The sequence below is a fragment of the Mytilus trossulus genome, chromosome 4 (assembly GCF_036588685.1).
Source record: "Mytilus trossulus isolate FHL-02 chromosome 4, PNRI_Mtr1.1.1.hap1, whole genome shotgun sequence".
Lineage (NCBI taxonomy): Eukaryota > Metazoa > Mollusca > Bivalvia > Mytilida > Mytilidae > Mytilus > Mytilus trossulus.
In genome coordinates this window covers 17,643,296-17,709,447 of record NC_086376.1, presented here as the reverse complement: position 1 = coordinate 17,709,447, position 66,152 = coordinate 17,643,296, and the positions used below count along the sequence as shown (strand labels likewise).

General features: G+C 31.7%; 3 protein-coding genes across 4 annotated transcripts in view; 1 reads left to right on the top strand and 2 right to left on the bottom strand.

Annotated features, from left to right (window-relative positions):
• LOC134714797 (uncharacterized) overlaps window positions 1-2,516 on the top strand; it is a 3,802-nt gene extending 1,286 nt beyond the window's left edge. Inside the window, exons 3-5 of the mRNA XM_063576361.1 lie at window positions 786-882; window positions 1,228-1,412; window positions 1,983-2,516. Of these exons, the coding sequence (XP_063432431.1) occupies window positions 786-882; window positions 1,228-1,412; window positions 1,983-2,132 (432 nt within the window). The 3' untranslated portion in view covers window positions 2,133-2,516. The remainder of the gene's footprint in view (window positions 1-785; window positions 883-1,227; window positions 1,413-1,982) is intronic.
• Window positions 2,517-5,920: 3,404 nt separating this feature from the next.
• On the bottom strand, window positions 5,921-40,197 carry LOC134714795 (uncharacterized). Of its 2 annotated transcripts, none has more exons than XM_063576357.1 (10): window positions 40,066-40,197; window positions 35,574-35,791; window positions 34,644-34,853; window positions 33,933-34,202; window positions 33,051-33,179; window positions 32,645-32,740; window positions 30,904-31,170; window positions 11,676-11,861; window positions 10,904-11,215; window positions 5,921-10,281 (listed from the first exon to the last, which is right to left on the bottom strand). In XM_063576357.1, exons 2-10 carry the CDS (start codon window positions 35,784-35,786, stop codon window positions 8,143-8,145), a joined length of 3,822 nt encoding a protein of 1,273 aa, XP_063432427.1. In that variant the 5' UTR covers window positions 35,787-35,791; window positions 40,066-40,197; the 3' UTR covers window positions 5,921-8,142. The 2 variants fall into 2 exon arrangements, with proteins under 2 accessions (XP_063432427.1, XP_063432428.1); XM_063576358.1 differs by lacking the exon at window positions 40,066-40,197 and adding an exon at window positions 39,921-39,941.
• Window positions 12,346-17,137, bottom strand: LOC134714796 (uncharacterized). The gene is made up of 3 exons (XM_063576359.1): window positions 16,554-17,137; window positions 13,228-13,659; window positions 12,346-12,888 (listed from the first exon to the last, which is right to left on the bottom strand). The coding sequence occupies exons 1-3, from the start codon at window positions 17,082-17,084 to the stop codon at window positions 12,442-12,444; spliced, it is 1,410 nt and encodes a 469-aa protein (XP_063432429.1). The 5' UTR covers window positions 17,085-17,137; the 3' UTR covers window positions 12,346-12,441.
• Window positions 40,198-66,152: the final 25,955 nt, after the last annotated feature.

Here is a 66,152-nt window from a genome sequence, read left to right as displayed (position 1 = left end):
CAATGTTGATGCATTTTTTTATACCTTTTTTAATATCACGTTAGTAGTTACAGCTAAAACTATAATTTAATGTTTACTGAAAGTAGAATATTGCAAGTAAAAAAAGCGCTAATAACCATTCCAAATTTAAAAAAAAACACCACCAAACGTCATCTTGTATAGATTGAAAAAAATATGTCTTGATTAAAATTCCAATACAATCGTTTTGCCCGATAACAGTCAATTAATCATGTTTAAATCTACAAAAAGCGTTGATATATTGGAAAAAAAATCAGATCTTTTCTCCAATAAAACAACATGTTGCGCATAGATCATATCTTGATAGACCAAATAATAAACATATTATTAATCAATGGGTTTATAGAATTTATAGACTTGGGCTTCAATCCTTTGTTGTTAAGGCGTAGCAGATGTGTCAGTCATTGTTATTTGCACAGCCACGTAGCCAAACTGAAATGAATTCTTTCAGTTGATGAAAAAGACATAAAAAATAAACTTAAGAAAATAAAGCATTAAGTGTCTGCTATTTTTAGATGAAATCAGAATAGTTTTTTGAAGATGTTTTCATTTTAGGCTACTTTTAGGAAGATAAAAATATATGAATATTCTAACACCATACTTACAAAAATAAAGTTTATTTAGATACAGTTTAAGAGTTGTATCTTGGCCAATATTTGCTTACCTCCATTTCATTTCAACACTGGTGGCTGTTTGTCTCATTGGCAATCAATCATACCACATCTCATTATTTTCATATTTATTTGCATTTATTTTTCTTTTTACAGAAGAAACAATTGAGTTACAAAAGATCACCAATTCACAGAATTGTTCCCGACTTTATCATTCAAATGGGTGACATTACTATTGGAGATGGAACCGGAGGTTAGTGTTTTCATTCTCCTGACAAATATATTGCATTTTGACTTCCTTCAAGGACTCTGGCAAGCAATACACAACGCATTACGTTGATAAAACGTTGCTATCAAATGTCATATGAGCGTTACAGTAAATAATATAACGTAAAAAAAGACCAAATTGAAATATATAAAACTTGGTCTATTTCTTGAAAAAATAATTTTGTGTCGACAGTTAACATTCCTTATTTATACAGATCATTAACTTTTTAAAAATTTGCTGCATTTCACTTTTGTTTGAAGGGCGATTGATAATCTTGGAAGTATTATATAAAACGAAACACGTCTTGATATCTTCTGTATTTTTTTTCAGGTGAAAGTATCTATGGACCAACATTTGTTGATGAAAACTTCGATATCAGCCACAAAGCCGCCGGATACGTATCCATGGCTAACCACGGAACAGACACAAACGGCTCACAGTTCTTTATCCTCCTCAACAAAGCAAGATGGTTGGACGGAAAACATGTTGTATTCGGAAAAGTTATCAAAGGAATGGTAAGTCTGCATTTGTCTCAAGGATTTAGATATATGTGCATTGTTAGCCCTTTTCAACAAATACTGCGACAGCTTTAACTGCAAGCACACTCAGATCTGTACTTCGTGTCTTTTTATGTTGTGAGAAATATATAAATATGTACGCTCGCATATAATTGCTAACATTCACTTCATTGCAATTTGGTTGATAGTTGTCTCATCGGCAATCATGTCACATCTCCTTTATATTATAAGTGTTCTGGCATACTAAAAAGCTTCCCGTTATTGATTACATGGCGATCTAGTCATATTTCAACATTAAATTTACAAAAGAAACTTCTATATCATTTGGTCGCTGATACAGAGTTGTTTCAGCATTGGCAATTACATCACTCCATGTTCGTTTTTCACAAGTCAGTGAATTCACTTGCCCACCAAAATACCACGATTGTCATATGACATTAACGATTACAATTTTTCGGTTGCGACATCCGCGTTAGCTTCTTCTCTACATAACAATAACTATACATAAGCATTGCTCAAGGCTGCTTATATAAATAAAGTATTAATATATGTTCGTTTGATTTGTAGGATGTAATCAGAACCATTGGTGAAGTACCAGCCGATTCAAGAACAGCAGTTCCAAAGAAAAGCGTTAAAATCATTGACTGTGGAATCGTAGGAATTGAAAAGAAATATGAATTAACAGAAGCTCAAGCTGCAAGTGATGAAGATTTATAAACATTTCCCACTTTAGGAATCGTTAATAAATTAAATCATTCGCATGACTCAATTCCACATGATCATCAAAATGTTTTACAAGAATGTTTTCCATACGCGTGCTTGTGTCTATTCTTATTTTTGTAGAATTGTAAACAAATATATGTTGTGATATCTATCTTTTTCTTCTTCTATCAAACTTCTTTACTTTATAGCATAGATAGCCACTTTATATAGCCAAATAGCAGCCTGCGGCTGTGTACTTAAACCTGTAAATGAATAATAATATTAAGAAGAACCGATAGAAACTGACTTCGATCTAGAACTGTCAAGTCTAGCTGTGCAGTGATAATCAAGGCCGGATGTGCAATAAAAGCAATCGAAATAAAATTGAATATTTATAAATCTGTCTTTTGTCCTTTGCTTTATGGAATACGAAAGGTGTCCCTCGTTTTAACCATACACAAAACTGGTTTCAGTGATATATAGAACAACAACCTTGCTATTTGGTTTGAAAAAAAAGTAAAATCACAAAAATACTGAACGACGAGGAAAATTCAAAAAAGGATAACACCTAATTAAATGGCAAAATCAAAAGCTCAAACACATTAAACAATGGATAACAACTGATATATTCCTGACTTGGTACAGGTATTTTATTGTGTAGTAAATGGTAAATTGAACCTGGTTTTATAGCTAGCTAAACCTCTCAATTGTATGACCGTCGCACCAAATTCCATTATTAATATTGACAAAGCACACACATCTACCTCATTGTTCAATTGAACACTTGTCAGTAAAAGGTTATCGTTCAAATTCACTATTGTCAGTTGGCTGGGCCACCGATAGAAATGTATGGTAGATAATTAGTCGATGACATAGGAAAGTATAACCTCAACATTTTGTTAATTTACTAGCCTTCCTAGTTAAAACTGCTGGTCATTCTAGTAATTTACAAGTAAAGTTTAGGACCGTCCATGTGTATGGCAATGAATGACGTAAAGTAATTTCGTATGAGAATGCATACAAATTATACTCTCGGGTCCCTTTTTCATAGGCGTTCAATGTCTTGCATACATTTAACTTAATATGGTTCTCCGTGTTGAAGGCCGAACTTTGACCTATAATGGTTTTCTTTTACAAATTGTGAGTTGGATGGACATTTGTCTCATTGGCACTGATACCACATATTCTTATATCTAATTATTCATTTAGGAAAAAATAAATACTAACAATAGGAGGGTCAACATAGCATAAATAAGTAGTTCAAAATCTTTGAATACGTTTGACACCAATGTTCAGTTTGTCTTGAATTTGATTACACTGCCAGAAAGGCTTGGCAGAGATTCGTTAAATATTGTTTGTTTACTTTTTTACAAGTAAAAACTACCAGATCAACTGATTTAGATATAATATATATAGGAAGATGCGGTATGAGTGCCAATAAGACAACTCTCCATCCAAATAACAAATTGTAAAAGTAAACCATTATAGGTTAATGTACGGCCTTCAAAACAATAAGTTTGTTTATGTCTGATCAATAACCATGACAAATATTCATGGGTGTCGCAGCACCCTGTGTTTTATTTGAGACTGCTGCGCTCAGTGTTACATGTCAGAGAGAAGAGTTATATTGACAACTAAAACTGAGTACATTCAACAATAAAATACGGATAAAGGGACCTATCTCTATCTCACAAAGAATACTCTGCCATTTTGTTCAACTCCATGACTATTTGATTGATTTGCCGATTGCTGTTTGCTTTACGTCCAGTCGCAAATATTTCACGTGCATTTGTAAAACGATCACTTGGTAGTCTTGGCTGCAATCGTTTGCACCTGTCATAATTCTGATGTTAAGAAGATGTCGTTTGTTGATTTGTTCATAAGTACTTCTCGTTTCTCGTTATATATAATATAAACATTTATAAATTATACCGTTGGGTTTCCATTAGTATTGTGTTCGGGCCCTTTATAGATTGTTGTTCTGTGTGAGCCAAGGCTCCGTGTTGAAGACCGTACTTTGACCTATAAAGGTTGTCATGTTATACCACATTGCATTGTCTGACTGGATATGATCTTAATAATTATCACCTCACTGCACTATTTTGTTTGAACTTTCTAAGGTAGTGGTAAACCTTGGAAGATAAAAATATCAAGTCAGTACTATTGGGTTATAATCGCATTTCACGCAATCTTTACCAACAACTTTACTAAAAACAATTGGTTGAATTTATTTGCATGAGGTGTTGGGTCCCTCATGACTGGAATACTTCAAGACATTTTGCTGTGGCTATATCTGAAGGAATTTTGTTCCAATCCTTGACAGTTTTCACTTGTATCTTCTTAATGTATTTACGAGAATGAACATAAGTCAACTATAGTTGCTTTGAAATTTTCTAATATGTCAGGATTCAAACTTTTACCAAGGTGGCTCAAGTATTTTGCTAGCCCTGCTTTGTGTTTTGGTTGCATTGATTTTCCGTTTTCCACAAGGTTTCTTCGTCAAATGTGTATACTGCTGTTTTTATAACAATTTATGTAAAAGCAACAAAGGATTCTATGCTCTAAATATGAACTGTGTTCACGTCAATGTTTCTAAGGGTTTACCCCCCCCCCCCCCCCTATAATTTAACATTTGTTCAGTCATATAATCTTTATGAAAATAACGTCTGGTAATGATTTTATAACAGAATCCAAATTAGTGGTTTCTCCTGCACCCTGTACCTTTAAACAACTAATATGATGATATTTTGAATTCTAAAGACTGTTTCAAAGGAAAGAGGACCAAATAATATCCATGAATATTACACACTGCAATCCGAAAATGGTCGACTGCCCATTTGTTTTTCCTTTTTAAACTGTCAATATCACATACTTGGACTAACTGTGAACACTGCTAGAAACAGCATACCTTAGACTGGCCTCCACAACTTTTTAGAAGCAAAACAGAAATTTGCATCAATTAGCATACTAATGCCTTGAACTAGAGGAACTTTTTAACAAATGCATGTTTGAATTAACAGCTGTTGTAAAATTTAGGGCAAATAGTTAGAAAGAAAATAGAAAATAATCAAAATGAATTTTAATCAGTTTAATGAAGCATTGAATGTTATGCAAAGAATTTCTGCAATTTGTTGAGGATAATAAGTTTTATATGGACCCATTAATTCTTTTGTCGTAAAGTAGCCAAGAATGAAGGCAATGAATGTAAACACAGATGTAAGAAGGTAAAACAAACAAAGCATAACATACACAAGTATATACGATAAAAGACGATTAAAGACAAGACGGCAACAATATTTTAACCTAAAATGTCCTGGTCACTAACTTAATATTATCTCAACTTGCATCTAGTATAGCAGATGGTGTAATAGGAAATGAGTTATTATTGCAAATTCCTTAAAAAGGAGTATTCAAGTATCTTGGAAACACTGAAACAAATGCAGTTTGAAATCACGAAAATGAGCTGTCAAATTGAAAGCAAACTCCCTTTTTTTTAAGGTGCTCTCTGACTTGTTTGACCCAACATGTTCTATGCCTATTTTCCATTCTATCAAGAATCATACTCCAAGTGGCATAATTGAAAATCATCAATGTCAAACTTCTAAATGTTCATAAGCATGGAAACAACAAGTGCCATCTTTTAATTAATCAATAATCAAAGCTACTGAACCCTAAAGTTCAAATCTTCAACATTGAACATTTTTGGAAAACATTAGATAAAATGGTTTATAAACTATGGTTCAGCCAACAATCTGCCAAACTTCTCCATTTATAATCTGGTTAACAGCAGAAAAAACAAGAAGAAATGTGTATGTAAATTTATTGCAAAAGATTTATAAAACATTGACACAACATCCTCAACATTATATAAAAGTCTGTAAATAATACTGTTTTATCAGAGGTCTAATCATATCTTACTTTTGTATTTCTACAAAGTTATTTTTAATATTTTTCAAATAAATTTCACGTGATTAAGGTCTTAAAGGAACTGAACATGTAACAAGCACAACTTTAAAACAGTTGTGTATAAAATTTAAATATTCCTTTGGTAGTGGGTAAATTTGAACATGCCTTTAACATATAAAATACTGTTCATAATAGTAGTTGAAATAAAGTTCAATTGTAAAAATTGTGACATCTACATGTTAAATTTAATTTTTATTTTGTAAATTCAGATCTTTGTCAACATAATTAATCACCATTATTCAAGATTTAGATTAAATTAAAAAAAAAATATTCAAAAGAGTTGAATATATTACTATCATGATAATGAATATGGTAAATCTTTAATTCATCTATAACAAATACAACAAATTCATAGTAAAATTCCTCAAAGTACAACATCCAAAAGAAAATTGCACTAAAAATATGTGACTACCGGTATACATGAACATTAAAATTTATTGCACAAGCCCAATTGGCTTGATATACTAAAATTTTCTTTTTTACAATAAAATGTGATCTTTCTACACATGTAAATACAATTACTATTGAGATGTAAATACAATTGCTATTGAGATGTAACCTTTTAAATGCAATATATACAGTTTAAACAAGAATTGAATTGAAAAAGGTTTTTCATAGGTTGCATTCATCGCCTGACAAATTTGCTATGGTTCCGTTTTTACTTTATGAATGGCTTCTCTGTATCATTACAGTACTTACAATAACATGTTTGCATTAACCCTTAATTGTTTTGGAGTCCCAAGTTGTGTTTTATGATATCTTTGTAGAAAAAAATAATTATGCTTCAGTAACCTCTTTAGCTTGGCTAATGGGGTTAACCTCCTAAACTTTAAGATATTTTACACAAAGAGGCTTTAAGGAGCATTATCTAACATTTTCCAAGAAAGGAGAAAATAGATAAAGAGTAAAATGTTTAAGCCATGATTGAAATCAGTGTTCTACAAATTATTACACTTCATGTACATGTTTATAGGTGAAAGTGTATTATATTAACCTACAAAAGTCTTTGGTTGTTGCCTCATGCTGATACCAATTTATGCCGATGTTTTTACTCAAATTAATATGTATGCAAAAACCTAATTTTTTTTTTACTATTAATTTGCTTCGATCTTACATTTTGTGCTACTATGTGCAGACTACATAAATATATTACTCAATTCATAAAAGTATGACGTCCTTGTAGTTTTTGATTTATATGTATACTTATCCAACATATTTATATTTTTAGCCTTCATACAAATACTATCAAAATTAACCCATTTATTCCAGATATTATCAACTAAGTTAGTGCATATAATAAATTTGATTAAGGTCAATTACAGAATTCGTTAATAAATTCAATTATACCAATTTTATGTACAAATGTAGCATTTCTCTTTAAGACCATAATGTTACATGCTACATATACTACTTAGACCTAATAAAGGTCTCAGAAACAATTTTTATCTTGAGTGCTCCCAACTAGTACATTAACATCAATTCAAAATCAAAGTTGTTCAGTACTGTCAGATTTAAATAATCTCAATTTGCCTTTCATATTTAAGAAAGATATACATTGTACATCCAAACTTTGAAAATTCTGAAGATATCAGGATCGTTCATGTTGCTAAGTAAAACATAAGAATTTTCTGTCAAAATGTCTGTCCTTTCTCTAATGAAAACACCATTTTGTTAAAGTGTCCATTATTTAAAAGATATGTGAAAAGATCTATTTTCTGACAAAAAAATCTGTACTTTTATATCAGAAGTTCATTGCTCAGGATAATTGCCAAACATGGAATCTGCCACCTAGCAAAAGAAGTTTTATAACCCCCATCAATAGATAATAAGACTGCAGTATGTAGAACCTATTAGACTGCAGTATGCAGAATCCATTTTTTGAAATGTAAAAACAAATACAATGTATTATAATCACCTGTTAATCATGCAAATGCAAATGGGATATATTTTTAACAAACAAAACATGGCACCAAAGAGATTCTCAAAAAACATCAAAGACTACACTACAATATTAAAAGGTTTTGGATTACTATTCATGATCTTATATCCATTTTATATATCATTCTCCCTTGTTCATCACTATTTGGAACTCTCCTATTTTCATTAAAGGTTCATCATGGTCCTCAACAACTTCACTTGATGCTTTTGCTTGTTCATGAAGTTTACGAACTTTTTCATCCAGTAATGATCCTAATCTACTGGCCTTTCTACATGTATCTGATTTTGATTTACTGAATATTTTGTTTGATTCTTGAGGTGGGTTTTCAGCTGTATCATCTGAAATCTGTTTATCAGTCACCTCATTTTCAGGTTCAGGTTCGTTGACAATTACTCTGTAACTTTTTCCTTTTCTTCTTGAACTTGAGGATGATTCACACTTACTTTTAGCTTGCACTACAACCTGTGAATTATTTGTTAAATCATCATTTGATGCTGGAGCTGTAATTGTATTTTGATTTTCGGCAGCCCCATTATTTGATGAGTTGCAAGATTCACCTCCATTCTGATAAAGATACATTTGAGGAACTACTTGGCAGTTTTGAGTATTTTGAGATTCATTTGAGGAGATGGAACTTTCTAATATGTATTGCTGCTGATTAAAGCTCTCCTGAATTTGTGGAGCACCAGTAACTTGTCCATAGCTAAAGTCCATCTGTGGCTCTGTTTTGATTGCAACACCATTGAGTATTTGAGGTTCTATCTGAGAACTATCTCTGACAGCTTGAACCATAAGATGGTTAATGAGACCCTGATAAGACGTATTAAATGCTGCACTATCTTGATTATATCCTGAGCTTGTTTGATTAATGTCATTACAGTTAATTGATTCTGTGGCACTATTATTGTGTTTAACATAGCGAGCATTGTTTTCTCCCCCACAATACAAGTTGTTACTTTCACTAGAATTAAATGAGGACTCTATAGCATTATTAACAGCTTGAGTACAACTGAAGTCACTCAATAACCAGAGATTAGTTTCATAGTTAGGTATTGCCTGTAGATCGTGTAGCTTCAGCTGAAATGAGGCATCCAATCTGCTCACATAATTCCTTGGGTTGAGAGGATATATTCCATAGCTTTCAAAGCAAGAGGAAATATGTGCGTAAGTAAGGGATTTCCTGTATGCTTGTCCTAATATACCACAAATATCTGGCATTGAGACAGCCATGTACCCTTTCTGTTTGACAAATTGACTTCTCCCTTCTTCAACATCATCACCATAGTTAAGAAAAATGCCATTTAGAATTTCCCTTGCTGATTCTTCTTCCTTCTTAATAGGATGAGGGAGAGGAAATAACAAGATATGCCACCGCTTGGCCCAATCTATATCAGAAACATTGAGATTCGTCCTCCGACTGTCATAGAACACAAGAACAAATCGGTTTTGAGTATTTCTTCCTGACTGAGCAAATCGCATGAAATGATTCTGAAAATAATCTCTTAATGTGCTACAGTCTTTACGAACTGTATTAGCAAACATGGCTTGTGTACCAGGAGGTGATTGAGAAATGACATCGGTTACTATTTCATCTGATTGTAAAAGATAATATGGAGGTAAAGTTGTACCCAAGGCATTAGAACAACCGACCACTGATGTTAATTTTTGTTGAGCACTTTTGTTCTGATTTGATCTACTAAATCTCTTCCGTGGAACTAATTTCAAAGGATTGTATTCCAAAGTAATATCAACTTCATCCATAACATATACAAGCTCAGGCCGTTCAAAAAACTTGTGTTTGTTGAAAATTTTATTTAATTCCATAAAATATTTTTTGATATCCTGAGGTATAGGACTTCTTCCCTCTCTGTTGACCATTCCTAATGGAGGCCATCTTTTGACAAAATCAAGATACCATGAATCACTGAGAGTGATAGAGCCTTCAATTTCTTGTGAAGCACTGGCTAATTCAGATCCAAATTCAATAATTTCTCTTGTGGTCAATATAAAACCACATTTCTCCATCGTCTTTATATATTCTATCAGTTTTCTTTCATCTCTATCATTTATTAATGAGGGTGTAGATGGCTGTGTTAAAAGTTCAGCGTCCTGAGGTAATTTATTTCGAACATGGTCCTTGAGAGTTGAGGCTGGGACTCCAAACATTCGTGCAGCCTTCATTATTGGAGTATTAAACTTCATAACATAGTGAGCAGCAGTGGTCAGGGAATCTTTGGAATATTGTCTATAGTTTGTTCGCTGAAGAAAAGAAGTAAAAGTTTTAATATTATGACCTCTACATAAAATATAATTTTTTGGCTCCAATGGCTTTATGATATGTATTTAAATTTGATGCACTTTCCCTCAACCTAAGGCTACATATTCTTTGTTTTTCAGGTTTAAGTTGCAGTTTGAACCCAAATATGAACTTCAAGAATAAATATTGGAAAAAAATGTTTTTCTTGAAGGGTGGGCTACCTTTGTGTGTCTTGGACAAGCAGTACACATGTCCAAAACTTCCAAAAATAGTACAAATCTGGGATGATATACTGTCCAAATCATTTTACTGATGGCATTTATTATTGAAACATGCTTAGGGAATGAATACTTCTGGTTGAAGGTGGAGATGAAGCCAAACATTTGGAAATCATCGGATGTTATGCAAATAGTGGTTAACAAGTGTGTACACCCTTAGTCAAGCTCTAATTAATTCCAAGTCTACAATCTAAAATACATATCCATTTGTCCATATTGTAATCTTGAAAGAAAAACCAATAAACAATCATTTTAATTTGAGGTTAATTAGCATCATTGGAATGGTGACTCATTGGTTTTTTTACCACACAAGTTTTATTCGTGTCTATCACATGATTTTACTTACATCATTAAGTTTGTCGGAATCTGACTTGTTGTCTGGTATCTCTGGAGAAAGAACCATAGTGGTGGACTCGGTGGATGTTTTTGTTTCGGTACTTTCACTTCTTGCTTTTTTACTTGGAGGTTGACCTACATCAGCATTTAGTTTCTCTACTGCATGTAGCTTGTCTCTCAGCGTTGATTGTGGGATACCAAACTTCTCCGACACTTCCCTATAGGAAGCCTTGGTTTCCATGGAGTATTTACAAGCTTCCATAAGCTGTTCCTGAGTATACTTCCTGTACTGGTCTCGACATTTGTGCTTTTTGAAAATATTCTGAAATTGATGGAAATGATCTCCCCATTAAATAATGTGAATAATTATTGCATGGATTAATTTATATGACTATTAACAGGACTTTGGGAACTCAATTTACTTAGGATAATAGGTTGCACTTTGTAAATACAGCTGTTTCTCAAACCACGCCTCTTTTTGGGAGATACATAATATTCATAGATAATTAATTCTGTTTACGCACTGGTTCCCAGATATGATCTCTATGTTTCATATCGTAGAGACATAACTTAGGAATGTTACCAGTATAAAATAAGTATATGCATTTTGATCTAATTGAAATCTATGGGAACTCTAAACTCAAGGTTTCGGGTAGTAAAATTTTTTAGTGAATTATTAAACTCTTAGAAGTTTGGGGCATATAAATGTTGCAAATATGCTGCACAGCCCTAAAGTTGTCTACTAGTGATACATTAAAAGATCCACTATTTATCCTATCTACCTGGAATTCTGGTCTTTGTTCAATGGCATCATATGCCTCTTTTGTCATCTGTGATACATCAGAAGAATCTCCTGCATCAGGAGTACCATCACATGTACCATCAGGTGTACCATCAGGTGAACCTGGCTCTTCTGATTCCTGGTCGGACTGATTCTCTGATGGATTCGAGGAATCTTGTTCAGTACTCTGTTAATATATAACATATACATATCAGTTCATGAACCTGTGTTACCTTACACCACAAACCAAATGTGTGTTTAATTTCATTTTGCATTTTACAGCAGTATCAAAGAAAGTTGTTGAATCATGGTAGCTTGTCTTAATTACAGAATGTTTTTCTAGTTTTCCAGGTGATCAAAATATCAGTGCATATATATGTAAACTCAAATGATATTTCTTCCAGGTCAAATTCTGAAATAAAAAGACAGGACTCAATAAATTTACACAACATAATTGCATTTAAATGACATTTATATTACGCTGTATGACAGTGGATCTTTTTATCAAGGGGTTATAAAAGACAGTGGGTCTGGTCAGTGTAAGCAATGTATGACCTCAGAGCCCTGAAAGACAAAATTTAAGATCTATATTTCCGTTACAAATTTTTTTTCTTTATTACTTTGAAATATGAAATTTGAAAAGGTATTTTAGTTAAAAAAAAATTGCTGGACTATATGATACAAGTTTACTTTTTCCAAAAGTAAATGGTTCTGTTGGAATATTGGTCAATTCTAATGCATCAGAAATAATTGATACATAAACATGATTAATCAGGTCTTACATCATCATTTACTGAAGAATTAAATGTTTTTAAATTTCTAGATTTGAATCTGTCAACCCAGGAATGAGAGCCTGCAAAATTTTCTATTCCTTTCTCTTTTGCAATTTCCTTTGCTTTATCCAGAAGCTGGGTGCTTTTTATTGCTGAGTTGCGTTTTTTAGTTTCTTCTACCCATTTCAGGAGGTCTTCTTCCACATTTTGGAATCTTGATCTACGGAATTTCTTGCGTCTTGGACCAAAACAATTACTATTATGTGCTTCCATTATCCTAACACGATTGACAATGATGCCACTTAAAGTACTAGGTGCTATTCCAAATTCTTCAGCAATTTGTCTTTTTGACCTTTCACCCTTTTCCACCTCTTCTAATAGCTGAACTTTCCTTTCAAGTGTTAAAGTTGTTATTTTCCTGTCCTCTTTATACCCTTTATTCTGAAAATGGAACAAGTAAACAATTAAATAGAGACAAAATTTTAATTTGATATACAATACTACAGAAATTATTAAATGCATATTTTGTCTTATTTCAAATGACTAAATCAGTTAAAATCTTTCACACAAACTAATTGAATCAATTGAAATAGACACTTAAGTGTTTAAAAAGTGTCCAAAATCTTTCATTAGATGAACCTGAAATGGACCTATTCCTTTAAACATTTGAGAATTAACCATCATTGTTACAGTTAATAAGAGAAAATTTCAGTATCCCACCTAATAATACTTTACACATTCCAGAATCATTGTCACTGTTAATACAACATTTAAACTTACCACTTCACATCCAGGTATAAATTTAATGTTATGTCTATTTTTAAATCTGTCAATCCAACCATTAGAACCAACAAAATCTGTGACCTCTAGGTCCTTAGCTATCTCCTTGGCCTTCTCCACCAACTTAGGTCCATTGAAAGGTTCATTAGCAGACTGCCACTTAAGTACACAAAGTAATAGCTCTTTTTCTATGTCTTCAAATGACGACATTCTAAACTTCTTCCTTTCTGGTCTAAATGCCTGATTGTGGAAAGCTTCCATGATTTTGATTCTATTTACCATGATACCACTCAATGTACTGGGGGCTATACCATATTCCTCCGCTAATTTACGCTTGGATCTACTGCTTTGGTCTACAGCAGCAATCAGTTCAGCCTTCCTTTCTAAAGTCAATGTGAAAACTTTTCTAATCTCTTTAAACTTGTCGTACACCTTAAATAATAATCAAAATAGATGTTAAAATAATCTTTAAAATGATACAGGTAAATATGGATAGTAATAATTAAAAGAGAGAAAACATTTCTATCATTTCTCCAATAATCATATTTAGGTAGAAGTTTTGCACATTTTAGGAAACAGAAGTAAATTGTTTATTTCTCAGTTTTGGTTGAATCAATCTAAATATACATGATATAAGCGAATGGTAAAATTATAAAAGTCACAAACAACAACTTCAGATTGGTGTATTTACAACACAACAAACAAAACATAATACGGTAATAAGAACAAAAGCAACAAAAAGGTATATGATGTACATGTACATGATGTACATGTTTATGAGTGAACAGACATGACACATTGGGCATGTTGGGTTTCATTTTCTAAAATGTTCAAAATGTAATATACATGTGCACATACATTTTTTTTGTAACAATACCTAATAATCTAGTCCAAATAAATATGACGTCTGGCAAGGCTATTTTAATTTTTTTTCTGGGACGCCTTCGAAGGAAGGCGTCCCAGAAAAAAAAAAAAAATAGCCTTGCCAGACGTCATAATTAGTCCAAATAATTATGACGTCTGGCAAGGCTATTTTAATTTTTACATATACATATTACACTGGCATCAGTTACATGTCATTGTATTACTTAAATAGTTTAAATGACATTTTATTGATATTTTATTGATATTATCAGAATTAGTTATATTAAGTTAATAGCAAATACATTTTTACGCATGTGTATTTCCATATCGTATCATTTATAAACTAACGTGAGGGTACCCAAATTGTACACAAAAATGGGGAAGGTCTATTAACAGGACAGATAAAACCAGGACAGTTATTTTCGATACGTTTTTATCTGAATATTTTGTTTTACTCAACATATTGTTTAAATTTAAATTGTATAATAAAGGACAGGGGTTTTGCTTACATTATTTGTCAAAAATATAAAAATAAATAATAAGTAAGTTAAAAAAAATCTGCCGAGACAGTTTAATTTTATGAAAAAAATGGCTGAAATTGCAGAGAAAAGTTTACTTATAATTGAAATATTTTCTACAAAACAGCTGTCTGGCAGAATATTTTTGTACGATTATAAAATGTATGTAATATTCATTCTAAAAATTTATAATTTAGTATTTTTTCATCTTTTAAAGGTAAAAAAATCTGCCAGGACAGTAGCCTTTCACGTTGGAAATTTTGTTGAAATTATTTCAAAATCAAAATACAAAGTTGAATATCTTCTTTAAAAAAAATGTCTGGTAAACAAATATTAGTTCATTGGAAAGTTTAGAATATAAGCTTTATGAAAATATAAAATTATATAAACCTTTATGACATTAACACCAAAAAAATCTGCCATGACAGTAGCTTACGCTGTTAAATTGTAAGAATAAAATGGCTGAAATTGTCGAGAAAAGTATACATATGATTGTTAGATTTTCTTCAGAACAACTGTCTGGCATTATATTTTTGTACGATTATACAGATTATGGAATAATCTTTCTAAATGTCTATGATTTAATATGTTTTGCCTCTTTTAAAGGTAAAAAAATCTGCCAGGACAGAAGCCTTTCACGTAAGAAATTTTGTTGAAATTATTTCAAAATCAAAGTATAAAGTTAAATATCTTCTTCAAAATAAATGTCTGGTAAACAAATTTTAGTTCATTAAAAAGTTTGAAATATGAGCTTTATGAAAATATAAAATAATAAAGACATTTATTTCCTTAACGCTAATAAAATATACCAGGACAGTAGCCTACTCCGTTAAATTTCTGTATAAATTGCGGAAATTAACAACGCAATTTTCAAATGTAATATTGGAATAGTTTCTTTATTGCGATTGTCTGAATTACAATTTTGATACTACAATAAAGTAAAAGCTACACCAAATCGTAAAATAAAAAAATAAAAAAAAAGTGGATACAGAAATTGCCAGGACAGTAATTTATTCGCACAAATTTGTTTCAAATCAAAAATCGAAAGTTGAATTTGTCTACCAGACATTTATTTTGAAGAACATATTGGACCTTTTACTTTGAATTTGAACTAATTTCAACAAAATTTCTAACGTAAAAGGCTACTGGCCTGGAAGATTTTTAACCTTTAAAAGATGAAGAAAATATCAAATCATAGGTTTTCAGAAAGATTATTCCATAATCTTTATAATCGTTAAAAAATATTATGCCAGACAATTGTTCTGAAGAAAATATAACAATTATATGTAAACTTTTCTCGACAATTTCAGCCATTTTTTTCTTACAATTTAACGGAATAGGCTACTGTCCTGGCAGATTTTTTTGGTATCAATGACATAAAAGTTCATATAATTTTATATTTTCATAAAGCTTATATTCAAAACTTTCCAATGAACTAAAATTTATTTACCAGACATTTATTTTGAAGAAGATTATCAGATATTTAACTTTGTATTTTGATTTTGACATAATTTCAACAAAATTTCCAACGTGAAAGGCTACTGTCCTGGCAGATTTTTTTACCTTTAAAAGATGAAAAAAATACTTAATTATAGATTTTAAGAATGAATATTACATCAACTTTATAATCGTACAAAAATATTCTGCCAGACAGCTGTTTGGTAGAAAATATTTCAATTATAAGTAAACTTTTCTCTGCAATTTCAGCCATTTTTTTCATAAAATTAAACTGTCCTCACTCCTGGCAGATTTATTTTAACTTACTTATTATTTATTTTTATATTTTTGACAAATAATGTAAGTAAATACCCTGTTCTTTATTATACAATTTAAATTTCAACAATATGTTGAGTAAAACAAAAGTTACAGATAAAAACGTATTGAAAATTACTGTCCTGGTTTTATCTGTCCTGTTAATAGACCTTCCCACAAAAATGTACTTACCACTTCTTTATTTCTTGCTTTCATCCTCTCCACCCAAGTTGTTGATCTTTTAAAGGCAGCAATACCAAGATCTTCAGCAATTTCTCTTGCTTTCTTTTGAAGAACTTTTGCATTGAACGATGTCTTTCTTTTATTGGCATTTCTGACCCAATCTAAAATTCTTTTTTCCAAAATTTTGAAGAGTGGGCTCACATTTTTGTTTACTGTTTTACTCGAACTTCCTTTCGTATCATTCCGTTTGTTTAGAATTGAATTAAGTGAACTTCTTGAAAGTTTATATTTACATAGAATGTCATTTATATTTTTGTTAGAGGCTAAGTCATCGATTAAACGATTTTTTTCGTCGAGTGTAAGTTTTGATTTGCTCGTAGAAGTCTCGCCGGTTTCTATCGTATTTAGGTCTTCTGCATATTTTGAGGAAATAATTGAATGTTCATCATCATTGTTGCAACTATCTCCGTCTAGGTCAGATGGATTTGATTCCATTTTAACCCGCAGTCTATCATTTTCTTTTCTTTTCCTTGAAAGCATTTTTAATATAATTACCGGATATCCCGAATTCGTTGTAAGCAGCGGAATCGTATCGGAACGAACTAATTCGGCATATCCGTAGATTCGATACAGATAACTTTTAAAGACGTTTTTATCAAGAGTCTCAATCCGTCGTTTCACCGTATACATATAAATTCATAATCAATATCAAATTAGGATATTTCTTAAAACTATATTGTGAAGTTTTCGTATGTCAAACTTTCATTAATCTGTAAAAAACATCAATTTTTATCTTTCAGATTTTATATAGTCTAACGTTATAATAATAAAGTGCAAATTTTGACTGCATTGTTCCTTCGACAGTTACAGTGAGCAGAGACATATATAATACAGTAAATATATGTCTCTGCATTGAGTCAATATTAGAAAGAGGTGAAATAAGTTTATAAATGAACAGGATTTTTTGGCAGCAAAATATATACGAGACAATATCTGAAAAAGTCTATTTTTTGGCAATAAGAAAAAACATTTTTTTTTTTGACCCGGTATTTTAATAGCACGAATCGAAGAACACACATTGGGGATCTAGGAACTGTTGTATGTAATTCAAACAACTGTTTAATAAGGAAACAATAGCAATTTTAAAAATGGTACCAAAAAAAATCAGTTCTTTCCTGTTACCAAAGTGAATCAATTTTAAAAAGTTTCTAATGGGAATAAGGAATAAGTTCAAGACACTATTTGTGGTTTACTAGTATATCCTGCAATTAGTTTATCATATGCCAATTATTGATTTAAGCATTTGCAATACAAAAGGTTTTAAAATATACATAAATATAGTCAGATATGTCGGTAACATGAAAGAATCTCGAGTAACAGGACAACGGTAACAGGACAGAATTGGTAACAGAAAGGATTTTTCTGCTTTATTTTTAAGTTTAAGAAAAATACATCATTTTTGATTGGTCACAATTGGAAGATAACAGCAAACAATGTCATTTATCTTTTGAAACTGTATTTGCAAGATGAAAATTTCTGCCTAGGTAATGAAAAATTTTGCCTAGGTAATGAAAAATTCTAAAATAAATTCCTTGCTGTTACTATCTACTATACTATAATTGAACAATTTTCTCTGCTGTTATCAAAGGGAAAAACCCTATTTTTCTATCCAATTTACTGTATATTATTTTGAAATTCATTTGATAAGGTGGTGATAACTTCTATTAAATGAAATGGTTGGCATATATAGTAGATTAACTTTTCGATTCTTTAGTGAAATTGTCTTGAACATCTTTCCTGTTACTGATGATGGTTATGCTGTTACTTTTTATCAGGTAACATGACAGAACGTAACAGAAAGGAATTACACGATAGTTTTTGTCCTTTTTATCACATTAAATGTAAGTGTATTTCCTGTGACATATAACTTTTAAAAAGATGATATAAAAACACACTTAATGTTGTGGTGCACACTTAGAATTATTCTCAGAAAGTGCAAGAAAAGGCTGTAACAGCTATCCTAACACCAATAAGTATTTTTTTATAATTTCATATCTTGGATGGACTTGAATTTTCAAACCTGGCCGTCTTTCCATCAATTTTTTTGTACTACTGCATTCAGGACATTTTGCTCTTCAAAATACATAATTGGAAAATAACTCTTGGTCTAGTAAATGTTTCCACAGGTATGAAAAACCTAGTGGTAACAGGAGGGAAATCACCCCTGGGGACAATTTTTTTCACTCTTAAATTTTGCAAAATTTTATTACATGCTCTTGTTATAATATAAAAGGAGGGCAAGTTTATTATATAATATATCATATATGTGAGAATCGGACGCCTGTTGAATTAATTTGGATATTATTTGAATGATTTAGTTTTAAAAAAAACACAGGGGACAACATGAATTTAGGGGGTTGAACATTTAAATTACAATATTTTATTGGAAGATATACAAGAATGAGTGTTTAATTGGCAGGGGTTGGTTCATTATATAATTTAGTTTCTCTAACTCTATGGAAATTTACCCCTTTCCGAACCCATTGTATAAAAAAATTTAATCAACGTGTGGTTGCCGGCGATCTCAGAACATCATTGGATGATATTAAGGGTCATGACCTTTTTAGCTAACTGGATGAATCAAAATATGCTATAACAGGTGTTAATGAAATTGACAACTTCGTGCAATGTGAAAGGCACTCGAAGGGGATTTTCGGTTAACAAAAAAAGAAAATGTACTTTTTAATCATTAGAGAAACAGATTCTTACATAGTTACTCGTGAATTATCGGATTTATCCAATCTCGATAGTTAAATTATAAATTTTAAAGTCCTCGCCAAGGCGGCTCGGACTTTAAAATTGATAATTTAACTATCTCGATTTGATTGGATAAATCCGATAATCCACTGGTACCAATGTAAGAATCTATATTTCTCTAATTCTACGGAAATTTATCCCTTTCCGAACCCATTGTATAAAAAAATTTAATCAACTGTGGTTGCTGGTGATCTCAAAAGATCATTGGATGATTTTTAGGGTCATGACCTTTTTAGCTAACTGGATGAATCAAAATTTTGTAACAGGTGTAAATGAAATTGACAACTTCGTGCAATGTGAAAGACACTCGAAGGGGATTTTCGGTTAACAAAACTAGAGGCTCTAAAGAGCCTGTGTCGCTCACCTTGGTCTATGTGCATATTAAACAAAGGACACAAATGGATTCATGACAAAATTGTATTTTGGTGATGGTGATGTGTTTGAAGTTCTTACTTTACTGAACGATTTTGCTTCTTACAATTATATCTATAATGAACTTTGCCCATTAGTAACAGAAGACTATATTTGGTAAAAATTTACATAAATTTACCAAATTAATGAAAATTGTTAAAAATTGACTATAAAGGGCAATAACTCCTTAAGGGGTCAATTGACCATTTAGGTCATGTTGACTTATTTGTAGATCTTACTTTGCTGAACATTATTGCTGTTTACAGTTTATCGCTATCTATAATAGTATTCAAGATAACCAAAAACGGCAAAACTTCTTTAAAAATTACCAATTGGAGGGCAGCAACCCAACAACCAGTTGTCCAATTCATCTGAAAAATTCAGGGCAGATAGATATTGACTTGATTAACAATTTAACTTCTTGTCAGATTTGCTCTAGATGCTTTGGTTTCATAGTTATAAGCCAAAAACTGCATTTTACCCCTATGTTCTATTTTTAGCCGTGGCGGCCATCTTGGTTGAATGGCCAGGTCATCGGACACATTTTTCAAACTAGATACCCCAAAGATGATTGTGGCCTAGTAGTTTCAGTGGAGATTTTGTAAAAGATTACTTAGATTTATGAAAAATGGTTAAAGATTGACTATAAAGGGCAATAACTCCTAAAGGGGTCAACTGACCATTTTGGTCATGTTGACTTATTTGTAGATCTTACTTTGCTGAACATTATTGCTGTTTACAATTTATCTCTATCTATAATAATATTCAAGATAATAACCAAAAACAGCAAAATTTCCTCAAAATTACCAATTCAGGGGCAGCAACCCAACAACCGATTGACCGATTCATCTGAAAATTTCAGGGCAGATAGATCTTGACCTGATAAACATTTTTATCCCATGTCAGATTTCCTCAAAATGCTTTGGTTTTTGAGTTATAAGCCAAAAACTGCATTTTACCCCTATGTTCTATTTTTAGCGGTGGCGGCCATCTTGGTTGGTTGACCAGGTCACGCCACACATTTTTTAAACTAGATACCCCAAAGATGATTGTGGCCAAGTTTGAATTAATTTGGCCCAGTAGTTTCAGAGGAGAAGATTTTTGTAAAAGATTACTTTAATTTACGAAAAATGGTTAAAAATTGACTATAAAGGGCAATAACTCCTAAACGGGTCAACTGACCATTTTGGTCATGTTGACTTATTTGTAGATCTTACTTTGCTGAACATTATTGCTGTTTACAGTTTATCTCTATCTATAATAATATTCAAGATAATAACCAAAAACAGCAAAATTTCCTCAAAATTACCAATTCAGGGGCAGCAACCCAACAACCGATTGACTGATTCATCTGAAAATTTCAGGGCAGATAGATCTTGACCTGATAAACATTTTTACCCATGTCAGATTTGCTCTAAATGCTTTGGTTTCTGAGTTATAAGCCAAAAACTGCATTTTACCCCTATGTTCTATTTTTAGCCGTGGCGGCCATCTTGGTTGGTTGACCGGGTCACGCCACACATTTTTTAAACTAGATACCCCAATGATGATTGTGGCCAAGTTTGGTTTGATTTGGCCCAGTAGTTTCAGAGGAGAAGATTTTTGTAAAAGTTAACGACGACGGACGACGACGGACGACGGACGACGACGACGACGACGGACGCCGGACGCAAAGTGATGGGAATAGCTCACTTGGCCCTTCGGGCCAGGTGAGCTAAAAAGGAAATGTCTTTTTAATCATTAGAGAAACAGATTCTTACATAGTTACTCGTGGATTATCGGATTTATCCAATCTAGGTAGTTAAATTCTCAATTTTAACTATCTTGATTGGATAAATCCGATAATCCACTGGTATCAATGTTAGAATCTATATTTATACTGAAACTTAAAATTTTCAAAAAAGATGGTTGAATAAAAAAATAATTGCTGGTGAAGTGCGGGACATGGAAACTATAGACTTTTTCAGATATTGTCTCATACATTTCTTCAATCAAAATTGTGTTTTCTCAAGTATGAGAGTCCATGAATGAAACACAATAGGGGGTTTATTGTAATTTTTGTTTTGCTTGTTTCCAAAAACATTAAAAAATATTATTTTTGCATCAAAATGGTTCTACAATGTGATATATTAGATTCATTTTTCCCGTTTCTTGTTTAGATATTGTTTTACTTGGGCACAAATTAATACAAATAACTCCTGATACTTTCATATAATCATTTAAAAACAAAAAAACAGTATTATTCAATTTTATATAATTTTTAAACAAAATTCTGACCACAGATTTTTGAGAAAAATTTAAATGAAATTAAATTGAAAAAAAATAGATTTCCCCCTGCTATTTACATGATTAACATATTCTCTTATTTAATAATTATTGACTTGTTTTAACAGTCTTATTGAATAAGTATTGACTTGTTTTAACAGTCTTATTTAATAATAGTTGTTGTTACTTTTGTTTATGTCACAAGTATAATGTTACTTATATGAAAAATAAAGATATTAATATAACAGTCTTATTTACAGGGCACTTGCTACTATATAAAAAATCTAAAATTTGATTTTTTTCTGTTCAATCAATAATGAAAGTGAAATAGTGAAATAACAATTCCCTTTTTGCAGCCAAAAAGGTTCAATTTTGTCAAATTACGCTAAGAAACATTGGAAAACAAGGATCTTCATGTGATCAAAATTTTTTTGAAAGATTTTGATCACATGAAGATCCTTGTGATCGAACAGGATTGAACATGGCAAAATAGGCAAAGAGAGAATCAGAAGAAGTTTTGGATAAAAACACTGGGTGTCCTCCATCCAGACGGAATCAATAGAAAGAAATAATCAAATTTACAGTCTAGTGTTTATATTATGTTATTCAGGATTTTGGATTAAAATCAATCTACCAAAACTTACCTGTAATATTACTGATCTATGTTTACACCTTATACATTATATATCAGTATTGTTAACTTTTGCACCGAAGAAGGCCATTTGTTGAGCCGAAATATTTGCAATTATTGTATAATTTATATCATCTGTTCAGTTTCCCATCTTTGAGCGATTACATTCAACCCTTTTTAGTGTTTTGTTTTCCATCTATTTATAGGTATTGGTACACAATCTTTTAGACTCATATATATATATGTTCAAATTGTGAGGAATTTTATGTTGGAGAGACAAAAAATGAACTGTGGACTAGAATGACTTTAATTTACATAGACAGCAAACCAACCATGAAGATTTAAAACTCATCAGGGCAAACGACCATTTCCATTGTTGTTCTAATGGACGATTTCAAATATTTCCATTGTATATGGTCAATCGCCAAAATGTTTTCTCCAGAGGAAGAAGGAAGAATTATTCATAAACATTCTCAACCCGGGATTAAATGATAAATGATATTCTAATTTTAACGTAACATTCTAAAGTCTTAAAATGACATTAGTAGTCTCCCTTGTAGTTGTTAACGTCAATCAATTGTTTTATTTATATGCAAGTCACATTACCTGAAGATCTGTGGAAGCAGTGAAAGTACTAGTAAAAAATGTGATGTATTGAAACCGTTATTATCTTTTAATAATTTTCTTATATATACATATATAAGAAAAAGTCAAGTAAAGTCCGTATGCTGGTAACATATAAGAAAATTATTGAAAGATAATAACAAGTCGCATTATACCTGAAGATCTGTGAAAGCAGTGAAAGTACTAGTAAAAGTGATGAATTGAAACCGTTATAATCTTTCAATAATTTTCTTATATATATGTAGAGCCCAGGTGGTCTTTCGGTCTGGCGGGACGGCTGCAGTGAAGGTGTCACGATATCACGAAAGCAAATTTACAGATCTAACATTGTTGGGTTGATGTTTAGACCAGTTGTATATATATATATATATATATGTTAAAGACGGATTCAAAAATGTCTGCAGTGAATTGGAAACAATCAAACACTCAAGTAAGTCCAATGAATCAACACCACCAATGTGGTTAGAATTAAATGAAGTTTCAATTGAAAAAGAAGCTTAAATGTGGTATTTACAAAGTTTTTTTTATACATATAAGACATATAAGTAAATTATTATTTAAATTCATCCAAAACTATCTTAATATGTTATTGTAAAAAGTTTTTATGTATCGATCAACAAATATAAAAAAGAAGATGTGGTATGATTGCCAATGAGACAACTGTCAACAAGAGACCAAAATGACACAAACATTAACTAACTATAGGTCAGCTTTTATGTCCAACAAACAAGCTTCATTATCACACTTCTCTTACAGTTACATGATAGGTGGTGATGATGTCTAACATCTGTTTAAATATCAATTTGTGAGTTTGCATAAAAATAGTATTTTTCCCCCTTTTAAGGAGGCTCTCGGGTATAAAATTTTTAGAAAAAAACTAAACATTTATTTTTCATTACAAATTTTATTAATTACCTTTAGTAGTTGTTACTTTATCATATGGTACAAAAATCATTCCAAGAAATCAATTTGTGTTGACCCCAGGTGACTTTTAAAATGTAGATATCATTGAAAAAGCTCCAAATTATCTCCCTTTGGTGCAAAAATGCCATTTTTTGGCATTAAAATTGAAATATCTTTTTTAAATCATCGGTGACCTATATTTTTTATTGTTGTTTTCGAATAAGCTGTACATAAACTAAATAATTGTAAAATTTAAGCGATTTCTGTAATTTAGTTCTTTTTTTATTTCGATATTACCGCTATTTCTCCTATTAGTTCAACAGAAAAAAAGGACATTAACAAAAATATATGCTTCTTTTGAAGGCAGATTGTTAGCGTAAATGAACGGTGACCCCATTTTTTTATTCCATTTTTCCATTAAGTATAAGGTAAAGTTCATTTATAGAAAAATATAGCGAAATCCTATATTAAATAAAAAAAATCATTTACACCCGGGAGCCCCCTTAAATTGTTTGGGTTGTCCCCCCAATAATAAAAAAACCCATGTAGGCATAAACATCACAAAGTATAGAATTGTCTCCCATCAATATATTTTTAAAGATATTTTTGATATTTCATTTCTTAAATGTTGCAACACACATCATCAGGGCTACTATTTGATTATAAGATAAGTAATGCTGCCTTAGCTTTCCTGATTATAATTTGTCTGTTTAACATTATTTATATACTTAAAATTTAAGTCTTTCTTGAGTTGTATATTTTTAGGTGTACATCAGTGGATTACTTGAATAAACATGATCTCTGTATTCCAAACAATACTATTCTTTGCTGCAATACAATATTGAAGAAACCAAAACTGCTTATTTTGAAATGATTTTATTTTACATGTACGAACAATAATCAGAACACAAGATATGAAAGTTGATACAGTCATTGTCTGGTTTAATAAGCTGTTCTTGTAATCTCTCACTTCATTGCAATGACGTTAAGTGAATAGACTAATGAGATAAAAAAGTTACATGCAGTGTCAGACTATTTTTTCTATAATAACGCTTATAGCAAACCCTATTTTTGTGAGCTTATATACAATACAATATTTGTCAATCTTATATTTTTTGTATTATATATTTTTCAAGCATTATTTAAAGATACATCTTTTTTTAGTAAATATTGTCCAATGAAATAACTGCACTCTTTTTGTATTTATACCACATATGGTATATACCTAGAGGTAAAAGGATATAAAAAAAAGGTTTACAAACAAACTCCTGACCCACTGTCATACAATAACTATAAAAGCTTATAAAGATATTACTGTAAATGCAGATTTATGCTACTTCTAGAAATTAAGATGGACAGAAAGATAAACCAGTATAACTCCATCCTCTTATAGAGTGGGAAGGGGGTATAATAAAAGTAATTCTTACCCTATTAACAAGTTTAGTTTCCAGGTGTAGATTTGGTTTAGGTAGACTTACCCTATTAACAAGTTTAGTTTCCAGGTGTAGATTTGGTTCAGGTAGACTAACCCTATTAACAAGTTTAGTTTCCAGGTGTAGATTTGGTTTTGGTAGACTTACCCTATTAATTAGTTTAGATTCCAGGTGTAAATTTGGTTTTGGTAGACTTAGCCTATTAACAAGTTTAGTTTCCAGGTGTAGATTTGGTTTAGGTAGACTTACCCTATTAACAAGTTTAGTTTCCAGGTGTAGATTTGGTTTAGGTAGACTTACCCTATTAACAAGTTTAGTTTCCAGGTGTAGATTTGGTTTTGGTAGACTTACCCTATTAGAAAGTTTAGTTTCCAGGTGTAGATTTGGTTTTGGTAGACTTACCCTATTAATTAGTTTAGTTTCCAGGTGTAGATTTGGTTTTGGTAGACTTACCCTATTAACAAGTTTAGTTTCCAGGTGGAGATTTGGTTTTGGTAGACTTACCCTATTAACAATTTTAGTTTCCAGGTGTAGATTTGGTTTAGGTAGACTCACCCTATTAACAAGTTTAGTTTCCAGGTGTAGATTTGGTTTAGGTAGACTTACCCTATTAACAAGTTTAGTTTCAAGGTGTAAATTTGGTTTAGGTAGACTTACCCTATTAATTAGTTTAGTTTCCAGGTGTAGATTTGGTTTTGGTAGACTTACCCTATTAACAAGTTTAGTTTCCAGGTGTAGATTTGGTTTAGGTAGACTTACCCTATTAACAAGTTTAGTTTCCAGGTGTAGATTTGGTTTAGGTAGACTTACCCTATTAATTAGTTTAGTTTCCAGGTGTAGATTTGGTTTAGGTAGACTTACCTATTAATTAGTTTAGTTTCCAGGTGTAGATTTGGTTTTGGTATACTTACCCTATTAACAAGTTTAGTTTCCATGTGTAGATTTGGTTTAGGTAGACTTATCATATTAATTAGTTTAGTTTCCAGTTGTAGATTTTGTTTTGGTAGACTTACCCTATTAACAAATTTAGTTTCCAGGTGTAGATTTGGTTTTGGTAGACTTACCCTATTAACAAGTTTAGTTTCCAGGTGTAGATTTGGTTTTGGTAGACTTACCCTATTAACAAGTTTAGTTTCCAGGTGTAGATTTGGTTTAGGTAGACTTACCCTATTAACAAGTTTAGTTTCCAGGTGTAGATTTGGTTTAGGTAGACTTACCCTATTAACAAGTTTAGTTTCCAGGTGTAGATTTGGTTTTGGTAGACTTACACTATTAATTATTATAGTTTCCAGGTGTAGATTTGGTTTTGGTAGACTTACCCTATTAACAAGTTTAGTTTCAAGGTGAAAATTTGGTTTAGGTAGACTTACCCTATTAACAAGTTTAGTTTCCAGGTGTAGATTTGGTTTAGGTAGACTTACCCTATTAATTAGTTTAGTTTCCAGGTGTAGATTTGGTTTAGGTAGACTTACCCTATTAACAAGTTTAGTTTCCAGGTGTAGATTTGGTTTAGGTAGACTTACCCTATTAACAAGTTTAGTTTCCATGTGTAGATTTTGTTTAGGTAGACTTTTTTTTTTTTTTTAATTTTTATTATTTATAACTTCCAATTTACAACATAATATACACAAATATAATAGCAATATATAATATATAAATCTATAGATATTATCTAATCAATACAACTGTCTATTAGGAAGCAATTTTTTTTTTTTTTTTTTTTTTTTAAATACAAATATAAGATATAGAGTAAAGCAGTTTGAACACCGGAGAGAGAGAGAGAGAGAGAGAGAGAGAGAGAGAAAGAGAAAGAGAGTGAGAGAGAATAGTGTGATGAGTTTTCAATATAATTCATCTAGAAATTGAATTCTATTTTAGTATAGTAAATACAGCATTTTCATTTATAACATGTATAATATTGAATGTAAAGTATATACATTTTTGTATTTAACTAAGTAATATATCAAAAACATTCCATTCTCTGAGAAAATGATGTTCACATTTGTTTTTCATAGCAATATTTTTTTCCATTGCATACACATATTTAATCTTTTCTTTTACTGAGTTTAATGTAAGATTTTTTTTAAAACATCTAGAATTATAAATATATTGCTTTATGGTAAGAAAAATAGTATTTTCTGCATTGCCTTTTGATATTTTTGCAGAGTTACCAAACAAAAAAACTTCTTGTGTAAAAAGTACACTAATTCCATTGGTCAGAAACCAATTTTCAATCTGTTCTAATAATAATTGTGTATGTTCACATTCCCAAAATAAATGTTCTAATGTTTCAATTTCTCTATTACAAAAAGTACAATTTGGATTATCATAAATCTTAATTTTATAAAGAAATTTGTTTGTAGCTAAGATTCGATGATTGAATCTATACTGTAGCCACTGTAACTTAGTATTATTTGTGACAACAAATGGCAGTTTATAAATTTTTTTCCAATGATTTTGATCAAAGCCAAAAATTTCAGTCCATTTTAACTGACTAGTGGGAACACTTCCATTTTTATTTAAAACAATATACATATCTTTAGATCCTTTTGAACTTTTAACTAGCCTTTTAATAGCAGATGGAATTAAAGGTAGTTCTAATTTGTGATTTTTTCCCACAAATGATTTTGATGCTTGATGTATAGCAGATATAATACTATTATATCTCATGAAATTCACATTTATCTGATACATTTCTTCTATTTTTTGATGAGAGAAAAAGGTCCCATCTTCATTTACAATATCATTTATAAATCTTATACCATTTTCAAACCAATCTTTATAAAAAATAGGTTTATTTGCTACCTTTATATTATTGTTAAGCCAGATTGGACTAGCAAGAAAGCATTCCCAACTGTCATATTCTTCTTTTTCTCTAAGAAGTTGCCATGCTTTCAGAACATCTTGCCAAAATTTATTTTTGATATGTTGTTGTAATTTTTGGATATAAACACTTCCACAACCATAAAATTTTTCAAGTTCTACATGAACATTTGACAAAAAACATTCTGCCATTTGTTGTCTGATTTAAATAATCTCCTTATCCATGTACACTTCAGTGCTAAAATAAATGCACTAAGATTTATCATTTTGAGTCCACCACCTTCAATATCATTTTGTAAAACATCTCTTTTAATTCTATCAATTGGTGAACTCCATATAAAATTATACATAAGTTGAATAACATTTTTTAAAATATCATCACTTGGATTTGGTAAGGATATAAACAAATGATTTAAAATAGGCAATATCAATGTCTTTACTACAGTAATTCTACCAATAACAGTAAGATTTCGTTTTGACCATTGTCTTATTACACATTTAATTTGTACAATTTTTTCATCATAATTAATTTTTACAATTCTATCAAGATTAACATCAAAGCTTATACCTAATACCTTAAAACATGTTTCTCCCCATGTAAGGTTTCTATTTTGGCATAATACCTCATTACTATACTTTTTATTTCCTATCCAAATAACTTGTGTTTTAGAAAAATTAATGTTTAAACCAGATATATTTCCAAACCAATCTAATTCATTTAATGCTTCATTCAAAGATTCTTCTTTACCATCTAAAATAAGAGATGTGTCATCAGCAAATTGTGAAAGTTTGTGCTCAACTTGCGTAATTGTAATACCATTTATTTTATCATTATTTCTTATTTTTAGTGCTAATATCTCAGCACAGAGAATAAAAATATAAGGCGACAAGGGATCACCTCGTCTACAGCCTCGTTCTATAGAAAAAAATTCTGATAGATGTCCTCCCTGGTTAACAGCTGATTTGATATTGTTATAAAAAACTTTAACCCAATTAATTATTGATTCTCCAAAATTGAACAACTTCAAGACACTAGTTAAAAATTCCCAAGAAATCGAATCAAATGCCTTTTCGAAATCAATGAGCAGCAAAAGTCCTGGTATATCTTTTTCCTCTGTAAATTGCATGATATCATAAATTAAACGAAGATTTTCTCCAATATATCTACCACTAATAAATCCAGTTTGGTCAAAATCTATCAGTTTATCTAAAACTGTTTTAAAGCGTTTTGCTATAACTCCAGAGCCAATTTTATAAACTGTATTTAATAAAGATATAGGTCGCCAATTTTTAAGAAATGTCTAGGCTTATTTCCTTTCGGCAGGCATGTAATGATTCCTTGTTTTTGCGTAACAGATAGTTCACCAATCTCAGTACTGTAGTTCAAGGAGTTGACAACAAAAATTTTCAAATCTTTCCAAAAAAATTTAAAGAACTCTGTGGAGAAACCATCAGATCCTGGTGTTTTATTATTTTTCATATTTTTCAATATCAAACCAGCTTCTTCAATTGTTATTTCTCCTTCAAGATTTTTTTTCTCATCATCAGTTAGTTTTTTAAATTTTATATCTTTTAATCCTTCTTTAAGTTTACTGAATTTATCTCCCTTTGACTTATCTTTATTCTTGTATAAATTTTCATAAAAAGATTTTACTTCTTTTAAAATATCTTTTTGTTTTGAAATTACATCTCCATTTTCTTTTTCTACTTTTGGTATTATCTTATTTGTAAAATTTTTTGATTCTAGCCCACAAAAATAGCTAGTAGGTTTTTCACCCTCTTCTACCCATTGCATTCTTGATCGAATTATCTTCCCTTTAATTTTTTCTTTTCTTATATTTTCTAATTCACATTTTTTATTTTCCAAAATCTGTATTGAACCTTCATCTACCTTTTCTTCCAAAATAAGAATTTCATTTCTAAGATCTTTCTCTTGTTTTTCTTTTACCTTTTTCTTATAACTTGAATAAGATATAGTTTTACCTCTAATTTCCATCAACATTGTCTCAAGAAATAAGTGACTGTTAATATTAAAATGGAGATCTTCATTATTCATGTCTTCAATTCTATCTACATCATAAACAGGTAGACTTACCCTATTAATTAGTTTAGTTTCCAGTTGTAGATTTTGTTTTGGTAGACTTACCCTATTAACAAGTTTAGTTTCCAGGTGTAGATTTGGTTTTGGTAGACTTACCCTATTAACAAATTTAGTTTCCAGGTGTAGATTTGGTTTTGGTAGACTTACCCTATTAACAAGTTTAGTTTCCAGGTGTAGATTTGGTTTTGGTAGACTTACCCTATTAACAAGTTTAGTTTCCAGGTGTAGATTTGGTTTAGGTAGACTTAGCCTATTAACAAGTTTAGTTTCCAGGTGTAGATTTAGTTTAGGTAGACTTACCCTTTTAACAAGTTTAGTTTCCAGGTGTAGATTTGGTTTAGGTAGACTTACCCTAAGTTTAGTTTCCAGGTGTAGATTTGGTTTAGGTAGAATCTTTCTAGCTCCAGGTCTGTTCATTACAATGGATGTATCAATATACACCTTGCCCTGTACTCTGTCATTCAATGTAGAAGGTGGTACTCCAAAGGCTCTTGCAGCAAACTTGACAGCTACCTTTTTCTCCTTGACATATAGATAAGCTGCCACTAGCTGCTCATAGCTGTAGGTCTTGTAATTTCTCTTGTATGATCTTCTCCTCTGTTGCTGATTTCTGTATATCTAGAAAAGAGGGAATGTAAACTATCAGATTCACTAATGGCGGCTATTTAGCATGAATAAAAGGAGATTTATTGATTGATTGTTGGTGTTTTAAAGCCACTTTTGAGCACGCCTTTTGGAATATTTTCCGGCAGCCAGTTTTTCTTTGTGGGGGAAGCAGGAGTGCCTGGAGAAATACCTCCAATTGGAGTCAATCAAACCCACAACAGCTGGGTTCCAACTCACAACCTCAGAGTTGGGTCAATACTTTATTTGTTTTTACATACGCGGTAATGGTTACGTGTTTGCCTGTAGCTCAGTCCATATCAAAAACTTGGATATGTATGATAGCTCGTTTCAAAGCTGTGACATTTTCACATATGTGGTTAAATTTTCGGGGTGCGAAGTGAGCATACATTTTCCGTAAATTAGCATACCCCGAAAATCCTTTCGTGATGCGGCTCCTTGTGGTAAAATATCCCCCTTTTAACACAATAAGTTCTTTAAAAATTTAATACTTTGAACATTTACTCTATGTTCCTCTTCTTTCCAAATCACCACAAATGGTTAAGCTCAGTCATTTGTAAAAAATAGAAACATGTCCAATATCACTTACACAGAGATTTTTTCTTTACACAGGACTTTTGAGTTCCTCATTTCGAGGTGCATTAGGGATGTTGTCCCAGTTAACTGGCTAGTGATTACAGTAGTAGACCACTTGGCCACCCAGGCCCCCTTATACAAGGAGATTTAGGGTATATGTCAATGAGACAGCTACCACTAAAAATAACTTCCAAAAAACTTCTGGTGTCCTGTTTTTGTTTTGTTCTGCAAAGTGACAAGTTTGTAAACTTTTCCTATTATGATTCAGAAATTATGATTACCAGTATATATATATATATATAAATATAATTTGTTTTGTGAATACTCATCATCTTTTTATCAGAAGAAAAGCTGACCTTTTCATTGATCTGCACATTGTACAAAATACTCACAACATAAAAGATATGTACATATACTTTTAATTTCAATGATTAATCAAAAGGGTGTGTCTCTGAATTTTTTCATTTAAATAGAAAGCCAGTGAAAGCAATATTGAGTTACTCTGGATTCATTTTTTTTTCTTGGATTGAGGAAAAACTTGCATTTTCATGGATAATTAACTTCATGATTTGCCAAAAGTCTGCATATAATCATCAACAAGGTTGCAATTCGTTGAACATTCAAATTTGTGGTTTCCTTGTTCCAACAAAATCCATGAAAATTGGTATCCAATGAATAATAATGAATCCACAGTAGACATTTTACATGTTAGGTAATAATATAATGTGATAAAATACTCACATCATAAAAGATATGTACATATACTTTTAATTTCAATGATTAATCCAAAGGGTGTATCTCTGAACTATTTTATTTAGAAAGCCTGTTTTAAAAGAGAGAAATTAGTTATGATGTTTTTAACATGTAATAATATAATGTAATAAGTTATTACCTCGTCACTAATATTATGAAGTGATGTATTATCATCATCATCATCTTGTATTGATCCATCCAACTGGTATTCATATTCTGGATCTACAACTTCCTCCTACAAAATATCATGTGAAAGCTTCTTAATTGTTCAAAAGTTTGTAGATCATCAATAAAGGCAAGTTCTTACACGGAAAAGTATTAATTTGGTTAAATGTCACTCAAGCAGCAAAAATGATGCATGATTTTTTTTTAACAGGTCTTTAAAAAAAAGCTTTCTTATTCATTTTTCATCGGTCTCTAATAAGGAAACTTTGGAAATTGAAAAGAAAAATATAAAGCGGGTTGCTTTTAAGGCTGCCTTTAAAAGTGTATGATGTCAAACAAGTATCTACAATAGATTACATATGGGCTATGTGACTACTAACTTTAATTGGTGTGTTCTCTTCCCCAGCAGCAATCATTTTCTCCATGATACTTTCTGTAATATTATCATCATTAATGTCCTCTTCAACACTAGGGATCACATATTCTTGCCCTAAACTCCCGGAAGATTTCTGAAAAAGAGGTAATATAAGTTATATTCTCATCCTAAACTCGGTTACTCCCTGAGGATTTCTGAAAGGGAGGTTATATAAATCAAAATCAAAATGTCGATAAACGTGGTATTCTATTAAAAACGATCGCAATTTAAACAGAGGAGTGTGTATGGAAAGGAGTCATGCCCACTGACCCAAAGGAAATTAAATATTTAAAGAGTTAGAAATGGGGTTCCTCCTAGAATTAACGGTGATAAGAAACGAAGTGAAATACGTTCTCTCACTCTCAGTGAATGCTATGGAAAGTAAACTTGGAATTGATAGTACAAAAATAAAGTACAATAAGTACATTGCTCATACACTTGTATCCAGGATTGACTATTTTTAAAGTTGAGTAACTATTGAGATTAAGAAAATTACATTTTACATGTGCAGTTGAATTAGTTTTGAAAATGATACTATCCAGCTATACCAGGGCTGCCAAAAATGCGTTAGACTCACGCATGTTCATGCTTTTTAGCGGCATTAACCTATGATCTATTGTTTTTTTCTCTTTGATCTTTTCAATTTTGGCCAAATCTTACGCATTTGCTTAATGAAAAATTACAGAACTGCTATACAGGTGTCAATGAAAATATAGGCAATGGTATTCCTCAGAGCATTCTGCTCTTTGATTAACTATATTATTATTGTCTGATTTATAGTGCCAAATTTAGACCTTCATGTCTTACTTCTTCTGTTAGCCAACAACACTAAGATAAGGATTTTTACCTCATAAGTTAAATCTGCAAATGCTTCATCTAGTCCTTCCCCATTTTTGATTCTTTTGATAATTTTTGTAATGTCGTCTGAAGTGAGGATAGAATCGTCAATTTGTACTTGACCTTGAACTCTATTGTGTAACGTCGATGAAGGAACGCCAAACATACGAGCTGCTGCTTTCACTGGCATCTTTAAATCTTTGACACATTTGTATGCTGCGACCAGCATTTCATGGCTGTAACTTTTGTAACGATGTGCACGTCTTGGACTTCTTGCTCGCTACAAAGTAATAACAGTCATTTACTTATACTACATGCCTGCAATTTTAGACAGAATATATAAATTGTAATTTCAAAGTAAGTAAAATATGTCTAAAAACTTATGTTGCTCTGCTGACACTTATTTTTTTTAGTAGTTTGGACTGATGATGACAATAATGGCAAAGAACCAATGATTTTATTTATTGATTTAGCCAAAGTCACGCACAATATTTATAATTTATAAAATTAAAGCTATATTCACTTTTTTTTGAAAAAAAATTGGTGAAATTTATGTAATTTAAAATGAACATATCTTTTTAATGTAAAGTTCTATAATATTAACTTAAACAAATGGAGGAAAAATTGTTGATAAAGCCTATCATATATATACCGGTATGTGTATAATTATAAATGTAAGATAGGTAAGAAAAAAGTTTGACACTATTAAAGATCAACCTACATTTCTACTCCGATTTAAGACAGGAATGGATGGACTAACTTCTATCACATCTTCACTTAAAACTCCAGATTCAAAAGATTTTCTGTTTTTAGTAGTCAAGGAAACGTTCTGTGTTGTTGTTTCACATCTATCATCCTGTTTTTCAAAAGTGCTTTCTTCAAAACTATCATTTAAAAGATCTGTTGATTGTTCCTCTGGTTCTCCATCCGTCTATAAAAAAAAATCATTTATTGAATAAAAAGTGTACCGATTTATTGTACAATTTTGTCATTTAGACAGATTTCAGACTCTACATGACAATGAAATCATCTTTATAACAATTATATAATATGCATTCAAGTTCCCAGTACCATATTATCCTTAAGCACTGTAGATTTTTTAATTTTTTCATTAGTATCCATTTTGAGGATTAATGTAAAATTCAATTTCCTTGCTACTTATATTTGACTTCATGGTTTTTCAGTACAGCCGATACAAGCAACTATGTAATTTGTTTTTATGTTAAATATATCTGAATTCTGTGATGATGGTTCACTTATATCAACGAAATCTACAAAAATTGGTTTCCAACAAATAATTATCCACAGGACCACAGTAGTTATAGACATGACAGGTAACCCATTTTTCTCTAGTCCAGAATGGAACAGAGAAAAAAATTAACCAAAATAATCCTATTTTTACATTGCCTCATGAAAAATAAACCAAACTGGTATTCAATCACATTTATTAATACATGTAGCTTTTTTTCTAAATATTAAGGACTTCCTGTAATCTATAGAAGATAGGCAAAATCTTTCTTTGTTTGTATCCACATTTTCTTTATTACTAAACAAGGGGGAATAATCCAATGTCCCCAATGAATTTTATGTAGGTTGAATAATATGTATACATTCTTTCTATCACCATGAATTTCCTATGATATAAACATACATGATTTTCATCATTCTCTTCTTCTCTGTTGCAATCAGTTATATCAGTACCATTTTCCACAGGAAGTTCAAGTTTCTCTGCAGGAACATCTGTTTCTGTTGGTGCTTTGACCTTAGGTTGTGAACAACTTCTTGTTCTGGATCTTGTAGCCCTAGTTGATCTTTGGAAAATGTGAGTTCTTGAAGACTTACCATGCTTTCGTTTACTTGGCATGATTCCTGAAATGTTGATACAAGTGAATAGAAGGTTTGCAGTCAACTATTTCTGTTTTTATTTAAATATGATATATGTACAAATCATTTCAAAAATAACAAAAATACCTATTGCAAAATAAACCATGTATTAATCTTAAAGGATATACTTGATGGCATTAAATTCTTCTACTCAACAGAAAAATGTGCAGCAAAAACTAAAAAAAAATCCCATTTCTTTTAGTTTTGTACAGTTCATGAGCAGAAGATTATATAATATAGTCAAATATGACTTATAACCCCAACAAAGTATCATATTTTACATGACTTTTAAGAAAATTAACCAATAACTGGGGGAAAAAAGACTAATTTTTGCCAAGTTATCTCCCTTTCCAATGTTAATTTCCATAAGAAATTAAAATGCTGATTTTGAGTTTTTCTTAAGTTAAATAGATTTGATGGGACTTTTTTGGGGCTTAATGCTATAGTTAGAACTAAAACATTTTCTGATACAATTAGTTTGAGGTTCTGACAACTTACATGTAGTTTGACCCTACTATGTTGATAGACTAATGATACAGTATATATATAGGACTTCTTAAACCACTATGCAACCAAGCCACCTAGCTCAATCTTTTGAAAGAAGTGTTACTGGTATTTTTTTTATCATGTTTAATAATATAATGATTTTACATATTATTTATTTAATTTAATGTATTTACAATTAGTTCGTTCAATTCTTATATGAGTTTCTCGCTGCATTAAAGACCCATAGGTGACTTCCAGCTGTTGCACTTTGGTCTGGCTGTTGTCTCTTTGACATATTCCACCTTTCCATTCTCAATTTTAACATAAAACGTAGTTACATGTTTTAAATTATGTTTTGTTTCATAGAGATGTTATGTGTACAAATATAATATTAAAATTATTTATTACTTTTAATTTAAAACTAATAATTGTTTTCTAAATATTAATCTTTTATAATAACTATGGTTAAATTTGATTCAATATTTAATATTTTTCATTTGCTATTTTCTTTTACGCCAATATTATACTGTATACAGCGGTTAGAACATCCTAGCTCAGATAATCCTAAGATAGCTTGGATGTGCATGCTGAGACATGCCATAAGTCTTTCCCAACTTTATTCTGATTTCTGTCCTAAGAATTTCTCATAGGACTGACCTTAGGACAGTTGGTCCGAGAACACAATTAATTCGTAGTGCATTTCTTTTAGAACATAAATGAAAATTTAAAAAATCCCACCTGCGCTTTCTCAATGAAACTTAAACAGTGTGTTGTACTACTTTTGGGACAAATTATATCAAAATTATAGAAAACCTCATCGTCTCTAACTCAAAATATGGACAATTTTATCTTTAGGGCGTCTTGAAATCTTTTGACAGCTTCCGAAATCCTATTTTTCAACCTTTTTCACCTGGACCAAATCACTATTTTGCTTTAAAATTCTGGATCCAAATTTTTTTACAGTGTAATTTCACCCCCCTACTTACAATTTGAGGCATTAAACATGGAGAAATAAATTTGGAAGGGGTATAAAAATTAATGGCAAGTAATCCTCTGTTAACACTAGGGACTATATTCGTGAACAACGAAAATCAAGGGACGACAATTGTGGTCTCGGACCTAATAGGATAGAAAGAGTTGACAAATCTTAAAAAAACTTGGTATGACCAAAGCTTAATAAATTATAACACTGCTTGCAAAGTTTCATAACAATAAGATATATATTATAGACAATATGTTAAATTCTATACTCATCTTTGCGTGTTAAATTTTGACGTTAAAATAGAAAAATTTCAACTACAATGTATCAACATGTTGGGCTTTAAAAATTTAAATATTGTAAAAAACTTCCTTTTAAATGTCTTAATATATCATTTATTATGTACTAAAAGCAATAGAGTACTCATTTGATTTATCAGACTTAGCATAATTATTCAAAAGTCAAATTTATATCAGCCTGGGCCTAAAAATTGAGGTTTTTCAATGAAAGGGGGCCTTACATGAAGATGTAATATTTTCCAGCAATTTTAAATTTGTGAAGCTTTTTGGTTATAAATAATCCTTACATATGTGTTGAATGTACTTTAAATGGAAAGAAAAGTTACAAATAACATATCATATTAGTTTAAAAGGTTCTTAAGCCAAGTAAGACTGGAAAAAATAAGGGTCAATTTAGGCCGTGCCACATATTTACACTAAAAAATACATATTGAGGCTATAAGAAATATAAGGTTGTGTCTTTTTTTATCATTTATATACTCATGTGACATGATACAACAAATCTGAGCACAAAAAGGCTCTTGCAATTAACTTTTCTTGCAGACAGTATGGTCTGATACAAAGATTTTTGGCTTTTTAGTGAAAAACTTGAATGCAATTTTAGTCTCAACAGGCTTATATTTTAACCACTTGCTATCCTACAGAAGAAAAAAAAAAGATATTATGTGAAATGGAACAGGTACAATAGACATTGTAAAGTGCTTTTGGTACAAATTTAGTGAGGTCTTTATTGTGGACTTCAAATTTTAGGTACCAAGAACCCCACTTTTGACTTCATCCAAACAGGGCGTTAGACAAGGGTCATTTATACAACACATTTTGCACATATTGTCTGAGATAATCTTCTTTTCTGTAGATTCTGAGTTCATAAACAAGTAAAAGAACTAGATAAAGGCATAGAAACACAAGTATTGACACATGAAAACCTGTCAGATAGAAAGTCAGGATGCCATGTATGCATCAATATTGAAAAAGCCTTAAAATGCCTATTTTGACCATAAAATGCCAAAATTGGTCATTTTTGCAGAAATTCTATAGAATAAAAGTTTAAATCCTTTAGTTTCATGCTATTTGACAAATTGACATCACCAAATCATTTAGGGAAGTTGCCAAAGTACAGATTCTATATTTACAGACTGCACCTCTTAGGTCCGAGAACACAATTAATTCGTAGTGCATTTCTTTTAGAACATAAATGAAAATTTAAAAAATCCCACCTGCGCTTTCTCAATGAAACTTTAACAGTGTGTTGTACTACTTTTGGGACAAATTATATCAAAATTATAGAAAACTTCATGGTCTCTAACTCAAAATATGGACAATTTTATCTTTAGGGCGTCTTGAAATCTTTTGACAGCTTCCGAAATCCTATTTTTCAACCTTTTTCACCTGGACCAAATCACTACTTTGCTTTAAAATTCTGGATCCAAATTTTTTTACAGTGTAATTTCACCCCCCTACTTACAAATTTTATTTCAGGCATTAAACATGGAGAGATAAATTTGGAAGGGGTATAAAAATTAATGGCAAGTAACCCTCTGTTAACACTAGGGACTATATTCGTGAACAACGAAAATCAAGGGACGACAATTGTGGTCTTGGACCAGTTTCGATAAACAGGCCCCAGTTCTCATACTTTTATCATGTAACAAATATATTTTTATTTAAATGAATAAATGCCTTTTATTTACTCACATTTATATTTAAGGCATTAAGCTTAATGCCTGTACACATTTTTCAGGATTTAAATGTAGAGCCTAAGCATAGATTTAAAGGCAAACTGATCCTCAAGTTAAAATCTGTCACTGATTATCATACATTATATTAGATTAACCCAATTTAAAAAGTCATGATTGAAAAACACATGGACATCTATCCCAATTTAGATATTTAAAACAATGTCACTTCAAGCATGACAGTATGATTTCAAAACTGTCCTTGTGACCATAGATCTATACTGTGATAAATTATGTCATGATGTCATTTTTTAAAGACAAATTTAATCTTAGTCATGCATGAAAGGCCATTAGCTGTAAAACAAATAAAAAAACCTTCATTTGACAAGATCTCTGACAGGATAATAAAAACAATTTTGCATATATTTAATGTTTAAAGGAATAAAATATACAGTAAGATAGAATATTGTACGAAAAGTGTGTACTCCGGGAACGTATCCGTGTTTTACTAAATACCTAATCGATTCTTCTAATTCGGTCGGGATTGATTACAGATGCACGGTTCAATAATCGAAAATTTTCGACAATTTTAATATTAATACATTCACTTCTACTTGAGCTCCCAAACCCCATTACAAATGCACAGTATATGTGGCAAAATTGAATGTAAATACATGTTTATTTCCTTGAATTTATAATTTCTTTGTGTGCGGGCAGGAAACAGAAAATCGATACTGAATCCGCATCACGAATTTATCGTTCTATAAATACCACTCGTTCAGCATTGTTTGTGTGTCATTACACAGTAGACAAACTTACCTTCGATACACAAGTGTTGTAATTTATCTGTTTAATCCGTTTATAACGATTATTTGGCTAAATTTCGCTCATGACATATTTGGTAATTTGGGATGCAATTTCGTGAGTTCGAGGCTTTCGGCTGCAAAAATTATAATATTCAGTTAAAAGAAATCGGATGCGGACGGAACGAAAATGGGGACGGTCGAATATATTTATAAGTGTACATTTAGTTCATTGGATACCAATTTTGACGGTCGAATGTATTATTTTCGCTCATTGTTTACCTCATAAAATCTCTATATTGATTTTAACATGATGTACAGTAATATAGTCTTGTGTATTTGTTAAGTTTTATCTATTTAGCGGAGACAGAGGAGGATGACGCACTTTCCTTTTGATAAGAAATGGGGGAGCAATTTGTAGATTTTTAGAGTGCTGACTGTTTTAATGTTCTATTTGGAACCACGTTCAATAATAGAATGTTTTGTTATATTCAAGTGTATTCAAAGTGAATGATTTCGTTTTTTTAATAGTAGTAAACAATGAATATAGATGACCTGCATGGCGACATAGGTTAGGGAATACATTTTTTTCCTTATAAATTTATGATTTTAATTTTTTTTTTTTGGATTTTTTTTTTGGGGGAAATAGTCTGGCTTTTTAGTTAATGTTCTAACTTAACTATCAGTGGCGGATCCATGGTGTTTACTCCCGGAACCCCTTTTTTTGGGACGATCAATGCATTTCAATAGGGACATGTAGAAATATATTAGCAATTGTTATGCTAGCCAAAATAAAGCTTCTGATGGAAAACTGTTTAATTATGTGAAATTTAAGCAGAATTTTGGTTAAGAAAATTATCTTTCGTTAATTAAGGATTTTGATTTTAGAAGATCTATATGCAAATTACGTATTTCTGCTCATAAGCTTCAAATTGAAGTTGGACGTTTTTCAAATATTCCACGAAATGAAAGAATTTGTAAAAAAAATGCTCCTCTGGCTGTGTTGAAGATGAAATCCATTTTTTTAACTAACTGTGAAAATTTTAAATCAGATAGAGATGCTCACTTTGATTTTGTTTGCCAAAGAATTCCAAATTTTTCTATACTTGATAATCAGCATAATTTATTTATTTATTAAACTGTGAAGACAATCAGGTCCTTAATGCTGTTGGTAAATTTATTAAAGTGAATATGAGTTAGTAATTGTATTGTTACTGTATGTAAACAAATGTTCGTATCTATGTATCTATGCAAATCAATATTCTTTTTCCTTATTCATGTATGCTCTGTATGCACCTTGTGGGCCCTTAATTGGAAATAAAATATGTTCTGTTCTGTTCTGTTCTGTTCTGTAGTTGGACCCCCCCCCCCCCTTTTAAAAGGTCTGGATCCGACCCTGCCTATGACGCCCATCTTTTTTTTTATTTTTACGATGCTGTATTATGATATATAAGAAACTGAGTGACTCGGGAGTTACATGTCAGTTTAAACTGATGTTAATGTAAAATCGTAAGATTAATAACAAGAACACATTGAATGAATGAAAATAATCTGAAAACGCACTAAGGAATAATTACCAAAGAAAAAAATGTAAGCACAAAAAGAAATATATATAGAAAAGTTTATGTAGGATCATATTTCTATATCGGTGCCCTATTTGAACGCCGTATAAAATTTAAAAAAAATAATGTTTTTTCGATTTTAATGAATGTTTTTGGATCACAATATAGGGACATATTCCGGCATTCAGTAGGATAATATAAGGCATGTAAATTGCATCATATCTGCCTCAGTTTGAAATGGACCTCTAGTCGAGTATCCCCTGAAAGACACAAGGTCGAATTTAAAGTTTGCATCATGTCACCAGGTCTCTTAATTACCAGCTGTCTCTTATACGCAAACTTAAGATTCAAGTAGTCGGTTTGAACATTGCAAGAGATGACAGGTCCTTATTAGTTATTTTTTTTTATTACTGAGCCGTCGGATCGCAAGGTCGCCCTGTACATCCCAACGTCTCAGGTCGGACTTGACCATCTTGGTTCACTTAAATACGAAAAAGGAATCCTAAAAAAACTGAAAATAAACAGTAAATACTAAGTTCTTTTCACAAATGTGATAGGGCAATATAGAACCAAGGAATTTTTGACTTATTTAACACCTTTCGAGGTAAAGGTGTCAAGTACAAGAAAGAAGAAAATTTTACATTAATTAAATGTTTAGCAACTGTGACTATGGCACATAATTAGCATTCATAATTTATCACTCTATATCATTAAAAAAAATTATGTTGGTGTACATTAACTTATAGCAGTTGTGGTGCAACTGAAGCACAGCTTGGTACGCGTGGATACACTATTGGTTGTCAAATGCATGTGAGAGTACGTCAAGTGACCACCATGATAATTTCTTGTAACGTATTTTTAATTTCCATTTTTTATAACAAGTATCTTTATTTGAAATGTACGGTCCGAAGGTACTAACAGCTAGACATCATTTGAGATATATAATATATTTATATTGGTTGACGGATATATTATATATAGTTCGCTGGAATATTTCAAAATAATGCCTGCCACTCCAAGTAAAAATGATTTGGATAAACATTATCAAAAATATTTTACTTAAGGGGAGATGGTGGCCACATCGCTAAGTCCTACGCAGTGCACTCAAATGGTACCATAGTCGCATTATTCCATAGTCATATCATCGATAGATCTCTCATGTAAGTCGACGCATTTAAAAAAAAAAAATGGTTGGAAATGAAAAAAATATGTTGCAGCTTTTTTTATATGCATTGTTACAATGTCATTAAAATGTACAAGAGTTATCTCTCTTTGATCTTTTAGAAAAAAAAGTACTGAACTCTGATGAAAATTCAAAACGGAAAGTCCCTAGGCAAAGGCAAAGGCAAAGGCAAACACATTAAACGAATGGATAAAAACTTGCACTTGGTACATTTGTACATGCATTTTCTTACGTAGAAAATGGTGGATTAAACCTGGTTTAATAGGTAGCTAAACCTCTCACTTGTATGACAGTCGAATCATATCCTTTTGACAACGATGTGTGAACAAAACAAAGTTATAATATGTAAAAATAAATAAAAAAAGCCTAGGTACAACAATCCACATTCAATTGATGTTATAATCTTAATTACGATAAGAACAAACAAATATGTAACGAAGAAGTACAAAATGGCATATACCCAAAGCACAGTAGCAAAAATGAAACGCAAAAATACAAAACATTACAATAGCACAATGTCACAATAACGGGATGTTTAAGTACAGAGTCACGTCAGATGTATAACAATAAACACAAAAAGGCATATAGACAAAGCACATTAGCAAAAAATGAAAGGCAATCTTACAAAAATGATCATAGAACATTAACACAATGACGGGATATATAAGTGCCGTAGTCAGATCCAGGGGCCCAACCACCATTTTGAGGGAAAAATTTCGTTGATTATTTAGGGAATCACTTAAGCATGACTTGGGCGGGTCTCCCTTAGGTCAGTCAGCGGGCCTCCCTTATGAAAAGTTCTGGATCCGCCACTGAGTGCAGAGCCAGGTCATATAGCAAGTTATTAAGACGATAAACAACGTAGGTACCCAGAATCTATACTTCAAGACTATCATGTATCATTTGTGAAGTTGATACAGAGTATTGTCAACTGACAAGGTCTTAATATCTTCCGATGAACTTTTTTTTAGAAAAAGGACGAGACGTTCTTTGATGCACACCTGATTCGTCAACTTTTCTCAGTCACTTGTCTGAATTAATGAGAATGTGTCCAAAAACAAAAGGCGGAACACGAAATCGCAAGACAAACGTTCCATATATATACATGATTTGCCGAAGGAATGCGACATACATGATTTAAAAGATTACCGTTAAGCGATAGGCCTGATTGGTTTTTTTTGTGCTCTCGCAGATATCCAAACTCTTGGTTTGGTAGAATCTGACACCACAAAAAAATAAGTATTATGAACACGGACATCATATGTTTTTTTCCTTTACAGTTGGACATTTTTTGGATAACTTTCATAGGCCATTCAGTATAGGATTGGGACATTTCCCCCTTAAGTTTTTGTTTTTATTTTCATACCACATAACAAACATTAATATCGTTGTCCTACCTTGATTTGTGTGAACTTATCGGCGCTAAAAATATCCAATATAATACTATTAATCATACCACTTTTTTTACATAACTGATTTTAGGTGTAATTCAAAATTTGAAAACACTAGCTGCACCAAAGATAGTTGTCTAACTGGAAAATGATACCACCATCTCTTATTTGATATTAATAAATTTAGATTTCCAGTCAACCTTTTTATAACTGTTTTTATATTAAGACTTTCAAAAACCTTGAATCGGACTACTAACACAAGATTCCTGGTTCGATTCCCGTTTGGGATAAAATTTCAGGAACTCAATTTTCGGCTCTCCCGGCCTTGACACCATTTGCGAGTATGGGCCTAAGGAAACGATGATAGTCCGTCGGAAGGGGACGATAAATGGCTGACCCGTGTTAAGAGAGAGCCATACCTCTTGCATGTTAAAGACACCCTTGTAGATTTCGAAAAAGAGTAGGCTAATGCCGCTGCAAGGCAGCACTCGCACCCGCAAAGTGAAAAGGGATTAATATAAGTTGCAAAACTTGTTTCCCAATCCACTCTAAATAAATATGTTTAAACTAAAAACCTTGATAAAAACAAATACATCTTGCAGTAAAAATTGCTAGAGTTAACTATCTTTGAACTGTTTGAAAGATTATGCACTTGGATGTTTTCCCCAATATGCAAAGTAGTTAGAATAATTTGTTATGTTGCACTTTTTCGTCTATTTAAACCATTAAGATCAGAACCATATCACGATGAATATGGAAAATTACTTCCATTTCACTTTTCAAATAAAGGAATCAATGATATCAATATCAGCAGCAATCATCATGACATTAGATGTAACAGTAATTAAACTCATCGACTAAATTTTGTATATACGCCAGACGCGCGTTTCGTCTACAAAAGACTCATCAGTGACGCTCGAATCCAAAAATATTTTTAAAAGGCCAAATAAAGTACGAAATTGAAGAGCATTGAGGACCAAAATTTCCTTTTACTTTCAAAATTAATCTGTTCCTTGTGTCTTCTATAGCTACGCAAAGTCAATTGCAACTATAGTATTAAATTATAAACACATATGACAAAAACTCGATTTAGAAAGAAAAAAACCTGACTTGATCCACAATACTTTCCTCCATATACATGGTACCATACAATACATATTTATTGTATTGGTATAGAATTCGGCATATAAATATATGAACTACCCAGGATTTGTCATATAAATGTCTGGAGTCGATTTCACAAAAAAAAACGACTGAGAAAGGTCGTAAGTATACCGATTTGTTCATGACTTAAGACCAATCTTAGTCGTAAGTTTTTTTGTGAAACCGACTCCTGGTCTTTTTCTTCAAAAACTATCATGCTCAAATACATGAAAAGAGTTCTTCCTTCTTCACATACATAAAACAAGATTCTAGGTGATGAAGTTGTGTATCTTTTTATTAAATTTACAGTTTACCCTTTATTTTTCTTCGTGTTATTATGTCTGTTTTGGCCATATAACATTTGATATTCATCCCGCTATCGTGTTTTATACCTTTGGCTTTCTTGGTACAGGTGGGTCCTTAGGAGCGACCCAGATGCTAGAGGTTTATAGGTTGCACTTCGTAGCACAACTGATTTCTCTACGGAAATCAGGACTTGCATTAAGTTTTTAGAGAAAACACACAAGACAAGATGAGGGGTTTCAAAAGTCTCCAAGTGAAAAAATGTAGCTATGATATTTACTTTAAATAGACATTTAAATATCACCCAGAAACTCGGCAATCATGTATTGGAAATAGTTTAAAAAAATGGATTAGTTCTTGACAGGATATTAACTTTGCATAAGCATAAAATTTACAGCTAGGCATTACTTAAATGTACCAAGTCAATGAAAGCCGCTTCTATGAAATATTTTTCAAGTAGAACATTTGATCTACCTTTTATGGCTTATGGGTTATAAGCAAATAAGAAGACAGAGGCAGGTCATATTTGAAATTATCAATAACTTTATTTTGTCAATCCCAAATCTTTTTCAAGCTGTCGTATATTTTTTGTATTTTTCGGTCATTCCGTCATTCTGTCATTCCGCAACAAACCAATATACAGACTTTTATTCTAAACGCCTTCAAATATTGGGCTTATATTTGGTATGTAAGTAAACCATGATGAGTAATACAAATAATTTAAGTTTCGTTCCGCTCGCTAATTTTTGCCGAAATTACAGGCTTTGGACGTTGATAAATTGTTGAAAATCACAATTATACGGACTTTTTTCTAAACGCCTTCAGATATTGGACTGATAATGGGTATATGTGGGTTAACCATGATGGGTTATAGATCAAGTTTAAGTTAAATTCGCTGATTTTTGTCAAAATTGAGGGTTACGACTTTGAAAATTGTTGCAAATCAGAATTGTACAATTTGTTTTTATATACGCCTTCAAATCTTGAGTTGATTTTTGATATGTGAGTTGTTGAAATTGCAGTTTTCAACTCTTTGAGACAGGTCCATTCCTGTCGTTTCGACACATCTAGTTTTTACACCTCATAATGGACCTTTACACTAGTTTGTTGTTAGACATGCATGTTTTATGTACCTGTATGCATATATTGTTGTGTACATATGTATAATTGTATAAACACCTAGCCCGTCTATTATTCAATACTTGTTTAATAAAGGTTAGTTGGATTTTCAAATGTTTGAGAAATTTGAATAAACCTTGTAAAAGGATTGTAACATTTATCATTAAATTTTTTAAAAGATTTTGAATCCTTTACTACGATATGCAAATTGTTCCGTATATGAGGATCCGAGTACATTAATGTTTATTTCATGAAATTGGCCTTTGTTTTTCGCAGGTGGAAATATTTTGATTGCTTTTTTTTTTTTTTTATTGTTTATTAAACCGAAAGTGATAATTTGGTACTTTTACATATTGAAAGTTTTCTTAATATAAAGGTGCCAGTCCATTTTAAGATTTGAATACCAGATTATCCTCCTGATTTGCATTGAATTATTGTCTACAGTAACCACCAATTAATTTCCCACGGAATTCATCAGAAATGCCTACATATATATTTATTCAAATAAATATATCATCATAATAAGTAAGGTCTGTTGTGATCCAATAATCTGAAATCTAAATTTATGTGGATTTAATTTCATGCACTTTTCCAATCGCTCTTGGAAAATAATAAGCTCTCAATAGACTTGATCTTTCAAACTTGATTTAAAGAAATTGCGATATGCTTGTTTTTCTATATGTTTGAAGTACATTTAAACAACATGCGTGTGTACGGATCTGATTTAGTATCACATTTAGTTTGAACAGCGGTATCCTTCTGTTGCCTTTATTTATGGTTTATAGCTGTAAAAATATATACGATATTTTCTAAGCATCACGTTATGTTCCCTTTATAATCAATTCTATTGTAAATTTGTTTTTTTGTCGTGTTCATTTTAGTACTTTATATATGTGTAATATCGGTATAGTCGTCTTCTTCGTTATCGTTATAGTTCTTCGCAATTTCTACAGTATTTAAGTTCAGTTTGTCATTTCGCATGAGCATGTATTAACTTTTCTCCAATAATTGTCAATTCTTTACATTCGACAAAGAGTTCTTTTGATATTTGCAACACTCAGAGTTGAAGGTTATCATCCTCATCATATTCTCCATAATTGTCACCATTGATGTCCTAATCATTGTTTTGTACATGGTAATGTGTTACTATTTATAGTTTTTCATTTATAACAAATCTACTTTTCATTCATACTAGGAACTAAGAATATAGCGATCATATACAATTATCTGAAATATCTTAAGTGGTCCAATCATACATTTAATTTGAAAACTTACAAGTGTGAATAAAAATGCACAGTAACATTTAAAGAAATTGATATCATTGACTTTATTTAATATAAATGAATATTAATAAACTTTAACGTTCGGATAAGATCTTAGTGATCTTGCAGAGTAAGAGTAACTTTTTATAGTTAAATATAACACAGTCACAAATCGACTGTAAACTAGTTAAAAATGTAGTAGTTAAAATAGCTTTAATATTAACAAAATAGATCTAAGGGCCAACCTTACATAAAATCGTATACATTCATAAACATTCATGTTTCACTGGCGTGACTACTTACCGGATTTGTAATAACACGAGCAACACGACGGGTGCCACATGTGGAACAGGATCGGCTTACCCTTTCGGAGCATCTGAGATCACCCAAAGGTTTTGATGGGACTCGTGTTGCTTAGTCGTTCGTTTACTATGTCATGTCTTGTGTACTATTATTTATTAGTTTGTCTTTTTCTTTTAAAGCCATGGCGTTGTCAGTTTATTTTCGATCTATAATGTGGAATGCCCCTCTCATATCTTTAAGCTAGATCTTTCGTCAAAAGTTACTATAAGAAGTTGGCTACATCACAAATTGTGTCTGGTGTTATGAATAGCAGTTTCAACAGTTCATTCTCATCAAGTTCATGTATGTTCAGCTAGCCTTCAATAGAATACACCAGTGTCTATCTTTCAGTGAAAAGGCAGGATACTCAATGAAGTTATGCGTCTCGTCTTCATGCATACTGCGCCGAGTATTTATGGTATATGATTTTGTCGGTACGACATGATTCTTTTTCAATTGGAAATGTACCACATTTGAGTTTCGAAATTACAGTTAATTACTCGAAACACAGTTTTGTTTATGATTTGTTCCTGACAGTAACTTTCTTTAATTTGTTATATGTACTAAAGTATAGATCAATGAATAATTTTCATTTCAAGAGGATACTAGAAATCCTATTAGCCAAAACTAATCTTCTTGTGGGTCCTCAAAACAAGTTAGAAATACACAAGGTCTAAAAATAAAAGTATAATATAAACATGACAACAACATTCATTAACAAAACCTGCGTCTGGCGCAAATACAATATATTCCAATCCTGGTATCTATGATGAGTTTATTCATATACTACAACTTATACTACAACATGTACAACATACATCGTATTTAGAGACTACTCGTTAAAAAGTGATTGTAAAATATACCTTTATTTATTTTTACGGATTTGAAATTTTATACCTCTGAAAGGAAGTTAGTCCACTTTTGAGTTCCCGAGTACATACATGTGTTCATGACATTTACCTTTTGCAGGTGGTTATTTTTATTGTTTATTTTATTGTTTATTGTTTAATTGATAATTTGATACTTTAATTTATTGATAATTTTCCTCTTAATATATAGGTGTCAACTCTAAAAGAGATTGGAATACCAATATATACCTGTTTGATGTTAATCTTTTTTTTCAATATTAATCGATTTTAAAGTACTAGAATTGGAATTATTACTGTTTCGGTATATTAGCTGAAAAAAGCGCTATACTGACCTCTTCAAGTTTTGTCTGATATATCTATAAAAAAATCAAATTTTCCCATATGGTATAACAATAATTAAATATTGAATAAATGCATTGTAATAAATAGGTATTCTTGCGAAGCTCTTTCTATTTAAAATATACGTTCAGGTATTTCACACCGAATCTGTTATGGTACTATTCTTTACAAAGCACAAACATGTCAGTATTCACATCAAAAGCTTACAATACCTTTGAACATACTTAAGAAGTAATTGTTACGATACTGTTGTCAGGTCATTAAAGATTGCATATTTTGGCTATATTATCGATTCACTTATAGGGTCTTTGCATCGAAATTAAACACATTTATTTTAAAAACAGTTGTTGGCATGGCACGGGTTATGTTCTTTTCATATTATATTTTATGATAGTATGATACTAAACCCATAACGGGAGTGATTGGTTCTGATATTCATATGTTGTAGACATAATATTTCAATCAGTTTAATTGAGGTCTGGAGCTGGCTTGTCAGTTAACAGCTAGTAGTCTGTTGTTATTTATGCATTATTGTCATTTTATTTATTTTCTTTTGTTACATCTTCTGACTCGGACTTCTCTTGAACTGAATTTTAATGTGCGTATTGTTATGCGTTTACTTATCTACATTGGCTAGAGGTATAGAGGGAGGGTTGAGATCTCATAAACATGTTTAACCCCGCCGCAATTTTGCGCATGTCCCAAGTCAGGAGCGTCTGGCCTTTGTTAGTCTTGTATGATTTATAATTTTAGTTTCTTGTGTATAATTCGGAGTTTTATCACTGTTCTAGTATACATTTTTTTAAGGGGCCAGCTGAAGGACGCCTACGGGTGTGGGAGTTTCTCGCTACATTGAAGACCCATTGGTGGCCTTTGGTTGTTGTATGCTCTATGATCGGGTTGTTTTCTTTGACACATTCCCAATTTCCTTTCTCAATTTTATATTAGATATCATTCGATTTGTTAGAAATATTTTTTACAGTAACACCACCATCTTTCCGTTTCTTACATTGTCTAGATATTCATTAGATTAAATTTACATGTCTGTAAGTTTTTGTCGAGATCCAATACTCTTTGATTTCCATTTCTGTTGACTATTCATTAATCTATACAATGTTGAAGTTCTTATATATACTATGCACTTCATTAGAGTTTCATACTATGCAGAATCCTTTACAGATATTTCATGAACAACGTTTTTGTAGACGTCATCCCTGTATCCTTGTACATTATTCAATGATGAAATTTCCTTCAGATTTGTGGTCCAATTTTAAATTATGTTTGTTCATTTGAAAATCTTCAATTGCAGCTGTTGCTGGTCTGTATATTTTTTTATTCTTAGGGTGTAATTTGATGTAATGAGTGGAGAAACACGTTCAAATTTCTCATTTTAAAGTTAGTTTTAGGATTAAAAGCAGCGTTGTCAAAAAACAACGAAAAGAATTAAAGTTAAGAGTTTTCCTCTTGTGTCGTCCCATTTAACGATTTTGAATTTTTCACCCAGACCTCATTTCCTTTCTACGATTATTAGCACGATTGAAGACGTGTGATACTTACTTAATTCATTAGTCCTCTTCTTAGATAGTTGCCTATTTGACAATCCAGTTATATCTCTGATTTATTATTGTTAGCAACTTTGAAGTTTATATTTGACTATAATAGTACCAAAGGTACCAGAATTATAATTTAGTACACCAGACGCGCGTTTTGTCTACATTAAACCCATGAGTAACGCTCATATCAAAATATTTATAAAGCCAAACATGTACAAAGTTGAAGAGCATTGAGATCCAAAATTCTAAAAGTTGTGCCAAATACGGCTAAGGTAATCTATGCCTTTTTATATTTTCTATGGCGATTAAGTTCATAGGCAGTTTACCATTTATAGTTTAATATTGATATTATGTCATTGGTAGCAATCCTGTTTTGTCTCAAAAAAATGTGGAGCGTCTGTTTGGACCTGTGGGATATATCAAGTTTGCAGCCGCGTCCAGTCAGAATAGGGACGTTAAATCCGATGCCCCGTGTATATAGAAGATACCCCATTTACCATTCTCAATTTTATTCATGTTAGTACTGGGTTAATGCCACTGCTTGGGGGAGTTTTCTTCCCAAATTTATCACTAGTCCTGAAGCGAACACTTCTGTGTTGAAATGATATATCATTTGTATGCTCATATCATAAATTAAATAATAACAGAATTTTGAAATCTTCGAAAAGCTAAGCAGTAAATAACAGTCGGAAATTTTGGTTCTTAAAGAAATTCAACTGCATACTTTATATGCCCCTTTTAACTTTTTCGATTCGAGCTTCACTAATTTTCTGTAAACGAAGAACGCTATGTATTATTTGTCGCGTGTTTCCTGGCGTCCGTTATATATGTAGTAATACATGTCGCTCTCTTTCCGCTATATGTTTGGAGGTGATTTTAACATTTTCAGATGAATTTCATCACTCATATTAGAACTGAGAGTTTAACTTTCATCTCTGTGGATAAACACATTAATAATTATTAATTTGGAACTAATTTTTCTCAATTTTTATTACATTAATATAAGTACTAGGAAATATTCTATTTTTTTAATTTCCGATGAATAGATTGCTTAGCCGTACTTGCAAAATCTTTCGAAATTTTGGGTCCTAAATAAACTCATCATAGATACCAGGAATAAATTTTGTATTTACGCCAGAAGCGCGTTTCGTCTACAAAAGACTCATCAGTCACGCTCGAATCCAAATAGTTAAAAAGGCCAAATAACGTACGGTTCATATTTGGCCCCAATTATAAAGTTCATAGTTACAAGACAATGAATGGTTTAAATTGCCTTAAAGACATGTGAGAAAGTTAATCAAAACTATTTTTGTCAAAGTTTAATTCTAACCCGTTGATTTTTACGTCCCAAAAATGTAAGGATAAAGGATTTTGGTGAAATTTGACAAAATCAGCTTGATTTCAAACAAATTATGGACCAGGAAACACAGAGCGCAGGCGTCGACAAACTTAATATTCAAATAAGACTTGTGAAATGTCTTCACAAACATTATTTTAAAGATCTTTGTCGACGTATGCGCTCTGTGTTTCCTGTCAAATAATCTATGGAAATTTACCCATTTTCAATGATTTTTTCGTGAAAAAAGAATACGAGTACAACTTTTGACGTCATAATGAAACGCAGAAACGTAAAATTTACAACAAAATGGCTTAATTCCTATCTAGCCATTGTATAAGCTTTAATTTATTATGATATTGGTCAATAAATCCGAATTTGAAATTTACGCTAAAAAAGGACCATTTTCGGACCTTACCGAACATACTCCTTTAAGAACATTGAGGACCAAAATTCCTAAAAGTTTTGCCAAATACAGCTAAGATAATCCGTGCCTTAGGTAGAAAAGCCTTAGTATTTCAAAAAATTCAAAATTTTGTATACAGTTAATTTATAAATATATCCATATCAATGATAATTCATGTCAGCACTAAAAGGTGCTGACTACTGGGCTTGTGATACCCTTATGGAAATAAATCTCCAACAGCAGTGGCATCTTTTACTTCATATTGTATTTGGCATTTTCACCTCTTGTATTCGGGGGTCACTTATGAGTATGTCGAAGATCGAGACACACGTTTGCCGTCCAAACGGTTTAGCCTAGTATCTATGATGAGTTTGAAAAGAACGAAGTTGTTCATAGAGTTGTAATTTTGTCATGCATATTCATGCTCGATTTGAATTGTGTTTCTCACTACAATAACTAAAGCGTCATTGACACTACTTTTCTATATCTGGTAATATTTGTAATAAACCTTTGCAGTACCAGAGTCTATGACAAACGAGACAATATCATTAATAAAATTATAAATATTCCTCACATATCACCAAAATCCCATCTTATATGGTATGTAAAGTGTACATTTCGCAACTCGTACGATTTTCAAGAGTTTGAAGCTTGCAGCTGCACCTCAATCTTTGTGAAATGTCACCATCTCGACCATCTAGAACATTTGATATATGAAATATTAAAATATTGTCTAGACCTTTCAGATTGTGTTCAGATTTGCAAACAGTTAACACAATTTTGAAATCTCAAGCTATATATTATATATATAATTGCTAGCATATACATTGTAAATGTTAAATATGACATATATTGGAGGAAATCCTTAGTTAAATAATTATGTCTACGGTAATTAGGCCCAAAGATTGTATCTTTATTTGACCTGTTTACCCTTTATAAGAGCGTCATTGATGGATGAGGGTTTTTTTTGCAGACAAAACGTGCGTGTGACGTACACAACTATAAACCAGAAAGCTCAGAAGAGATACTGAATTTAGAAAAAATCATGTACGTGTCAACTAATTCGAAGTCGTTTTTTTCTCTCACACAATTCCAAAATTGGTCTTAATTAAACACATTTACGATGCTTTTTTTTAAAGTCATATTGTACAAGCGTCTGTATGAATAAAATAAACAGATAACAATTTACATATATATTTCAAGATGATTATTTCATGAGCAAACATTTAGTTTCATTCGGTTCCTCAGACGAAGTTAGATATACACAAGGTATCAAGATATTTTTTACATGTCTTATAAATACATTCACATATATTGGTTTGATAAGTATTTTTGTTTATTGCTGATAGAACTGCAATTGACGATTATGTAGTTATTGACAATGTTAATTCAAATATAGAGGTGGCAATGGTTTTTTTTATCTGTTATTTTCAATTTTAGATCATTTCAAATTACTAGTATTTAGAAAGAAATAATGATGGTATCATTATGTACACTTCAAAATTGCTATTTATAGCAATCTAGACAATAAACAACCATAGCAGTATATCTCAGCTAAAGACTTCCATTCAAAATTCATTTTATGTACTGGTTTATATAAACTTTAAAAAACCAGGAAAAAATTTCGTTTCATCTCGGCTTCGAGTAAGGTATCTTTTGAAGCCCATGCAACTGATACGTCCTTGCTGTCAACTAGTTCCTGAACTGCTATAAAGTAAAATCACAAAAGTACTTAACTCCGGATTCAAAACGGAAAGACTTGATCAATTGCCAAAATCAAAAGCAGATACACTTAAACGAAAGGGCAACAACTGTCATATTCATGACCTGGCACAGACAAGTTTGAACAGCGGTATACTTCTGTTGCCCTTATATGTCTTATGTAGAAAATGAAAAATTAATATTGGCTCTATAGTAAGCCAAACCTCTCACCTGTATGACGATAGCATCACATTTCAACACATTGACATGTGAACAAAACAAACGGACACAACAGTTTAAAATATTAAAAACAAAGGCACAGCAGTCAAAACTGAGTTACAATCTTAATCACTATAAAACAAACAATCATGTTACAAAAAAACACAAAACAGCACAATAAGGCACACAGACAAAACACTCTAGCAAAAACCAAAGCCAAAATACAAAAAAATACCAAAGCACATTAACATAATGACGGGATGAACAAGCAGATAGTCACGTCAATTGTATCGAAGAATCACAAAATGGCATATAGACAAAGTAAAGTAGCACATGTGAAAGACAAGAATACAAAAAAATATCAAAGAACAACAACACAATGACGAGCCTATCATTAATTTGTGTAATACAGTGATGAAAATATGGGTAGAGGGCATATTTTAAGCCCCAGTCACACTGTCACGTTTTATTCCGTTTCAAAATTCTACGTTTCAGCTATGTTTTGAATGAAAATGTCCCGTTATTTTGAAAGTTATGGTTTACTTTGTTTGTTTTATATTCTTTCTATCACGTTTTGTTACGTATAAGAACGTGTAGTCCCACGTTTCCGCCACGCATTGATACGTTTCGATACGTAGTAAGCACGTTTTGTTACGTTCCACTTGGCTTTGATACATATTTACTAGGTTTCTCCTTTCTTTCAATTTTCGCTACGTTTGTTGTTGAATTTTCAAAACATGTTTTGAACATAGGATCACTACGTTTCGATACGCTTCGTTACATATATTACCGTTTCTCTACACTTTCAAAACGTGGTAAAACGTAGCTCTTGAAACGTGACAGTGTGACATGGGCTTCAAGTAAGATCTTGGATTCATAGGATCTTGTCAAACATAAGTGTTTCTCTTTGATTAAAACAGAGGGTCGAAAGATACCAGAGGGACAGTCAAACTTATCAATCGAAAATAAACTGACAACGCCATGGCTAAAAATGAAAGGACAAGCAGACAAACAATACTTCACATGACACAACATAGAAAACTAAATAAACAACATGAACCCCACCAAAAACTAGGGATGATCTCGGGTGCTTCGGAGGATAAGCAGATCCTGCTCCACATGTGACCCCCGTTGTGTTGCTCATGAGATAACAAATCCCGTAAATAGTCTTATTCGGTAGGTCATATGTATGAAAGGGAAGGGGATTGTAGTTACGATGTAAGGAACACATTCGATATCATTTGTGAAACGGGTATTCCATAACGGTCAACCAACTCGTGATGGCGTCTGTAAAATTTTCGAAGAAATGATTTCAACTTCAACATTTGGAACTCTTGATTTAATAGCTTCCTTGTGAGCAACAACCCTATATAAAAAAAATCATGATAGGAAATGAAAGAACGGGAATATCGTATCCATTGGGAAACTTTTACCCCGTATGCAGGTGTTGCTGGAATGTTGCTACTTAGAAAAAGAAAGTTCACAATTGGAAAGCTGAACTCATCTCTTTTGTCGTAAAGTTTTGTGTTCAATCGACCCTCATTGTTAATTTCTAGATGTAAGTCAAGATATGAGGCCGACTTAACTGTTTCTGTTGTATCCTTTATCTCTAGTTCAATGGTATAGAAGAGTTTGACGAAGTCACCAATATTTGAATTATTTAGGGAAAGAACATCATCTATATAGCGGAAAGAAGAGTTAAAAGATGTTGATAACTTCTTATCTTTCTTCCTCAGAAGTTTATGTATGAGTTCATCCTCAATATAATAAAGAAACAAGTTGGCAAGAAGAGAGGCACAATTCGATCCCATTGGAATGCCGATAGTCTGTTGAAAAACACGTCCTCCGAACGTTACAAATATGTTTTCAATCAAGAATCGTCCTTTGAAAATTCATAATGCAAATGTATTTGCTGCATGTCACATAAAGCCTCCTTCTGTCAAAAAAGTAAATGTACTAGATCTACTAGCAATGACAATATATATGGACATATCGACAATACAATTTATCGACAACGTGCCCCTTTTATAAGGCAAATTCAATGATGATATTGTTTCGTGTTATCGAGAATTCTAGAAATAAACTGCAGAAATCAACACAACAAAACTCACTTTGAATAATTTTAGTAGCAATAACTGTCCTTTGCTACATTTAGATATTTCAGTTTATCACAATAAACAGCGGTTTGTGCGGTGATGTTCCTTTTACAACCATACGGTGTTTATATATCTCACTTACTCATAGTCCTAATACGAATGAGATAGCAGATCCTTATTTATACGGTTGTATTGCTTCTCGATGGTATCAAAAAGATATGATCCGGATAAGATTATCAATCCTTTAAATAAACTTTAAAAGTTTAACGATTAAACACTATACTTAAATCTTTGAATAATGTTTTTATAGGTATTGATATTGATTTTGTCATCATTGATTTAAAACTCAACTTAATGTTCTTGTTTTAAACCAATCGACCTTCATGATGCTACATTCAGTCGATATTTTTAATTGTACACCATATTAATCTATGACTACAAGGAAATTGGTGGTTCAGAATTTCTATTTCACCTTCTTTTCTCGTAACAAATCTATTTTTAATGTATACAATACAACTTAACCCAATATCATCCCTTCCGTAAGGTCCATTTTCTTTCTGTTTAATGTTCATTTATAGGAAACATGTTGTTTACATTTTTATCTTCTGTTTTTAAAATTTTCGTTTTATGTAAATTTTGTCGCCAAATGACGTCATGAGAGCAAAAAACGGATTTATATTTCCATGGTCATTACATATTACTACCTTCAATATTAGTCCTATAAACGGAAAAGTTCATCTTTAATTTGAAAAAAAAGATGTGTATCGTTTCTTTTGATGACTAGTATATGTGGATAAAACCTATTCTTAACAATACCGATATTATCTCAGAACTGTCATTTCCGAAATTTTAACCTATAAATGGCCTGTATAATTCCTTGATCCATATTCTCACAGTTATTACATGAATTGTATTAAAATAAATCAAAATTGTTTTACAGTTTGCTAAAGCTTATCCCTACAACGTTATATACCTTGTTTAATAACCACTATCTGGAATATTCAACATTAAAATATAATCTACACATGACAGATGGTGGTTATTTTGGCAAACTGTAAAAACAGATTTGAAATATAAAGCAATATTTGTAATAACTGTGAAATTATACATTGTAAATGTCAAATGAAACCTTAGGAGGTAAAACAATTATTCTGCTGACTTTAAAACAACCTTGGAACTATACGTCGATAAGGGTGATAGACTTTTTTTTTTCCTAGCGTGATATTATGTCATTGTTGGCAAACTTGTTATGTTTTCTGTGCTTGTTAGCACTCGGGCAATGCCACTGCTGGTGGAGGTTTACTTATTTAAAACAGCTGAAATCACAAAAATACTGAACTACGTGGAAAATTCAAAAAGGAAAGTCCCTCATCAAATGGCAGAATAAAAGCTGTAAGGTATCACTAGCCCAATAGTAAGATATAATATGGTCATATTCATAAAGTCGCTATTACTATTATAAAAACTTTAATTGATTCGATATAATAAGGGATTTCTTAAACAGAAATATGTTAACTTAGCCATGTTATCTGTATTAGGCAAAACTTATCGGAATATAAGGGCCTCAATGTTTTTCATCCTCGTACCTTATAAGGCCTTTTTAACTTTTTTGTCTCGAACGTCGCTAACGAAAAGTGCGTCTATCATATACAACTTTTATCCTATTATTTGTAATGAGTTTATTTATTATTGAAACGATATTTAAGAGATTGCAGCTGCTACTATGACTTTTGTAAAATGTCATCGTCGTATGAGCGAATACACAATGAGTTTCAAAGAGTGTCTCGATTTTTTTTTTAAAGTTCATTGGAAGTTTATAAGACCTTATTGAATTAATTAAGTTTTCGAAATGAAGTGATACAGAAGGAAACTGACATCAATGTGTGATAAACTCGTTTGATAGAGGCCTGGAGCTGACATGTCAGTAACTGATAGTAGTTTGCTGTCATTTATGTATTATTGTCATTTTATTTATTTTTCTTTTGTTTCATATTCTGACATCGAATTCAGCCTTCTCTTCAACTGAGATCTACTGCGCGTATTGGTGTTTTTTCGACATTGGCTAGAGGTATAAGGGAGGGTTGCAATCTTAAAAATCCTGTTTAACCCCGTCATATTTTTGCGCCTGTCCAAAGTCAGGAACCTCTGATCGTTGTTAGTCTTGTATGATATTTAATTTTAGTTTCTTGTGTATAATCGGAGTTTTGCACGACGTCCATTATCACTGAAATAGTATATATATTTGTTTAGAGGCCTACATAAGGACGCCTCCGGGTGTTGGGGTTTCTCGCTACATTGAAGACCCATTGGGGGCCTTCGGCCGTTGTCTGCCCTATGGTTGGGTTGTGTTCTCTTTGATACATTCCCCATTGCCTTTCTTGATTTTAATTATTTGGTTTACTATATTATTTTTAATTTTGCAAACCGAATATAGTATTTATGCAAACCGTCATGTCTTCGTTCAGTTGTGCAATTTCTTTATTTGAGTTTTTATATTCTAGTTTATGATAATTTAATTTGCTCTATCGTTTTTGCAACAATGTAATTTAATTTATAATTTCTGCAATATGAAATGAAATTTTACCTTTTTTTATATAATGATGCATTTTCTCTATAGGATGTGCAATCATTTGTACATATATGTCATTTGTTCTACCATTTGTGTAATAATGTCAACTAATCTATAGTGTATTAATAAATATAATCTTTTATACTTGCATTGATGTCATTTGCTAGTTGTGATGTGCAGAATTGCCCGTTAAATTATTACATTTGTAATGGTGTCATTTAATAAATGAGACGTAACGTATTGTTCTTTAAGTTATAATATTTGCAATGATGTAATTTGATAGATCAGATGTGCAGAATTGCCTTTCAAATCATTTTACTTGTTAATGATGATGTCATTTGCTCAAACATTTGTGCAATACTGTCAGCCGTTCTATCTTTTGTTCACTGATGGCATTTAAATTATTATGTGAACAATAATGTAAATGAGTTGATGTTTTGCAATTATGATTTATATTCATTTTGATAACATCAATTTTGATGAAATAAAATTAAGCACATGCAAGTCCTTTTTCAAATGGGAAACATAAGATTTTTATCAATAACATTTTGAAAATAAAATATTTGTTTCATTAGTTCTTTATGTTAATCTATCAATGTAAAGATCAGGCGTTTTACTGTTATTTTTTTTTATCTGAAGGGGGGAAATATTTTTTTTAACAAAATTACGCCTGACTTAATGTGGCGGGAAGTCAGTATTCAGCACTTAATGTGTTGTAACAGCAAACATAACAATTAATCGAAAAAATAATTGGAAAGAATTTAAAAATCAAATCGTCATTTTGAGAAAGGCGCAACATATCTTGTGCCATGCACATATATAAGAACTGACGAATTGAAAGAACATAAGTGTTCATTATTAGATAAATCGAAGTATTTCGTTAAGCGTTGGCTAATAAAAAACGTGATTAATGTTTGTTATGTTTTGAATTGCCAACCTAAGAAGAAAGCTATCAAAAAATCACAACGCACACTTGAGGTCGGATGAAATCAAATGTTTTGCACATGCGAGGTGTTTCTTCTCTATTAATTAAAGAGCATTAAAGCATCATAGCGACCATTGGTTGATCAATGAGTCAGTCTTGCGCAACAAATACTACTTTCATGTTAACCGATCTTAAACCAGTCATCATTTACTCATATACTCATGTGGTGTTCCTCAAACTATTTTGTTCTAATTTTTCTATCCAATAAAACTAATACAACTAACAAACATTTTCTCTTGGAGAAGATTTAAATTTTGGTCCAACTTTATTGTGTACTACCACAACATAATGTTCACAGGAAAATACTAAAGTACTTCTTGCAGACACTATTTAAAGCAAGGTAAGAAATTCACCTAATCACTGACGTAAACTAGTTCTATATTTATCATGTTAAATATCAACCACCTGACATTTATTTTCAAATGTGTGATCTCACCTAAGTTATTGAATACTGTATAAATACTTGTAAGTTTCATGAACAAAATCAAACACAAAAGATCACCAGAATCGTTAAGTATACAATGGAAAACTTCAAAGCCGCAGTAAACAAGTTGAGAAAGAAAGCGTTGTGTTCTAAATATGTTCATGATGAAGATGCACAACAAGTATTTAAAGCAATTTCCGAAGGTAAATTGAGACTTGCCAGAATTCTAATAGAAGGAAAAGTGAACGTAAACTGTAAAGACAGTGACGGAAGAACTCCGTTAATAGCTGTTTGTAGACTTAATAATAACATTATAGACGAAGAAACAATTCTGCACTTTGTACAGTTTTTAATCAAAGAAGGAGCTATAATAAATTCAACTGATGTATTTACTATGCAAGCTTTAGATTATGCCACGAAAAATGGATTTCATCGAATAATTGCAGCTATTTTGGAAACAGTTTTAGATGTACTTGATATGATTTCATGTTGATAGTCTTTATTATAAAGTTTGATATATTTTATAATCACATGTTTATATTTAAAACATTTATATATGATTTGTACCTTTGAATAAATAATATCAATTCATGATTAATCTTTAAGTTGTTTTTTTTTACGAATAACGTTCTCAATAGTATATAGGTCACATTCATATCTTGACTTACATTTAGAAATTAACAATGAGGGTCGGGTGAAAACAAAACTTTACGACAAACGAGATGATTTTAGATTTCCAATTGTGAACTTTCCATTTATATGCAACAAAATTCCAGCAGCGCCCGAATACGGATCATACATCTCCCAATTGATATTTCTGCGCTCGAATTATAATAATTTCCTTGGAAGAGGGTTGCTGCTCACGAGGGAGCTATTATACCAAGAGTTTCAAAATGGTGAAGTTGAAATCATTCCTCCGTTTATTTTACGGACGCTTAACACGGATTAGTTGACCGTTATGGAATAGCCGTTTCACAGATGATATGGGATATGTTTCTTACGTCGTAACTACAATCCCCTTTCCTTTTCATGAATGTGACCTACTGAATTATACCATTTGCTAGTTTTGTCATAACATGAGCAACACGACGGGTGCCATATGTGGAGCAGGATCTGCTTACCCTTCCGGCACAACTGGATCATCCCCAGTTTTGGTTGGGTTCGTGGTAATCAGTCTTTAGTTTTCTATGTTGTTTCATGTATACTATTATTTTTCTGTTTGTCTTTTTCATTTTTAGCAATGGTATAGTGAGTTTATTATCGAATTTTGAGTTATCTATTCCTCTTGTATCTTTCGCTTCTTTTTTCAAAGCCCCCCGTAAAATTTACAATAAAGGGATGATAACAAATAATGTCTCTTCAGTGATGATCGAGGCCAACATATTTGAATACCCAAAATTTGTAAAATACGTTAACATTCTACAAACAACTACATAGAAAAAAGTAAAATCACAAAAATACTGAACTCAGCGGAGAATCGAATCGGAAAGTCCATATTCACATGGCAAAACTGAATGTCAAAACATTAAAAAACGAATGGACAGGAATTGAAATATTTATGACTTGGTACAGGCATTTTCAAATATAGAAAATGGTGGATTAAACCTGGTTTTAAAGCGCTAAACCTCTCACTTTGATGATAGTCTCATCAAATTCCGTGATATTTACAATGATGCGTGAACTAAGCAGACATAATAAATAACATAGTCAAAAATATGGGTACAGCAGTCATCATCCTGTAACAATTTTAATAGGAAGAATTTAACAGAACACAAAAAAAAAAATCTATCTACAAACACATTCATTCATTTGCGTGTCTGACGTCAGAAAATTTCATACGTCGCATAAATTTGTCGTTTAATGTATATACAAACAATTAAAAAAATTCACATGAGCAATTATAGCATACAGGTTTTAAAAATCTAAGTTTGTAAATATTAATTTCAGAAATAGACCGAGATATGAAATACCATCATGTATTATTTGTGAAGTAGATACGGAATACTTATCAACAAGGTCTTGGTACCTTCCTATGAACATTTTTTTTTTAGAAAAAGACGACGAGACGTTGTGACATACCCCTGGTTCATCAACTTTCTTCTCAGACACTGACGTTTTACAAAGTCTGAGTAGGAGCTGCAAGCTCTGGAATATCGAATAAGTCGGGAAATATATATCCCATATGCAGGTGAAGTTGGTATATTACTACTAAGGTGAAGAAAATAACTGATTTGTCCAATAATTAGCCGACAACAAAAACTGAGATAGGGAAGGAGCAGCAAGATAAACCAGGTGCTTAGTTGCAAGCCATTGTGTCATAAAATTGTTATCAAAGGTAGTTTAAGGAAGTAAACTATAAAAAGACTATAAAATCAACTAATACACACTCCAGGGATTTAGTATTTTAACGTTATTTACAGTCAAAGGAGACATGCAATGCCAAAAATATTCAAAATCCAATTACTCTGTTAAACGCATTAAACATATCGATAAAGAATACAAAATATACAGTTGAGTCTGCTGACAATGTAAATGTCGACAAAAGAGTTGATTTAAGGTTCCAAATTATAAACTTTCAATTTATATGTAGCAACATTCTTACAGCGGCTTCATAATAGACTAGACATTTTTCAGTTGATACGATTTTCCAAAGCGTGCACATGTGGAGCAGGATTTACTTACCCTACTGGAGCACCTGAGATAACTCCATGTTATTAGTACTTCTATATTATTTCACTGTCCTGAGTGCAGTGCATTTATTTGTACTGTGTTCCTGTTATATCATGTTGTCATTTTAGCGGTACTTTTCACATTGCCATTAAGAGTTTGGCTATATGGTTCTACCCACCATTTTTTCTTAAAATGTCCTGTACCGAGTCAGGAATATGTCAGTTGTTATCAAATAGTTCGTTTCTATGTATGCTGCATTGGCGTTAGTTTTTGTAGCACTTCAGTGTCTTTGTTGTTCCGTTGTTTCCATCTTATAGGTTTTAGTTTGTTACTTAGAATTGTTTTCTCTCAATCGATAAACGACCTTTGAACAGTGGTATACTACTGTTGTTTACTATTATTTGTCAATGGGTCGTTTTCTGTTTTTGCCATGGTGCTGTCAATTAATGTTCGGGTTATAAGTTTGAATGTTCCTTTTGTCATGATAAAAACTCCTGATTCATGATATTAATAACTAGAGGCTCTAAAGAGCCTGTGTCGCTCACCTTGGTCTATGTGAATATTAAACAAAGGAAGCAGATTGAAAATTGACTACAAAGGTCAATAACTCCTACAGGGGTCAATTGACCATTTCGTTCATGTTGACTTATTTGTAGATCTTACTTTGCTGAACATTATTACTGTTTACAGTTTACCTATATCTATAATAATATTCAATATAATAACCAAAAACAGCAAAATTTCCTTAAAATTACCAATTCAGGGGCCGCAACCCAAAAACAGGTTGTCCAATTCATCTGAAAATTTCAGGGCAGATAGATCTTGACCTGATTAACAATTTTACTTCATGTCAGATTTTCTCTAAATTATTTGGTTTTTGAGTTATAAGCCAAAAACTGCATTTTACCCCTATGTTCTATTTTTAGCCGTGGTGGCCATCTTGGTTTGATGGCCAGGTCATCGGACACATTTTTTAAACGAGAAAACCCAAAGATGATTGTGGCCAAGTTTGGATCAATTTGGCACAGCAGTTTCAGAGAAGAAGATTTTAGTAAAAGATATATAAATTTAACGAAAAATGGTTAAAAATTGACTTTAAAGGGCAATAACTCCTAAAGAGGTCAACTGACCATTTTGGTCATGTTGACTTATTTGTAAATCTGACCTTGCTGAACATTATTGCTGTTTACAGTTTACCTATATCTATAATAATATTCAATATAATAACCAAAAACAGCAAAATTTTCTTAAAATTACCAATTCAGGGGCCGCAACCCAAAAACAGGTTGTCCAATTCATCTGAAAATTTCTGGGCAGATAGATCTTAGCCTGATTAACAATTTTTCCCACTGTCAGATTTGCTCTAAATGCTTTGGTTTTTGAGTTATAAGCAAAAAACTGCATTTTACCCCTATGTTCTATTTATAGCCATGGCGGTCATCTTGGTTAGTTGGCGGGGTCACCGGACACAATTTTTAAACTAGATACCCCAATGATGATTGTGGCCAAGTTTAAAATAATTTGGCCCAGCAGTTTCAGAGGAGAAGATTTTTCTAAAAGATTACTAAGATTTACGAAAAATGGTTAAAAATTGACTATAAAGGGTAATAACTCCTAAAGTGGTCAACTGATCATTTTGGTCATGTTGACTTATTTGTAGATCTTACTTTGCTGAACATTATTGCTTTTACAGTTTATCTCTATCTAAAATAATATTCAAGATAATAACCAAAAACAACAAAATTTCCTTAAAATTACCAATTCAGGGGCAGCAACCTAACAACGGAATGTCAGATTCATCTGAAAATTTCAGGGCAGATAGATCTTTACCTGATTAACAATATTAACCCATGTCAGATTTGCCCTAAATGCTTTGGTTTTTGAGTTATAAGCCAAAAACTGCATTTTACCCCTATGTTCTATTTATAGCCATGGCGACCATCTTGGTTAGTTGGCGGGGTCACCGGACACAATTTTTAAACTAGATACCCCAATGATGATTGTGGCCAAGTTTGGTTAAATTTGGCCTAGTAATTTCAGAGGAGAAGATTTTTGTAAAAGTTAACGCAGGACGACGACGGACGACGACGACGGACGCCGGACGCCGGACGCCAAGTGATGAGAAAAGCCCACTTGGCCCTTTGGGCCAGGTGAGCTAATAATGACTTTTGCCATTTCACTTTTAGACACAATAACAGGTTGTAAAGAATCATACCACATCTTCTTTTTTATAGTTATCTTAAAAAAAAACCAGTCACATTACTCAAAACGCTGTAGAGCAACAGAAGCATGCATATGATTTGTATGAAAGAATGTTCACATAAATATAATTATGTAATTAAAATATAGTAAACATGCACATAGTTTATTCGCTCTATCATATGTACAATGATGTCATTTGTTCTGTAATGTTCAATACTTTGATTCACCTATCATGTCTACATTAATGTTATCTGATACATTATGTGTTTAAGAATATCATTTGCTCCTCATATGCACAGTATTTTCTTTTATTATAATTTGTGCAATAATGCCAGTCGCTAGATCATTTGTGCAATTCTGTCATTCGCTCTATTTTTTTTGCAATATTGTGTTTTATAGACTGATTTAATTCACATTGATAGAGTGAAA

Excerpts from the sequence above, each read along its gene's own strand:
- LOC134714796 (XM_063576359.1), bottom strand. The coding sequence starts at position 17,084 with ATGCTTTCAAGGAAAAGAAAAGAAAATGATAGACTGCGGGTTAAAATG. Across the intron at positions 13,660-16,553 it reads AAGCAAGAAATAAAGAAGTG|GTGTACGACAAGTTTAAAGA; the intron begins GTAAGTACATTT and ends TTATTATTTAAG. Across the intron at positions 12,889-13,227 it reads TTATACCTGGATGTGAAGTG|AATAAAGGGTATAAAGAGGA; the intron begins GTAAGTTTAAAT and ends TTCCATTTTCAG.
- LOC134714795 (XM_063576357.1), bottom strand. The coding sequence starts at position 35,786 with ATGCCAAGTAAACGAAAGCATGGTAAGTCTTCAAGAACTCACATTTTC. Across the intron at positions 34,203-34,643 it reads TCTTAAATCGGAGTAGAAAT|CGAGCAAGAAGTCCAAGACG; the intron begins GTAGGTTGATCT and ends ATTACTTTGTAG. Across the intron at positions 11,862-30,903 it reads ACCTGGAAACTAAACTTAGG|AGTACTGAACAAGATTCCTC; the intron begins GTAAGTCTACCT and ends ATATATTAACAG.